Source organism: Plectrocnemia conspersa, unplaced genomic scaffold (assembly GCF_051122295.1).
Source record: "Plectrocnemia conspersa isolate PC_06_02 unplaced genomic scaffold, ASM5112229v1 ptg000001l, whole genome shotgun sequence".
Taxonomy (NCBI): domain Eukaryota; kingdom Metazoa; phylum Arthropoda; class Insecta; order Trichoptera; family Polycentropodidae; genus Plectrocnemia; species Plectrocnemia conspersa.
The window spans coordinates 23220637-23292725 of NW_028277165.1; the positions used below are offsets into that span (position 1 = coordinate 23220637).

The 72089-nt window shown below is 29.0% G+C and overlaps 1 protein-coding gene across 2 annotated transcripts; it reads right to left on the reverse strand.

The window, feature by feature from the left end:
- Positions 1-440: 440 nt before the first annotated feature.
- Positions 441-45807, reverse strand: LOC148239281 (uncharacterized). Of its 2 annotated transcripts, none has more exons than XM_088183990.1 (3): positions 45677-45807; positions 43880-44873; positions 441-2628 (listed from the first exon to the last, which is right to left on the reverse strand). In XM_088183990.1, the coding sequence occupies exons 2-3, from the start codon at positions 44667-44669 to the stop codon at positions 1796-1798; spliced, it is 1623 nt and encodes a 540-aa protein (XP_088040116.1). In that variant the 5' UTR covers positions 44670-44873; positions 45677-45807; the 3' UTR covers positions 441-1795. The 2 variants fall into 2 exon arrangements, with proteins under 2 accessions (XP_088040116.1, XP_088040107.1); XM_088183981.1 differs by having other exon boundaries at positions 1213-2628; positions 45750-45799.
- Positions 45808-72089: the final 26282 nt, after the last annotated feature.

Genomic DNA, 72089 nt, shown 5'->3' on the forward strand with positions numbered 1-72089 from the left:
CTCATGTCTTTTGCCTATTTATTCAGTATTTAAAGCAGTACTATATCTTGATACAATTAACCAAATTTAAATCAAATTACTATTATATTAACATAAAAACACATGATATTCAGTTATATTATTAGGTTAATTAAAAACTACTAAGTGCTTATTTAGAGTTGAAAATGGTTATTTACCCCTGGATCCCGTAAATAAAAAATCGTAAAATCAAACGTAATGGCGCTTTGCGATTGGCTAGAATGGACCTCATATATCTCGTGGGAGGGGGTGAGATTGTGATCTTCGCAGACACAGTAGAAAGTGAATCTTTGATGCTATTGGATCAAAATTGCCCTCCTCCCTTAATGACCCTTAATCACGATTTATTCGTATTCGAACAACTTAATTTAACTGAAAAAATCTACAATATTATTAAATTTATAAATAAAACAAAACCGCTGTTACTTTTGCAAATCATTTATTATCAACTTTACATCTGTTTCATTTTATTCTTATGAATTTTTATAATGTCAATTTTGCTCATGGTGTTTTTTATCAATAATAAAATACTCTTAATTTCTTTAAATATTCAAGCATAAGTTTCTTTATTCATAATAATAATATTAATTATACAATTAACAATATACAATATTTTACACGATATAAAAATAGTACATACTCGTTTATTTATCATATAGAATTTTTTATACAGATGAAAAAAAAAGAGATACAAAAATAAAAGAAAAATATTTGTTACATAATACATATACGTAGAAAATGTAATACTGAAGTTTTCATAATCGTGAATCGTTTTAATGTCATATATAAAAAAATCTAAAACTATATCTCGACATATAGCAGAACTTCCTGTAACTCGAGATGTTGACTTTGAAAGCATTTTACCGACAAATGTCAAATGTTAAATCGCTGACACAGAGGTGACGAGACACTGGAGATAGATCTTTCACGAAAGTGAAACGCCAGCGTTTCTCAACTTTTGATAAAAAATATTTTAAGATGTCCTTTTTAAAATAATTTGTGTGTGTGTATTATTTAATATACATACATGTTGAGAATCTTAGGCGGGTGTTATATAATACGACTTCTTCAGGTAACCTTAGACACGTGCCATTAGGCCGCCGGCGTAGAAAAACAAACATTTTAAAAGGACAACTTGAGTGATTCTTGTCTATTTGGAAATTAGTCTCGTGTCACTAAAAAAAAAACTATGAAACGATCCACAATTATTTTATTCATAAGAAAAATATTAACTATAGACAAAGCAGTTTCTAAAGACTAGTTTTGTTTTTGTTCGATGATTATAAGAAAATAGAAAATTAAAACTACAAGAAATTATTTTAAAATTTGGTTGTGGATAAATGCAATAATTACTATAAATAATCACTGGATGAAGACAATCATTAGATTTCTAAAAAGAGGTAGCAAATTTCGTACCATTAGTTTAGTCGAAATACTGACATTTATCAACTTATATTTTTAAACCTGAAATTTCAAAAATTGTATTTTAAACCGATGAAATATTATTTTTGCAATTTTGAAATTAATTTTTATAAAAAAAATATTTTCTTGCTCAAGTTATATATTTTTATACTCGTGTTTTGCAAATGATAGAATAGTTTAATCTGTCGTGATTCGTTGTTATATGTTTGAATATTATTTTACTACCTCCATTCTGAACTCCAACTATCACCCAAATCATCTAAGAACAACCAAAGACATGAAAAGGCATGAAAAGGCGACGAAATTAACTAAACACTAGTTATAAATTTAAATAGGGTCCCTAAGTTCATTGCAGTCAGTACGCTGTCGCTGCCCCACTGTGGTGATGGTGCATCAGGTGGTGGTGGTGATTCGCAAAATGGTGGTGGTTGAGCGGATGAGGCGCTGGAGAGTGGTCTTGAGACGGTGGCGTCTGAAGACCACCAGCCGACGCCGATTGACAGACGTACCATTCCGAAAGGTTAGTAGTGGCCATCTGGTGGTGGTTCATCGGATGGTGGTGATGATTAGTCTGCAAGTGTCCCGGCTGGGAATGGATATGGTGACCTCCCAGTCCCAGCTTGTTAGCGTCCATTAAATGATTATTCATAATACCACCACCCAAGTTAGTCAAAGACGTTGAATTGGGCTGGATGGGCGGTGGTAATTTTTGGTCTGATTCGAAATATTTATTATTTAAATCTTCTAATTTGGTCGTTATGGAATGGTTTTGGTCGTTGGGGTGCAGCGCTGGAATGGTACCCAACGCTGTCGGCGTTGCTGGGTTAGGCATTTTTTGGTGCATTTGTTGTTGTTGCTGCTGTTGCTGCTGTTGTTGTTGCTGTTGTTGCTGGTTAGGCGTTCTAATGGGACTAGCAGAACCGTTGATGATGCTAATGCACTCCGAAGAGTTAGAATCTTCTCCGTCACTATCGTAACCGTGTGTGGATCGATCGTCTCCATGTCCCGGTCCGTGGACTTTCATATGTTTCCTGAGACTCGAGGGATGTGTGTAAGATTTGTCGCATCCAGATATTCTACAGTTGTAAGGCTTGTCCGAGGTGTGGACATGGGAATGCTTCTTTCTGTCCGAAGAGTTCGCGAAGCGACGATCACAGCCTTCGTATTCGCATTTAAAAGGTTTCTCACCTGAAACATAAAGAAAAATAATATAAATAAATATATTTTTAAAGTCACTAGTACATAAAAAATAGCAAAATTCTTGAACCACCATTTGTGGTAACTGATACAGTTAGCGGCATATAAATTCATTTAAAATTAGACTTTATATCAATTAAAAAAGTTCATAAAAAATCTGTGGTCTGTATCTTTGAAAAAATACCTACGTGACGGAATTATAAACGAGAGCTGCTTTTAAGATCTAATTGGATTCACAAATACGGTACACACATGTTGTACATTACGTTTTTTATAATTGAATTCCCACATTTATAAATATAATTTAAAAGTATAATTATTAGCTTTTAAGTGTAATTGAGTTTAACTTTTTATAAGAATACTATATATAGTAATAAAAAATAGTTATACTAAATATTTGCACAGTAATTTTACATCAATTATGAAAGTATAACCTGAATTGACCAGAAAAATGGATATCATTTAATGAAAAAAATATGAATCATAATGAAATCTAAACATTAAAAAAACCCCCATTGAAATGACGTCCCAGATTTAAAACCAGAAATTCTCGGGTTATTCCTCAAAGATAATCTAAGAAAACAGTATCAAATCTCTGTTTCTAAGCAAGAAATTCTTGGGTTCTCCTTCAAAGAAAATTAAAAAAAACGTCGAATCTATCCAGAAAATATTTTTTAAAATATGTCGTTTTAGTAAAATCATTTCGGAATATATTTTTACTGGTAGATATATATTTTTCTAGTGAAAATATAATTTATCTGGCAGGTGTAGTAATAAATACAATTACATACTTATCATTATTTTTTACATACGATGTATAAATGTTAACGTGAATATACAAGTTTTATTTTCACTAGTCCAAATACATTTCTCTAAAGAAAATCTAAAAAAACCGCTGAATCCATCCATAAAATATTTTTAAATAATTCATAAAAATCATATCGGAATATATTTTCACCAATAGATATATATTTACCAGTGAAAATATTATTTATCTGGTAATTGCTAGTAATATTATATGATTTTAACTTTTCTATATGTAATAAATATATACATTTACATTTATTAACATGCGATGTATAAATTTTGCAGTGAATGCTTATGTTTGGATCATAATGAAATCTAAATATCAAAAACAATCACTGACTGACCAACATTTACCCTCACTACCCCATTTAAAAAATATAAAATGACGTCCCTGTTTTTAAATCAAAATTCTCGGGTTATCCCTCAAAGATAATTTAAATAAACAGTATCGAATCTATCCAAAAAAAAATTTTTTTTAAATATGTCGTTTCAGTAAATTTATATTCAGTAAAGTTATATTTTCACTAGTGACGCTCAAATAGATTTTCACCAAAGTAAATATATTTCTATTTGCGAAAATATTATTTAACAGATATGCAATATTGAAATTATATGCTATTCTAAAATGTTCATGGAACTCAATTTGACACATGAAAAAACCAAACCTAACCTAAAAAAATTAACGAAAACTAACTTAAATATGCTAGATATTCTAACCAATATTTCTACGGACTTCTGATATGAGAATTTATATTTAAACCGTAAATTTTGGTTTCATATAAAATTCGCTTTTATATAACTATTTGTTCTGTATTGTTAAGTATTTTCAACAACACAGCTAGTAATCTCCCCCTGGAATATATACAGGCAATTTATTATATTTTAATAATCTATCGTGATTTATAAGAGTCATGGACCAACAACTAAAAGTCGCATAGAAAATAATACAAAAAAAAACACTGTTTAACTGCAGAAACTTTAGGAATTCCTCATATTTTTAAATAAATGTTATTACAAGTGTGGGTTTTCCAAATAGCTGGTAGTGATTTTATTATCTATTTTAAATCAATACAAATAAAGTTTAATTTAGGGACAATAAAGTACACAATAGCAGCAACTAAATGGGTATTTTCGGCAGCAGAAATAATTACAATGAAACTTCTTACTTATATAATATAAAGTTTTTAACTTTTAACTTTTGTATATAAAGATTTAATGCTCTATTATATTCAAAATAACTGTAAATAGTCTGGATACTTTTTACTGCTTACATAAAAACTTGTAAGTATAAACCAATATTCATTATTCAAATTGTATTTTTTTCATAACTTTACGAATATTTTATCGTTCACTATTCGATATTCGATGAGCTGAAAAAAATAATAATTGTAAACTTAAAGGAAAATACCATGTTTTATTCATGGCCCCCACTTTTTTAAATATAATATTATGCAAATATATTAACTCCTTCAGCTCTGAAAATTGCTTTTTAAGGTTCGATAATTATTGGGAAAACGAAAGTATTTTTTAAGATTCGATAATTTTTGGGAAAACGAAAATTGTAAACTTCTGAAAAGATATTGAATAATCGATTATTAAAAAGCTCGTGTTGCATATTTTTTGTAATTAGATTTTTTCGGATAACATTTTCAATGTTGTTTAGTAAATATTAATAATGTCTTGATTTTACATTAAAAAAATATTTAACAAAAAATATTTGGGCATTTCAGTAAGAAGGTGCTGGCTTTAGGGCCCGCTTTATGAGGTGGGAGCCATGGTTTTAATAATGTGAAATGTATAAAAAATATTTTTTTACTACGCATATCTATATATATTATTTTCAATTACTTTTAATGGAAAGTAATATAAAAACATAGAGAACCATTGTAGTTGCAAGGAAATATTTTATGAATGGTTTATAAACCTGGCTAAAATATTTGCAGATTTTTAATATTTTTTGGTAATACTAGTTGTACATTAAAATAATGTTGATAGTATCACTCTGTCAATACTTTTTAAACATAATTACGTATTATCAGTAGATTATATTTTTCTTATTTGATTGGTTAATAACACTTTAAAAACATATCTGTAAAAATGTGTTTTTTAGTTAAAGTTACACTAAAAAAACTCTGAAAGAACTTAAGAACAAAATCCTCTCAATGTTAAATTAAAAAGTTTATGTTGGTAAATTCTAGAAAACGTGTACTCTTCGATGATTTTTTAACGGATACGATACAAGTTAATAATACATATATTTGTGTAAAATAGCATTGAGAAAAAACCAGCAATTTCTGCTAATTGAATTAAGTTCGTCTCGTTATTATTATATATTTTTTTCAGTTTCAAGATTCTTCGTCTCGATCCACATCTCAGAAGGAACTGGTTTCTCGTTAGACTGCAATCAGAACATCCTACCAATAAGTAGCCAGCTTGATTACTTACACATCCAGCCGATCGATTACAAATCGCATTACAGCCTTACCATTCAAGGATTAAATTATCATAGCATTTAGTACCAATGTTATCGAACCGATCCCACAAATGGTGAAGAGGGTTTGTCAGAAGGGACACCACATCGTCCATTACAAAGGGTTCAGCCCAAATCGAGAAAATCTACTATTTATTACATAGTAGATCTTGCCAGATCACGAACTCGTTTTAATAAATGCTACATTAAATTTTGAAATTCATACTCGATTGCTTATTGTGACAAATTGTTGGATTTTGATATGTTTATAAGATAACTTTTTTTCTTACATGTATTTGTATAAATAAGTGTATTATTGTGATAAGTGTGTCGTCGTAAGAACGCGTGTTTGTGTGTGTGTGTGTGTCATTGAAATTTAACGGTATAAAAGGTTAGGAGTTTGAATATAATATAATAAGAGATGTTATCGAGTGATATCGTATGGAATTATGGTAAACATCCATAAGCGTTTATAGTATAAATATATATTATATTAACCTATTATATTATTTTACAAATTTAATTGTAAAATAAAATTTTAAGAATGATATTGGATGCTCTGTATTATGTTCCAAAAAAAAAAGTGATACAAGAAAAGATTAGAGAAAAATCCCAACAAATTGAGCAATAAATTGATTACGGAGAAATCGACTGGAAGATAGAGAATCATAGAAGGATAAAAATAAATATTGCAAAAAAAAACAGTAGAGCTAAAATTATTTGCAATTTTTTTAAAACTTAAATTTTAGAATCTATTAAAAATAATATATGCACTAATATATTATACATCGACATATTCTTTTGACGAAAAGTTATTTTAATTAAGGAATTTATATATAGTGAAAATTTAATAAATTTAAAAGTCATATTTAAGCTTAAGATCTGAATTATAATATTGGAAACATTTGTTTTATTATTATTACTCATTTAAGTAAAAAAAACATCACAATAAACGAAAAATTTAAGTGTCCAACTATTTTGCACAGTGGTGCAAATTGTCACTATCATCTGTTTTGTTACAATATATATATATATTTTGCTTTGAAAATAATTAATGAGGAAATTTTAAACTATTTATTATATTTATTATATTTGCACAATATGTCACTCTGACATTAATTCAATGGAAGTTGCACTAACATGACAAATTTAATCCCATGAAAACTTATCGATATCTTCTATAGAAATTCAATATATTTTTTACATAAATTTAAATACGAAGATGTAAACATCGTTTCAATATTTTGTCACATAATCAATTTATGCAACATCAAAAAACGGATTATAGTCATAACTCTGCAAGCGTTTATCTATGTTTTATTATTGAAAAAAATATAATTCACACCTTATGAGCTTGTAACGAGGGATATTTATTGCGCAAGCTGTACGACCATCGCTTAAGTCAGATATATGACTTTATTTAAACATTTTTTTCTAAGCTCGTTTGGAAATAAGCTTTACGGGGTTAAGCTTTCATTGTTGTGGGCTTATTCATATATTTATTTATATATATTACGTTTCGATTTGATAAATGTTTCTCTGGCAAGATGTTAATTTTTAAAAATACTCGGAAACTGTTCACGCTTCTCGGTATTGGCACGACAGAAGATATCACCTTTGCCCACACAACAATAATTGGTAACAACCGTAAACCGTATCTTGAACGATCACAATGGAGATCGAAGACTATTCAATATCCATCCCTACACAATGGACACATCCTTGAGGAATTGCCCAGGTAATAAATAACGAGATGGAAAAAATGTACACACACACGAGCACGCATTATTGTTTGATGTATACAAACGATTTTCAAACGTTTGCAAACGCGTTCGCACAAGGGGGGACAATGGTTCTCAAAACGCCCCAGGTAACTCAGCTTTTTCTTGTTTATTGTTTGGTTTTAGAAAATCTGTCCGAGCATTGTTTATCTATTGACTTGATGGTTTTGTTATGAATAACTTAATTGAATTGCTAAATGCAGAAAAGGCACACGTCTAATTTATGAATGACGAGATTTGAAAGGATACAATCATGGGGGTGTAAAGTATATTTGACTTCGAAAATAAAATTAGAGGAAAATGCATGTGAAATTTTCTATACATATATAAAATATTACTTAGAAAAATAAACATATTGCTTTCCTAAATATAATTCCATTCGTATCTTAGCTATAATTTCATTCTGCTCAAATTAATATCATTGATCAGTCAATTAGATAAATAAGTTATCTTCCAAGAACTGGATTTATTTTACACAAAAATCATAACGATAAATCACACAACGGAAACTCAAAGTCATTGTTGCATGATGATTATTTCAATTGTATTAAAACAAACACAATCTTCACGGGCTATAAATCTTTAAGTTTCCTAAAAATAAAAACATCCTAAATTTATGACCAACGCAATAAATCAGTGCACAAAGACAAAGCGTGTATGGACAGAAAGACTTCTATTATAATACTCAAAGCCATAGGGACAAGGCTTTTGGTTTGCGTGAAGAAGAAAAGACACAAGACGATTTCTTTCCTATTGTCATATAGAGTCATAGAATACGTTTTTTGGCATATCGTAAATCAGGATACATGTCCAAAATCATTACCGGCCTTTGTGCTACCTAATTTTTTTGCTCCTGGAGAAAGTGAACGTCGTAAATATCTCAATAGTGGAATTGTATAAATTACAATGTTTTTTCTTCTGCAATATTTTATATAAGAAACTTTCACGCCTCTAATTGGGTGCTATAAAAAATATGCGCACGTGTTTTTTTCACCAATGCTAAAATAAATGGGTAGTATTTACACAACATAGCTCCACTGTATTTTGTACATGTAATCATAAAATTTCATAAACATGAATTTCTCATTGATTATTTCAGATGAAATATATGAATCGCGTGGGAGTCTCTTTCTCTCGTCTTTACAAAATCTTTCGACGCTGCATCGGCGATATTAATTTTTATGCAAAACCTACGACAATCGTCAATTTATTGCACGTCTTGGTGTGTGTGGGTATTGGAGGTAAAAAACACAATTTATAGACGAGACCTGTCTCGTCTCGTGGCGGCAGTAAATTCAAGGTGTGTATAACAAATGTACAGGAGATATAAATAAAAGGTCGCCGGAGATAACCCGAAAGAACAGCTCGGGGGCACCAACGGTAGCGACGGAGAACGGAAAAGTATCGGATTACAGACATTTGTGGGTTCGCTTCCAGATTTCGCCCGGGGTTCCGACGAGATGACTTTATGTGTCGTGGAAGGCGTTAACCTCTTGAGAGATTGTGTCGGATGCTGGAGACTATCTGGCGACGACCGATGCAATACGATTGATTTTTCTTATAAAATTTGCTACAACTTATAAGTATGAATTGATACTAATTAATTAACAATTTTAGGGAAATTTGATTGATCGAGAAATTTTAGCATAGATAAAAATATAAATCAGGATGTTCCATAAGTATTTGCGTTTTTTAAGGCGCGGGTTAGATGAATTAAAAATTAAAACGTGTAATACGCTACTAAATTATATTTTCTACACCTTTTTCTACAATTGTTCTCCACGTGTTATTAACCTTTTTTATATCTGATTCGAAAAAGAATGTATTTTTAAAAGCAATGAATTCTTTCATGTCGTTTTTATAAAATATTTTTTCCACCTATAAACTATCGCGAAAATCTCATTAATAAATAATTGATATGGATTTTTTATTAGTTTTAAGTTCATTTTAAGAAACTTTAGTGTGGTTTTTAAACTTTTTAACCCTACAATCCTAAAAAACTTTTTTTTTTTTTAAACCAATAAAAACTGCTTGGCACGTCAGACACTCGATAAATAATATTTACGATTATGGCACGCTCACGTAGAAAGGTTCGCCACCACTGGTCTAATATATTGGATGAAAATGCTAAAACAAATTAACATATTGACATATAAGTTATAAAAAAATAGTGTTTCTATTATTCTCTTGTATGCAAATGTGTTATATGCAACATTAAATTAAGTCATTGAACAATTTAGGAATAAAACTTTTTATTAGTTAAAAATGTTGTCAATACTAATTTTTTTATAATCATATAAAATATAATATATTTTATATGATTATAAAAAAAATTTAGCTTTAAAAGCTAATAAGAAATATTTTTCCCACTTAAAATAATTATTTAATACATCTGCAATATGTGGCTTGTTTTCTTTGTTATTTGGAGAGTGCAATTGGGAGCATTTGCCCCTCCCTTGAATTTGAGCAAAAAAATGCATGTCAGTAAATTATACATATATGAATGTTAATTAAATTGTATAATTAACGAAACCACTACTTAGTGCCGAACTTTTGTCCCTCCTCTCTCTTAAAAATGATGAAATAACGTCCCTGACTTAAACCATAAATTCTCCGGTTTTTCATAATTTTTTTTCGAATCTATCCAGAATTTTTTTAAATATATCATTTCAGTATAATCACATCGGATTACATTTTCACCGGTAGATATATATTTTTACCCGTAAAAATATAATTTATCTGGCAAATGTTAGTAAAATTATATAATTTCATATTTTTCATATGAAGTAATAAATATATTTACATACTTTTCACTATTTATTTACTTGTATATAAATGTTACAGTGAATGTATGTTTTCCAGTAAAGGCAAATGTTCACTAGTGAAGCCCAAATATATTTTTATCACTTCATCAGTAGATATATATTTCTACTAGCTTATAATAATTTAACTGAGACGCTAATACGGTGCTCTAAAATGTCACAGTTGCGAAACGTCCATCTGCTATTTAAACCCAAACCACTGTTAAACCCAAATCTAACCTAATTTAAGTTCTAAAACTGATTATATTCTTAAAACATTCATTAGGTAATTAATCAAATAATCAAAATAAATAAATAATACATACAGTTCTATGTGTTTATTCCTAAAAGAAATTCTAGAAAAAACAGTCTCGAATCTATCCCGAAAATATTTATTTAAATCTGGCATTTTGGTAAAATCATATCGGAATACATTTTCACCAGTAGATATATTTTTACCATTGAAAATATAAATTATCTGACAGGTGCTAGTGAAACTATATGATTTAAACTTTTCTATATATTGTAAAATATATATTTACATACTTATCATTATTTATTTACATCCGATGTATAAATATTACAGTGAATGTGTATTTTTTTGAAATGTTATGTTTTCCCTAGTGTACTGGCGAAAATATAATTTAGCTGATAGGTACCAATATGCTGCTCTAAAATGTCTATGAAACTAAATTTGAGGGTTGCGAAACGTTCATCTGGTGTTTACACCCAAACCTTATCTAATGAAAATTCTAAAATTGATAGCATTTTTAGAACTTTTATTAAGTCAACTTCAAAATACAAACTAAGCCAACTCAACTCTCAAGGGGAAAAAAGAAGTACAGACTTCGCATTTTTCTTCGTTTGTCTGCACTTGAATATTACACTGTTGTAAAAATATTCTAGCTATTCTTACCGATATTACTATCGACTTATAATATGAGAGTGATAGTCAAAGTGTATTCAAACCAAATTTTGGTCAATAAGAGAGCGCAAAAAACAATTATTCCTTCTCAGAACTCAAAAATCCACGTCATAAGCAATTAAATCTAGTTGGTGCCGTTGCAGTGGGAACGCTTGGTAACGAGCGTTCCCACTGCAACGTAATGACGTCCCTGTTGAACATCCATTAGATCGGGCATTCATTTAATGAAATACTATGAATCTTAATGAAATGTAAATATCAAATATGCAACCACTAACTGGTCAATTTTTGACCTGAAATGACGTCCCTGATCACGATAATCCCAGCCGCTCCACAGACACAGCCGACAATAATACAAATCGACTTCCATTAGACGCATTCATTTCCAATACCTGCCATTTCAATCCTACCAACTGATGGCAGCATCTAAATATCTATAAAATAAACTATTATCAGATTTTCTGGGTTACTTTCATTTAGTTACCCCAACTTCAATTTTTCTAATCTAAGAATATGTATCATTTAGCTTAATTTTAAAATATTTGTCTGAGAAATAAGATTCTAATTTAATTTTAATTTTAAAAATAAGTCCATCGTGCTATATCTTGTCAAACGCCTGGAAACGTTGAGAAAGATAGTGGAACAGATTTTCCTTTCCCTTATTGTATTATTTATCATGCCCTTTATCCTATGCATCTGTTTAATGGTCGAGGGATTTTAACGGAATCCTGGTATTATACATTAATGAGAATTTTTTCATTTTAAATAGAAAATACATTGAAATGAGACTATATTTTAATACAATAAAATTTGTAATATCTTAAATGAATTATTTCGGACTTAGAAATGAATTATATTCATATAAAGAATTTTTTTTTTTTTATTAGTTATATTAACACGCACTTTTCCTGAATATATTTTTTTGTAAAACACTGATCTTTAATCAATGGTTGGCGATCTATGAGTCCGTCTCGCCTGGAGAATGGCTTCACAATTTAATGAAGCGCGTCTAACCGATCAGTTTGAACAACCGAAATTTAATTAACCGTGACTAAACGGTTTGTTGGGGGTTATTTCGTTAGTGTTTTTTTCTCTCCTCTTCTCTACATACATCTCGCAAGTTTCTCAATCTCACAACCAGTTCGCTCCTTTTACTCAATCGACGACAACAGGTGTCTACAATTGGTGAAATGCGAACGTTTATCGTTGATTGACAGGCACGTATTGGCGGGGTTCGTTATTATTTAAAATAAGAATATAATAAACAAACGATCCATTCGTTCGATTAATGAACCAATAATGCGGCATTGTTGTAAAACAACGAGGGTTAAAAAATATCAAGAGTCATCGTTCGCGTGTGTGCAATGTAATAAAAACAAAAACACAACTCCTATTTATAAGTCAAAGAAGCTATTTTATATAATATAATTCAACCTGTATTTTCTGATATCTGCATATTATTTAATAAATTTCATACCAGAAAAATCAGATGTGCCATTTCGTTCCGTTACGAAAAAGGTGGTGAATCATCAATTATTTCAACCGCACAATACATACGCACATATTAAATATGCGACTCGTGATTCATATTTCACGGAGTTCGTTAAAAAATATAAATAATAAATAAAATAACAACACAAAACGCGAAAAGGATACACGCATGACAACAATAAAGTTATTATTTAGTGGTCCGCACAGCATCGCAAACAAGGGACGGACAAATTTGCCAATATGGCGCCGAGTTTTTGTTGTTATTTCTCGATGCAAAGGACGAATCATTTGCATTTAAATTATGCGCAAATTTTCCAAAAGTTCAATGCGGTTCTTTTATGATGAAAAGGATCGATTGTAGAATGTGTGCTTGTAGAGATTTGATCGATCTCATATATTTGTTAAAATTTAGTTATGACAATGAGGAAAAATTAAAAATATAGTAATAACGCATTTAAAAATAACTAGATACATATGCTCCTCAGTGAGATTAGAAATAATAAGAAAAACTAATTTAAGGTAATCGGTTAAATTTTATTTCATTATAATCACTAATTACCATCGATAGACATAAAAATTAAAAACGTCATCTATCATGCTGGTTTTCTAATCAATAATTATATATATGTATATCTAATATTTATACTCATACAGTTTTAATCTCTGATTATTTCAAAACATATATTGAACTCACGATATACATGTGAAATAATTAAGGGGTCATATGATTATATTTATGGGACAAGTATAGCAGAATTGAGCGTTATTAAAAACTGGTTTCGTTAATTGAAAACAGAATTTCTCAATATCGGTCGACAGTGGATATATAAGTATTATTATAAAATACGATCGTTTAGTTTACTATTATAAATGAGTATGGTAGACTAATGTCCATAATATAGATATATTAAAATATAATTAAAATAATCTATATCAATAGTCTCAACTTAAATTTTATCACAAAAATTATATAATTGCTATTACTTTCTATTTTATTTTAATGTTTTATTTTTTATATATTATATTAGCATTTTTGTTATTAGAAAAAAAATATTTTCTAATTAATTAATATAGATATTAATATTTAAAATAGAGTTTTGATTTAATTTAAAAATCTATGCAAAAATACACTGTTTTTAAAACTATTTTTTGTTATCGTAGTGATATGTAAAATTAAATATAATATTACTTTATTTGTTTTTTCAAGTATGTTGTAAATAAGCATATATTCAATTTTAATTTTTAAATGTTAATTGTAACAAATAATCATATAAAAACAGTAAAAATAAATTCATAAACGTATTTTTATGGTCTAAGAAATTTATAGTCCGCAATTCACAGCCAGCAATTAATCACTAGCAGTTGACACTGGGTTAATTGATCACATAAATAATTTATAGCCTAAAAGCAATAATATATGTTTATACAAACTCGCTTATTCATTGGTTAATAAAGTCTAAAATATTAGATTTTAAGAGGTATAAATTATATACTGTTTCAAAACGCTTATGAATCGTCCATTTGCTGTTTCAACCCAAACCTAACCAAAACGAATTAAACTAATTGAAATTCAACATGAACGGCATTTCATATTTTTCTAAGGGGACCAAAAGTTAGCCAGTCAGTAATTGTTTTCTTATTATTTCAATTTCATTAGGATTCATGCCTTTTTAGTATTTCATTAAATGACATGCATTTTTTTTTAGTCAAATTCAAGGGAAGGAAGTTAACGCCATAGCTCCCAAATGACGTCCCTGTTTAGAATTTGCGTCAAAAGCAATTAAATCGTGCCGTCGCAGTGGAATCGCTCGATTATCTAGCTTTCATATTCAGACTTTTTATAACAATATCATGACTTACAATAGATAAGAATCAAATGAAGGAAAACTAAATCGAATTTTGAACAATTATAGCTTCTCAAAAGTAAAAAATCCACGTCAAAAGCAATGAAATCATGTCGGCACCGTCGCAGTGGAAACGTTTGTAATCGAGCGTTCCACAATTTTATTGCTTTTGACGTGAATTTTTGACTTCCGAGAAGTGATAATTGTTTTTGCGCCCTCCTATTTACCAAAATTTGGTTTGAATACACTTTAACCAATACTCTTATATTATAAGTTCATAGTAATCTTGATAATAATAGCTATTATATTTTTAAAACATGTAATATGCGAGGTCTGTCTATAGTTTTTCTTCTGCTTATTTTCCCCAGAGAGTTGAGTTAATTTAGTTTGTCTTTAGAACTTAACCTAATGTAAGTTTTAAATCTGTTATTAGTTCTAGAATTTTCATTAGGTCATCTTTTTTTTAATTCGTGTAGGTTAGATTTGGGTTTGAACTTAAAATGTATATGAAACTGAGTTTCATGCAGCATATAAAAATATATATCTACTCGTGAAAATGTATTTGGACTTCACTTGTTAAGTTATAACTAAATAAATAATGATAAGTATGTAAATGTATATACATATTACTAAGTATAGAAAAGTTGAAATCATATAATTGTAATAGCACATGCCAGATAAATTATATTTCCACCGGTAAAAATATATATATCTACATATTTTTATTCAGGGACGTCATTTCAGCTTTTTTATTTTTTTTATAATATTCAAATAAATGAAATGCATTTTTCTGGCCAAATTCAAGATGAGAAAGTTGAAATTGTATCATTTTACTAGCATCTGCCAGATAAATTATATTTTTTCTGGTAAAAATATTTATCTACCAGTGAAAATGTATTTCGATATGATTTCACTGAAATTACATTTTTTTTTAAATATTTTTAGAATGGACTTGAAACTGTTTCTTTTAGATTTTCTTAGAGGGATAACCCGATAATTTCTAGTTTAGAATTAGGCACGTCTTTTTAGCCTTTTCCAGGGAGGGGGAGGGGGGTAAAAATTGTCATTTGTCGTTTTTTTTTAATTTTTCGATTTTATTAAAATTAGTGTTTCGTTAAATGACATGTATTTTTCTGTGCAAATTTACTTCCCTAAATGATGTTTCTGAAGTTCAAAAGCTATAAATAGTATTAGAACATTCATTAGGTAAGGTTTGGGTTTGAACAGAAAATAATCGCTTTACAACTACTACAGTGAAGTTATGTTTTTAATAGTATGAATATAATTTTATTAACTAGGCCAGTTAAAATGTATTAAGCAATTGGTTTATAATTCCACTGGGCAATATCAGTGAAACTGTATTCATTCACTGCATGGATGGTAAAAATATCACCTAAAATATGCTAGCGTTCATTTGTACACTGCGTACAACATTTGCGTACATTGGGTGCCAAAAAGAGAGCAAGTAAAAATTCACAAAATGCATTATGGTTGATGATGACTTTAATTAATCATAAATAAATAAGAATACAAGACATATTTATAATAAAATGTTTTTAAAACGTATTTTATACTAATTCTAATCAAAGCATATATTGATTTAAAAGTATATTGGCCGTAATTTAATCCGGAACTTTTACTGACACACAGCCGACCAATCACGTCGTTAACACGTCCGAGCGTTTATCGGGGGCCCCAGGGCAATTTACGAAAAGCGGGGCGCCCTAATTAGCCTACCGTGGGTCCGAAAAAGGGCGGAGCCGCGCCCGAGGGGCCGAGGGTAGCGACTCCGCCCCCGGTTTGCCACTTGTCCGCCAAAAAACCTTAAAAAACACACGTCCGAAAAGCAAACAAAGTTATTATAACATAAGAGCCGGTGCCCTGGGCGTTTTTTGTTGCCTCCTTAATTGTTTACCTATCTTTCATTACGTTTTCTCTCTGGCGAGATCATTATTTACTTTCGGGACGGAGAGTGTAAAAAAAACTCATTAGGCCCGAATACCCCCGATACAACGAGGGATAACTAATATCCGAAACGCGCCTTCGGAACGACGTGATAAATCATCTTAATGCAAGATTATCCCCGCTTTTTTGAATTATGTATTAATAAATATTGTATATGTGGGTATAATGTATTCTCACGGCCACCACTGACCCCTCTACGTCCTTTGTATGTGAGAATTTTTGGCGTAGTCTAACGTTGTGCCAAGCTTCAGTAACTACTTTATAATTGGAATGATTCATATTTTTGAGAATGATCAGAATGGGTCGAACGTGAAGTGTAACGAATTGTCGATGAAAATAAACTGATGTGTATGTTTGTATGTGTGTATATGAATAACGTCAGAAAGAGAAATATATGATGAGAGAAAAAAAACACAAACAAGAAAAGATATAAATAAGCGTGGTACAAATAAACGCTACGGAGGGACTTCATAATCGAACATGCATGTATGACAAATGCGTTGTCCAGCGACTCTCAAAATTCATCGATTAAAATTAAGAAAATTTCTTATATAAATATATTTAATTACATTAAAAAATATTAAATAACTAATAAAATATAATTTAAAGACAGTTTAGGCTTTTAAATAATTTTAGCGAAAATGCTCATTTTTAAACTATCACTAAACTAAGCTATCACGATTTATGAAATATTATCCTTTAATTTCTATGTATGTTATATTATATACATATATATGTTGTATTGTTCTTATGCTACGAATTAAATACATTATTATTACAGATTTACATTTTTTATAAATGTGGAAGATACAGGTAATTAAATAAAAGCAATTATTTTCAGAAGTAAATATATTTATTTCATAGTTAAAATTATGTTTAATATGAAATATATTAATTGTATTAAGTATTAGTTATAAATATATACTTCGCTTAAAAACGAACTTACATATAATATATTATCAAAGTTGATAGATAGCATATTATTTCATTAAAAGTATTATAATAATAGTAGTAAAAAAATCCAAATAGAAGGCAGGTGATCCATATTATGTAATATATCACAGTCGGTATATGAAAAACAAGAGGTATAGGTATAACCCTCATCTCGAACCCAAAATTTATAACGTGCTACACAGTGGGCATTATATAAATTAAATAAAAACATACTAAATCATAAATAAATAAACTTAAATATTTCAAGAAAAAATAAACTATTTTTAATGATGACACTAAGCCATCAAAATCGAATCAAATGGGAATTATCAGACAAATAATAGGTTTAATCCTTTACTTTAAAAAATAGCACAGCAACATCTGATCATAAAGGGATCACATTTTTTATTAGATGGGGTTCCCATTTTGCCGCGGACAATATCATTCCGCTTCAGATGCGACGTGAACAATGGTCCACAGACGTGATGCTGCAAAAAATGGCGTCGGAGGAGAGATGATGAAAAAAACACATAGGCAAACCGACAGATGATGGAGTGATTTAATCGGATTTGGATACAAGCTAAAAATCGTTTGTAACATCTAAAGAGGATCAGGTATATCCTTTCCCAGATTATGCTACTAATGTTAAAATCATTTTACTATCTTAAGATATTATTTATTTATAAAGGAAATATAAGCATTCTTAAATAAATCTTTTTACACATAACGGCATTTAGCAATTATATCGAAAAACATTGTTTTTATATGAAAAAATAATATTCAAGACAAGACTGATTTTTGTGCTCGTATTTCGAAACACTTGTATATCACAGCTAATTCTCCCATAATAAATAGTTGATTAGTTTCAAAACTCAGAAATATTGTTATAAAAATGATTAATATTATATAAAAAAATAATGACAATTAAATGAAATTCTTTATAATTTAATATGAATTATAGCGGTTAAAAATGACATGATTAAAATTAAACCGTAATCGACGAAACAACACAATATAACATAATAAATACACAGTAACGTTTAACATGCCAATGAGAATTTATTTATCTCTCGCAAGCAACCGACCGTGTCTCGGAGGTGTCATGATCGAGCACGCTCTGAGAATAATTCATAAAAGGAACACAAATTCGAAATGGGTCGCCATGACAACCGTGTATAAAATATAAACATCCGCGACAGGTGCTAGAAATCGCCGGGCGCAAGTACGTACCATTCGCCGGCTAACCTAGACCTTGGGCCTTGAAGCCGCAAGGGTCATTATCGCGCGCCAAAACAGGGCACATGTAACTTTCATTTTCTGTCGAGTCAGACTCGGTGCGATTCAGTGCTGCTCAATGAAATTCTATTGAAATTTAATATTAATTATCGTTAATCTAACATCAAAAATCTGTATTAGATTCAAGTAATGAAAATTTAATTTCACTATAATTCACGTAATTAAAAATTGTTCTAATGCAAAAGTTATCTGATATTTTAACCAATAAAACTAACATGCCTATATATTCGTTTATAAAAAAAAACCAAGATAAAAAACAGCATATATTTTGCAATTACATGATCTTGTCCAAATTGGGTTTCAAAACCTCAGATTCACTTTTATAAAGTGGATTGGACTATGCTGTCAAATAGTAGGTAATATATTTTACAGAACGCATATTTAGCCAAATTAAAAAGAGTGTTTTGGTTTTATATGTATATATAATTAGAGATATTTAGTACTACATATAATACAAAAAAGATTTATGAATTTATAATGTATGTATGATGATATGAGATATACAAAAAGAGGTATAATTTATGCTACAAATAATACGAATTATATTGTTTTTAATGAAAATAAAATTTAAAAACCGATGTAGGGGAAAAATAAAAAATGTGTAGCAAAACTTTAAGATGAAGAGTATCATATTATTATATAAATTTATAAATTTCCTATGGGTATTAATATAAATTTGCCTGAAATTGCCATAGATCTCTAAACATTTTTGTTATGAAATTATAAAGTTGTTTGTTATTTACTTGAATATAATCTTGAAAGTTATCAGCAAAATAAGACTACTACTTAAAGTGAGATACAAAATAATTAATTTTGTTAGTTATTGTAAAATGATAATTATTTTAGTAATTCAAAAACATATTTATACATAAATTAAGTTCCTAATTTTTATTTAAAATCATATTAATTTCAGTGGGTGCTGCACGAGCTATCGTAAGTTAACAATCAAGAAACAAGTAAAGAATAATGAAATTGTATTTCTCTTTTAACTCACATAAGAAAAAAACTATTTATTAAATATATTGTAAGAGGCGATAATAAAAAAAGGGTAGGTTAAAAGGGCTTTTTTATTTGGTATGATATTTATGGTATTATTATATTGAGTTATTGAAATATATTGAAATAAAAAATCGTACTCATTGAAACATCAATAAAGAATACAACTTAGCATATATATTTATTACCCATAAATATAAATTTCATTCGTATACTAAAATTTAATTTATAAAATATCAAAAAAAATTTAATAACAGATTTTAAAATTCGCCTGATCATATTTTTAAAATAATATATTTAACAAAATATTATTATAAATATAAATTGAAATTATTTGTACATATAATGTAGATATTTATAAATTGACACAAAAATAACTATAATTTAAAACAATATTACAATTTATTGCATTTACGGCTAGCTTCAGAGCATTCTATGCGTATCTGGGTGTTTTGTGATATTTTAATGACCAAACAATTAATTATTAATATTAAACATGTCACATTTTTAATTAATTTTAATTAAAAAAAACTTAAATTCCATTATTATTTCTCATTAAATATTTACACGCTACATTATGTTCTGATAGATGTGTTTTTTATGAAAACACATAAAAATAGTCTTGAAAATATTTTTTTAATATCCAAAAATTAAAATGTTTCTACTAGAAATTAAACACAAATAATCGTTGTAAGTTATTTATAAATAAATGTTAATTTAATTTTTTTGATACAATGTATTAAGCTGTATTAATAAAACAAACCATTAAGTAATCGATTTGACAATCAATGGCGCTATAAAAATAATCTAACTCGAATAACTAATGTCCAATTATCTTTTCTTTGATTGTTTATTTTAATTGTGACTGTATTATTGCGCACGATAATTGCGCTATAATACAGTCCAAAAGCGAATAAGAACATTTTCGCTTTTCGCAATTTTAAACTACAGAAAAAATTCAGAGGTTGCAAAATTAATATTAGATGCTCCGTGAAGCTATGTCCCAAATTTTCTTATATACAAAGATTACGGAGAGATCGACTGGAAGATATAAGAGCATAAATATTGATTTATAATTTACTCGATAAATTGCTAATAAACGATTTACTCATGCGAGATTTAATGATAAAAGCTTAGCTGAATTTTAGGATAAAAAATAACATGAATAAGTAGAACTAAAATTATTTGCACATTTTTTACCTAATAAATATAATAACGTAACTTCGATATCTTAAAAGTAAGTTTTGGGCACTAGATTAAAAATTACTTATTTATGTTAAAATCACATCACAATAAACGAATGACTATTTTGCACGGTGTGGTGGTGCAAATTGTTGAAATTGATTCTAGACGCATATAGCTATTGTAATCATTAAAATCTAAAGGTGAAGTGATCTAATTATAATTTATATCATTCCAAATTTAATTCTGCATCTCCAAATATTCCATGACACACACTTAACACGTTCATTCAGCAAAACTCGTTTACGTATAATTTACGACCTTTATGCGATTATACACAAAAACGATTATATTATATTATATAATCCGTGTCGTTGAATCGGATAAATTATACACTTGATGAGACATTAATGTATCGCCATATAATAATTAAATTCTTAAACGGCTATCGGAGATGACATCATGCAACAATGAACAAAAAAAATCACCAATCAACATCCATAAATCATCAAAACGCCATAAAATTATATACGTTTTTTTTATTAAACAAGTCGATAGTTTACAACCGCTGGTTGGAAGAAAGAGACGGAAATAATACGTGTACGTTGTGCGAGATATATGGAGAGTTTTTTACGGGTTTTGGTTCGAATCTGAAACGCTGTAAGCGACTGTAGGTAAATTTGATATTTGGGTTGAGCTATTCTAGTCAATTTTAAGGGTAAATTTTGTTTGAGAGCTTTTTGGGCTTGTAAGAACTGAAATGCTGAAAATTCTCACAGTTACAATTCAGTGTTTTTATTATTGTGATGATATGCGGCGTTGCCACAATGGAAAATTCGTACTTTTTTGTCTACAGTACAGTAAATTTATGTATGAGACTATAATATTATTTCTGGAATAATATTGTGACAAATACAATTTATATTATGCAAAATCTTGGTAGTATTTTACTATACGTATAATAAATAATATATAGAATAAGTTTATTTGTGCGGTTAGTAAAAAACGGAGTGTTTAACTTGATTCGTTAAAGTATTGCAAAAATAAGATTTATCTGGTTCTCTTTTTGTTTATTTACAGAAATACATTTTAACTGTTTCACAGGCTTAGGAACAGAATTGTATTGTTAATTTTAGAAAATAATGTTGATAATAAAATTGAAAATTTTCTTGGGGGAAAAGTGACATTACATGAATACACATATATGCCAAATAACAAATTATTACATTTTCCATATAGTTACACATGTACATATATATTTTCACATTATTAAAGTTCCTTCATACCGATGACCGTCCTCGTGATATGTCGACATGTCTCGCGTGTACCGAGCAGGTATACGCTGAACCTACATCCTCATGTCAGAACGGTTCCAAACGTTATTTAAACCTCGGATTTGGAGTGCCGTAACCTTGTGACCCCGAAAAGATTCATGCTCTGCCAGAGAATCGTGTCTTCCACATACACTCAAGATACGGTTCGGTTGAGATCCAAACTTAGAATTGTAAAAAAAAACAATACGTAGATTCTATATTTATAAAATAGCAAAAAACTTTAAATTAAACTATAAAAAAAATAATTTAGGGAACTTAAAATTATAATATTAACTCAAATGAGCGATTTTCCTGTCTAGCCGCTCGTTGAAATCTATTCGATCGATAATTGATTAATTCATATTATATCCACAAAATATCATCATAATCATAATGTGAATGACATATATGTTATCTACGCATTGTATATGGTTATGTTGCAGTTTGAAAAATGCATTTGTAATTTTATACGGGGTCCATACGATGACGCAACGGCCGAGAATCACTGATCTACCATACATAAATTATGTTTATACACCGCGAGAGTAGTATTTTTACAAATGTATACGTTTATATATAAAATATTAGGAATGCGACAGGCACGTTCCGAGAACACAAATTCCAAAAAACGGACTAGAGCAAAATGAAAAAAGGGGCAAAGGAAACGCGAAGAATTTGAAAAATGAAACAACAAAAAATATGTAGGTATCTATATGATACGAATATAGGATATACATATAAAATAATGTATTCGACGAGTTAGCATGGGACCCAAATAACGTTTTAATATACCGAGGTCAAAAATGATATAAGACCTGTCCGAGTGAATTTGTAATGTCTTCACCCGGCTTTGGAGAGGCTCGATTCGGACTTGTCAGAAAGTCCCAAAATCTTATAATCATTGTAATTATAACTAATTGGGTATGCATTTATTAAATGTTTATATAATTAAAAATGTACCTATGATGTATTTTTTTAATTGCAATTAAAATATAATAAATATTTTTTATCGTATGATAACATTCCTTCATAATTAACATTGTGTCTTTGCGGTATTTCTTCATGCTTCTCAAATATTATCATGCGTCATATCTCATTAGACAGTGATCCCCAAACGCCCGAGGCGAGGTAACTTATGTATCAGCGCGGGGTCGTTAAACATTGTTTTTATATTATTTTAATACAAATAAAATATTAGCATTCGTAGAGAAACACTTATTTTGTGTATTGCATATGTATTAAACACATATAATAATTTTACATGGATCTGTATAAAATGAAAAATAAATATAATTTTAATGTAAATTAATTAGACGCAAATTAATGATACAATAGTATGTACTATTTTTGAGAAATGCAGCAATAAATATAATATTTTATAAATTAAATCAATGGTTATTATAAATAATAATTAAATGTCTCTATTAGACAAATTTTTCTCTATATATAAATAAACATTAAAAACATGCAATTACTCGCGATTAAAACAATACGCAATTCAATTACAAAGTTATTTATTATTCATTGAAAGAATTATATAAATATGTAAATATAATAATCGTTAATAACATCAGTTATATTTAGGTCATCAAAAGATGTCTGACTTATTCAACAATTCAACTATTCTAGCATCTAAATTTGATCATAAACATAATAGAACTAGCTATGAAATATGATCTTTACAAAATAGTGACGATTGTTTACAACACCTGTCACGGTTTGTTTCATGTTTTCTTTGATGTCCATCCGTTTATGAATGAACCTTGAAATTAACCTCATGCTCTTTTTACCACAACACTGCATACACATAAACAACATCAACACAGTCTATTCTATATCAATCTTGTCATCGATTCCCGAAGACGAACCGGACACGAGTTTGTCCAGATTAATTTATGTATTATTTTTTAATATACATAATTAATTATAAATATGTGTATACCTTTCGTGGCCATATTTTTATCTAATCGTCGAGCGTTTTGTTTATAGGCTCGCCAAACTTGTGTCTGGCATGGCATACCTGGTCATGGGGAAATATTCGAAAATGCCATAGCCCGAGAGAGACCTGAAACAGGTATGCGAATGGCATTCGAAGCGCGCGCATTAACGTCCGATTCGAACTTGTGCCTTTTGTTTAACGTGAAATATGCTATACTTCTTCATCTAACTGTTCGGAGTGTGCGTGTGAAGATAATAGTAATTTATGCGCCCCTGAGATGATTTATAGGTATCGATAGAAACCCGGGAAAACCGTAAAATCGAAGATATTGCGCAGATCTAACAGGGTTTCTCACAATTATTATATAGACCCACATTCAATCACCAAAAATCAATTCATTTATATAATTTTTTTTTAATGCTTAAAAACCAATATTTGTTTTAAGAATAATTGAAACTGTAAATAAGCAATGATTTTTAAAAGAAAATAAATTTCAATTAAAAATAAGCTAAATCTATTTAAATACACAGTTAAGTAAAATTATTTTAATTTAATAAATAAGTTTTCAAAATAAATAAGTACGCATACTTTCCTACGAATAAGCAGCTTTTTGCCACAACGATAGCATAACTTTATATACATCTATTTTTTTTAATGTCTTTTAATAAGATATGTAACAAAAAATATAAAAAAATATGTAATCTCAGCGGATAATTGTTTACAGTTACGTCACAAAAACACTTTTACGTAAAATACGTAAAATTTACAAAATAAAAAATATTTTTTTTATATAATAAAAAAATATTATGTAAAATTAATATTTGTATGGATAGTACATCTAAAGTGTTTTTACTATGTAGATAATTTGGAATAATTACTAAAAATTCGATTAAAAATTTTTTTAATATTTTGTGAAAAATCAATAGAAGTTGTTGAATATTTTAAAAAATAAAATCGACAATATCAAAAATTAGTTAATTTGCACATAAAAATCGTGAACCCGAAAATTGCACACATAAAAACTGTGAATTGAAAAATTCCACACAGCAAAATTTGTAAAGATTTAGTATTTTTTTAAATTTAAATTTCTGATTTTTCTGGATACTGATTTTTGCGGAAATTGATTTTTTCGGACGTATATTTTTAGCATAATATTTAAAAAATCAATGGATTTTCAATTTCCGATTTCAATGTAGCAGTCAAATTTAAATGAATCCAGTAAATTATTTTTGTACTTAAAGTCAGTTTTTCAAAATAACCGTTGTTGGTATTTTGAATGTCCAGAAAAATCAGTGTCCGGAAAAATTGTTTCCGGAATAATGCGAGTACCACAATATATGTATACATATTTAGATTTAATGTTAATATAAATACATCACAAATGTCAATATATATAAGAGTTTTTGTATGGCGTCGGCTAACCTGTAAAACAGAGATTTTCGAGACAGTTATATTTGAGAAAACTAAAAATTCATACTTGACAATGATGTATTAATTGGTTAAATATATGGTTACATGATGAAATTATACAGAAAAAAATATTCGTGATAAAATCCAATAGCAAATATTACACAAGGAAGAAATTACGTGGAAAAAATTACACACGCAATAAATTTCATGTTTAACCCTTTCACTGTGCATATAGGTAAAATATTAAAATCAGAACCAAAAATGTGCATTTTTTCTATGAATTTATTCTAATCGTAATAGAAACTGATTTTAAATTAAAAATTTAATATTCTAAAAATATTAAACAATAAAATTAATAATTTACATCGAAATATAACATTATTATTATTTGATGTTTTAGATTTAAATTAAATTAATTTTATTTAGCTGTTAAAAATAAGAAGTAGATTGACTATTTATTGTTGACTTTATTACTTACTTGTATTTTTTTATAATTAAAGAGTTTATTTTTTTGTAATTTTAAAAGAAAAACAAATTATTGAAAAATACTAATATAAATGTCAAATATTTAAAAAAATAATATTTTTATTTAAAATAATGTTTACTTTATTTAAGGTAACGATATTTAAAAAATATCAAAGGATGACACTAAAAAAGTTATTCTATAGGAGGACAATGCAGGACAATGAAGGACAAAAAGAGTACAATCCTCATTTAAGGAAGACGTCTGGTCACTTTACCTTAACCATTAAATTTCAAATATATTCGTATATGTATATCGATATAAAATTTCAATATTCTTATATTAATATGCGCAATTTTCGCTGTGTGGAATTTTCATGTTCGCAGTTTTCGTTTGCGCAAAAATCCAGTCACTATAAAAATAATATTTTTTTACAGCAAAAAATCAATAATAAAAACTTTAAAAGTATTTCGAAATTCAAAAATAAATTTTAGTGATATGTGAAAGAAAAGTTGGCATAAAATAAATTAATTGTGCTATTAATATAAATAACAATAAAAACTATTTTGTACTAAATATAACATATTTTTTTCAATTTCTTTTTATGGAGCATAACAATCAATTCCGATTGTATATACTCCGGTGATGTACACTCAGTGTACATATACGTTAAAATAAGTGATTCAAAATTAAAAAAAAAAACAATATTAGCAATACGAAATAATTTTAAAACAAAACGTAGCAACTATTGTAATACAGGTTAGACCAAAAGTCAGTAAGAAGTTGCAAGTATTTTGTAAAAAATTGTCTAAAAATGTGGATTCTTTTTATTTATAGCAATTTTTGCTACTACTACACCCTTCCCCCGATTTACACTATTATTTATTATTTTGTTGGAGCAAATAAAAAAATCGACATTATTTGCAAAAAAATAAATAATTCTTATTTACATAAAAAATTGTGTGAATGGTATATTATATGGGTTTATATTATGATTGAATAATAAAACATCCGTATCATTTCTAATCTAAAATATAGTTGAAGACCTTACTGGAGTAATATTAAACACGTTAGATAAAGCTGCATAAAAATCAATTGAACTGAGTTCAAAACTTTACATTTAAATATGTCTTTTATAAAGTAGAAGATAGACATGTTATCCAAATAATATAAAGGGACACGTTTGAGCTGAAATAAGTATGCAAATGGCGAATGAAAATATTAATATATACATACAGATATATTTATTTATTTGTGTATGAAAGTGGCGTCCGATAATAAAATATATCACACGGAATAAAAGGTCAACTTGTCTCCCTTACGAGCACTCATAAATTTGTCTCCGTCCCTGTCTCGCCGGCTGTGTCTTGTCTCTTGTCTCCGTCTGTCTCGACCCGTGTCCAGATCGGCGCGCATCGATACAGACAGAAGAGAGATCTGTGGATCGGATAAGCCGGAGATCAGTCCGCGCATGCGCACGAGCCAAGACTGGACCATTTGCGGCTTCTGCGCAAAACCGAAAAAATCGCGCACTGTTCACCCCATCAAATTCGAAAACGTAAATAAACTGTTCACGTCCATAAAGCACTTTATCCCCTTTCTTTGACGGGTGTGCTTTTTTAGGAATTATGAACGGTTCATTATGAGGTATGCAACATATGGAGTAAGAAAATCTATGAAATCAGCCCCTTGGGAGGGGACAGGATGGTATTTTACACCCCTGTTTTTAGAAACACCCCCAGCAGTGATTCTCACACTTTTGATATTAATATAATTGCTAAAGCTTGTTCTTATTTGACTGTCTCTCAAAAAAAAAACTCATAAATGAAACACTTCAGAGATATTAAATTGTTACAGAACTATAATTGTAAATTTTATAACCTTAATGTCAAACCAGATGCAAAAATAAATTCAAGAACTACATAAGCTCACTACATACAATATTAATTTTAAAAATAATTATTATATATTAAAATATATATTATATATGTATTAAATGTGTAAAAATATTTGAGGAACGTAAAGATTAATCTCAAAATTTGTCATTTCATTCAAATATAGATTATTTTTATAACTTTATGGTTTATTTGATTGATATAATAAATTAGGTCATTACCAATTAAATTTGTTTCTCATTAAGCAAATTCCCAATCATCGATTGTTGCACAAAAATATTTAGAAGCGTTGACAGCACATATCCCCATTGCAGTGTCAATGAAAGGGCGGTGTTTACAAAATATTTACGTCGCGTTTTCATATGGCGCATTTAACACGGAGGGGGTCGCAACCGGTCGCCAACCAATCGAGCCGCGAGCGAAAATCGACAAGGGGAGACGAAACCGGCACAGGGGTGATAATCACAGCGTCACCGGCAAACTCACAAATCGATGTGTAAAAAACATGACTGTATATATATCTGACAGGACAGAGAAATCCTCAAACTAGTAACATCGATGTTGATAAGAAATTGTGGATCAGGTAGTAAACATCCTCAATCTAAAAACGTGTTAATTGACTGAAATTTAATGGTCCAATTCAAGTATCCTATGTTGCTTTAATGCCTGCACTACACTCTCTGGAACTTATCCGAACCGAAGTTACAACTGAAGTCGACCGAGACCTACGACTTCTAGTAAGCGACCACACTGCCGCAAATTTTATATGCCGTCCGGATGGCGGCTTCTGTCACGTACAGCTGGCATATTTGCGCGCGGTCGAAAAATGTGCCAAATAATCGCAATTTTTAAATTGTCATATTCTTATAATTACACTACTGATAATTATAAAAGTTTGTGTGGGCACTCACCAATACAATATCAGTGAAAACTTTTCGTCGTAAATATTCAATTTACGCAAAATCTTTCGGCTTTTGCAAAATGGCATAAGGCATAAAAATGATACTTCAGAATACGAACACCACATCTGTGGCTATCCTAGAATTTGTCGCCATCGATTCTAAATAAGAATTCGCTATGGTGTGACATTTATATAAGCCGATCTAGGCAAATACATTAGGATATTTGAAACGATTTTTTCGAAACGATCAAGTACCACTAATTATTTTTTAATTATTTAATTTTATATAAAAAAATATAATTAATCCCTTTTGGTGCCATAAAATATTCAAAGATGTCAGTAAGAATCTGTTGAAGTCTCCGATAAGCATGTAGTATTATAACTTGACCTCGTGACTACGATGCAGCGCTCGACATGCGTGTTGATCATAGGACGCCTACGCGCATACTGAAATTTAACCGAGTTACTCGTTTTATTTCAGTTTGCAAAAAACCAGATCATTATTTCTCTCACTGTTGTCACTTAACACGCGAGAGAGCGAAAGAGGAAGTGTCTCACCGCTCGCGCTCGAAAGAGCAGCTCCGACTTCGGTTCCTTTGACTTCGGTCCGTTTGCCTACAATGTTTGGAAGCGCTCGAAGCTGACCAGACGAAGTCGACTGAATTACCCTCACTTTACCTCCCGTTCTCGGTAACCTCGGACAACTTCCGAGAGATTTTAGAGCGGGCAGAACCGAACTCAACCGAAGAAACCCCGAAGTAACCCACTATATTCTCCATCCTTGGCCAACCTTGGCCAACTTCCAGAGAGTGTAGTACAGGCATAACACTTATAGTGCCAAGCGAAATTATGCAGTATATGCTAAGAGTGCGAAGCATTTTTTTGCAAATATAAATATATGTATACAAAAAAATATTTTTGAAAATTTTTACTTTTTTGTGGGAAGCACTATTTATTATAGGAACAAAATTAACTCCAGTTTATACAGGTAAATACACAAAAAGTATAGAAAAAAATGATTTCATGATTTAAAAAAAAAAAAAAAAAACTAGAAACGGACTTGGAGAATGTCTATATATCGATATTCTTAGGTATATTTTTCCATCATAACTGTCAACTTTACTTTGATTCTTTATAATGAAATAATAGTATGATCTTCTAAGTACAGCAGATTGTTTTTTTTTTTTTTTTTTTTCAACATTTTCATCAGTACATTTACTATGACCAAAAAGATAATGAAGCTGTCAAATTTTTTTGAGATGATTATTTGATATTTTGATGATTTGAGAAGCATCATAGAACCGAAGTAGTATTATTTAGTAATTTTAAATCAAAAATGTACCACTCGTTAGAAATCTGCTCAAAGCGTAGATATCCTTCAACCTATTATAGTGCTAGACACCCAAGAATGCCGATTGCATTAGTACTAGTGTATCTGTGAATCTGTCAACTTATTGGTTCCTGTAAAAGAATTAGTAAATGCAATGAGCTCTGATTGGTCAGCTCTAGCACAGGATTGGTTAAAATGACATCATTGGGGATAAATGGGCAAAGTCAGTAGTTGATTTGGTAAGGAGCGGAACGGTTGTTTGTTTAGTTTGTGAAATACACGGTGTTCACCAACTAACGAGATGTCGGAGTATAGTAAATTAGGAAGAGGAAGACCATTATCAGGGCAAACAAAAGAAGTTGTTTTAAATTTGTATGCATATTTAAATAAGCTGTATGAAAGCAACGATTCGGTAATTATTTTTAAAATAATACACTGGTCAAAATATTTGTAAATAAAGCAATATGTGTATTTTTAGGTTGTACCTATTATGGACCAGGTAGCCGAAGCGACAAAGCTGTCGGTCAGAAGGATACAAGCAATTGTTCGGGAATTTAAAAATAACGGAACACGTGCGGCTTTAGGTTCTCCGAAAAAAACTAGGATTTGTAAAAAAATACTAAAAAATTTGTAAATAATGATACTAAAAAAACAAACACAAAATTAATTAATAAAAAAAATGTAAACATTTTTTAATCACCCGGTGACGCACACTAATGCAATCGGCATTCTTGGGTGTCTAGCACTATACTAGCTACAATTCTCCTTCCGATATAAATGTGTTTTTAATGCCATTTATTCCAAAATTTGCTTAGTTGCATTATAGTCACCTCACTTTCATCGATATATTATCCTATCCTTACTTTTTTTATATAAAATACAGGATAAAAAAAGAACGAAATTTTCAAGTATATTTTACTATCTATTGTGAATATTAGTATCGTTTTTGTTCTTATGTTAAGTAAAGTTGAATTTCTATTACAAGAATTAGTCAAATATTCCAGACAATAACTTACTTACTAACATGCTTACAATTATGTTGCATTTTTTTAATATATGAGTGGAAATGTCATCTCGCGAGATTTTCAATGTTTCAATATGCATATATTGGCATACATTTTTGCATAATGCCTAAAGTCTTGCACATATTACGAAATGGTCAAATGTCGAGCGTAGTCACAAACAAGATGTAATACAACAAAATAGCAACAGTGAACAAGGAAGTAAGTTCAATAAATAAGCTGATTTAGAAAGTGCGTCAAGTCGTAAATATTGACTTACGCTTGGTTCGGTAGCTTTCAGAAATGTCCGCATTGTGCAATTTTCTAGGGACATGTTTATATTTGCCCAGGGGCTTTAATCCATTGTCGCGAGGGCACGGGATGAACGATCCCTTTGTTCAGATTATGGGAGGTTTCTCTCTCCCTGCAGACAGATTTGCAACACACACGCTGTGAGATGATTGTCGGTAATGTAGAAAGATGATCTTTAATTTTCAACGCAACGATCACTCTATTAATAAAAATTTGCACATACATGTGTATAAGAAATGCCACTTAAAAAACGCTATGTATTATACATATGTATTACAGCGCAATATATACATAAGATCGCAAATGAAATACGAGTCAGATCTAAGAAGACAAAAGCATATTTGTCAATTTGTATATTCGTTACAGCTTCATCTCCGAAATGTATACTGTTGTATCTAGGGATTCCAATCCCGGGATCCCGGATCCCGGGATCCCGGGATCCCGAACGATTTTCAATACCCGATGAGTCCCGGGATTATAAAACATAATCCCGAATTTTTTGGATTGATTGATTTATCAAGCACAATCGAATTATTATTGACAAAATCGTTATATTTCGTATACAAACTTGCGCGAGTTGCACGTGTCATCTGTAAATCTTTGAGGCTGTGAGTCTGAACGTGCTTTTTCAGCTGCAGGCTGCTTAGGAACCAAAATCAGATCAAGGCTAAATGATGAAACGCTTGATGTTTTGATGTTACTTCGTGAGTTTTTTCCAAAATAATATTTTCCATTAATTGTGTCTATGAATGTACATATGTACATACATTGTCAAAAGTTCATTTTTTATCTTCTCAAATAAATAAATAAGACCTTCCCTTTTTTATTTTTATTATATTATTTTATATTTTAAGTCCAAGACTAAAATTATACGTAATTTATACATTGTACGTTATAAAAAACGGATGTAAAAAAATATTGTATTATTCATTTTAAATTATTTTTATCGATAAAATAACATGAAAATTATCCCGGGACTGGTCCCGGGATCCCGGGATCGACTAATTGCAATACCGAAATCCCGGGATCAAAATTTTGGCCCGGGATTGGAATCCCTAGTTGTATCTGATCGATATTGCATTACGCGTAATTTTCTAGAGATATTTAAAATGTGATGTTATAAATAAAAGGCAAATTAATAGACTAAAACGACACAGTATTATAAATATAACGTATTCAGCAATACAAAAATATTTGCCACAAATATATTAAAATTAATTCAGATATGAAACTACACACTACAGTTTTTTTCAATTACATCTCATTTGATGACAACGTTTTACATGTTATATTTATAAATTACATGCAAAATCCAATATTTGATAAAACATCAAATACTGACTGATTTTTTTTCTTTATGTAATAATTATGATTAGATTTTTTTGTACCGCTACAATACATTTTAATTATGTTATGTAGTTAATGCTTTATTTAACTAAAAGTAAAAATGTTTATTTTTATAATTACAATTTTTACCAAAAAAATCAATCTTTTAATATATGCATATGTAAACTGTTATTGTTATTATTACATAGAAGCACTGTTCTTGTTATAGATTTTATCATTTATGTAGTAAAGCACATTTTTATTAATCATTAATAAAACAAAAATGAATCTTTGTGGCAAAAAGTTATACTAAATAATGCACAGCTCTAAGCGTCATGACTTGCTCTTTTTGAGTAAGATTAAAGTATTTTCAGATTTTCATGAATTACATAAATAGATTATATACTAGAATAACAATAATGATCATTTTATTAATACATACTGAGCATCGATTATATTGAAAATGTTTTTTTTTATATTTTAAAAATGCCTCAATAGGCAAAAACTGTAAATGCATAATAATTAAAAATATTTTAATGTGTAATACAATAGACGAATTTTAAAAACGAAGTCCTGTAGTAAAAACTACGCTCACAATTTGAATAAAAGTATAATTTTACAAAAAATATCGAGTTAATTCATCTTTGTGGCAAAAAGTTATGTAGAAGTGTAAATAAATAAATTAAAACCATGCAAAATAGAGTTACTGTTTTTATAAATAAGCTTTAGATCAGAATATAAGTTTTTATCTTTGCATAGTTCGATCAAAGCAGAAATCTAGAAATTCATTATAGTGTCTGGACAAAATTCTATTTAGAGAACAATTGTTTTTTGTTACAATAAATCTAATCAGATTTTATTGCATATTATTTAATAAGATGCCTAGTGACAAATACATCGGATTTAATTCAGCAGATATGTTTTTATAACATAGTTTAGAAAATAATAAAATTTTATCATGAAGCAAGAGGCCAAGGTCAAAAGTATTGATCGACAAACATTGCACGCCTCGGGTCAACAGTCTTACGTTTTTATATCGAAAATATATTCTATCAAATATACGAAACAATCATTTAGCAAATTTGCTGCAGACAAATCCATTGTTATACCCAATGAATGATGACTCTGTTTCCGTCATTTACCATCGGGGCAGTAAGAACCACCCCTAGAGCAGGTGTGATTTATAAAACCCCCAACGATAAATTTATAAAATGGCCGCCGTTTGTTACATACTACATACATATGTACATGCACAGTTATCTCTAATATAACAATATGGACTGTATCTGTTTTCCGCTTCGTTAGAACCAATCGCCAATTATTGTTATCCGTTTAGCAAAATCGGAAAGATGACTCTAGATCGTGGGTTTAGATAAGAGAAGTCGCAAGATGAGGCGTAAAGATCTCGGATAACGCATAAAAGGTGTTTCTTGTTTGGGTAAACACACTTGCGAATGAAACGTCCGAGTTAAAAACTCAATAAAGAGCCTTTCTATTCAGTAGAAGCTTTTGGGATAAGTAGAGAAATCAAGGAGCGGAAAATGCGTTCAGGTAAAAGAGATCATAATTCGAAATGAATAAGAAAGATGCGTTAGGGTTGCTCAAACTTTTTTTTTAATGATAATTTATTTTTTGTATTATAAGTGATTTATCAATAAAACTAATTTTTGTTTTAGTGTGGTAATATATGTATTTGATTAAAAAATTAAAAAAAAATATTTTATAAACTAATGATGCAATTAAAAATACTAGTTTTAACCCGCATATGCCATGCAGCAGTAAAATTAATTATTAGTGAAATAGTTATCAGTAAAAAATAATTATTGGATATCTGAATTTAAATGTACAAACAGTATAACAATCTTGAGTTATTGTAACTATATAAGAAAAACCAGAAGATATAAATTTTAACTTCAAGCCCATTCCGATTACTTATCACCGATTATTAAAACTACATTTTCACCTCCACTAATGCCAAGATTAAGTATTTTAGACTACGCAATAATTTAATATATTAGTGGCAAAGTGCCGATGAAAGTCATCAGATTAATGACTACCATATTTGACAAGGTTGCTCAAATTATAAATTTATTGATACCAGGAAAAAAAACCAGACGATATTGCCCTATTTATTCTAGCCTCGTATCTACCTTTTACGATTAATCCTTGTATAAAAATATAATAGCAATAGCCTTTTAAATAATAATTAAATCATACCCTTCAAAAAATCATCTGATCTGAACTTAATTGCCTAGTAAATTAAATTATATTAATAATAATATTCTCTTTAATAAATAAATATATTTTAATACTTAATATCCTGTTGGTAAAACCGTCGCTAACAGGACGGAACAAACTGTCATATTGAATAATTATATTATATTATATAGATATGTTTATGAATGTTTCGCATCAAAAAACTATCAAAATAAATTATTTTAAAATTAAATGGAGTCATGGGCGTGGCGATGATCTAATTTATCACAGTCAAAATGGTCTAATAGTCGATTAACCCTCTATTTATATAGATATATTGACCCAATGGGCCAACCAGAGCAAATACTATAAAATGCGTGACACGTCGCCACTCAAAATATTGACTTGAGTTCAACCCTCGCTCCAGTGGCCCCAGAGTGCGAATAATGCAAGGCTGGGAGCATTCTTCGCTCTTTTTGTTTGCAAACACCATTGTGACGCTGGAGAGGCGGCTGCTGCGAGCATTGTGCCCCCACCGGCCATTGTGGACCTTGGTTTCTTCCGTTGACGAGATTCTAAATGCTCAGTAGAGCGGTCAAGAGGCGGTCAAAGTCAGTGCTTCGAATATTGGCACTGGTCAAGAAATATAATACAAATATAGCAATGAATACATTTAAATAGTAAAAATATTATATTGTACAACTGAGGTAGTTTCAAATATTTATATAGTTTATTGCAAAATAAATTTTGCAAATGTACTTTTTTGTACCCGTCGGATAATCACCTAAGATCTAGTTGTTGAAAGCAGGGCCGCTGAGAGCGAACTCGGGCCCTGGAAAAACAATGATTCCGGGCCTCATGACAAAAATGGCATTTTATGTATTTTTTTACATCGTAATATAATTTCTTGAATAAATAATAATAGGTACGAGTTAGCCTTAATCTATACTTATTTTTCCGCTCATTTTCCCCTGAGAGATGAATTGACTTAGTTTGCATTTTGGACTTAAAATATAATTTTAGAACTTTCTTTAGGTTAGATTTGGGTTAACAGCAAATGGACGTTTCGCAATTTCAAATTGAGCTTCATAGTCATTTTAGAGCAGCATATTAGCGCCCATCAGTTAAATTAAATTTTCGCTAGTTGAAATATATATCTACTGGTAAAAATATATTCCGATATGATTTTACTGAAAAATATTTTTGGCATAGATTCAAGACTGTTTTTTCTAGATTTTCTTTTAGGAATATCCACATGAAACTGAATGTATTATATTATTTATTTATTCTTCTGCATTAAATCCAGGTGTCAAATTACCGATAAAACAATCTATAAAAACATTAAATATATATAATTCAGCTGGCGCTGTTGTTAATTTATCGTTATTTATTTGCTATCTTAGGTATTTAATCTGAATTTTCAGATTCATTGATTATTTCCTCTCATGTCTAATATTTTTAAACGTTCAAAAAGCAAAAGTCAACAAAATGTTGCAAAACAATTTTAACACAAAAGAATTATAAAATTAAATATGCATTGAACCATTTTCGAAGGCTTCGAATTTCTAAAATTAAATTGTGATTACCGTAAGACTTAACAGAGACGAATCTCAAGCAACAAATAAGTATTTTCCAAGCGAATGGTCTATTTATGGATTGAATGATGGAAATTAATTTTAGTATACTTAAAAACAGGTTTATTCTATTGAAGCCAAAGGCATATATTAAAAAGATATTGTTTGTAAATTTGTTTCAGAGCAGTAGCTGGTATATGAACGCCTTTTTCATTTAGTATGGATGCTAAGCAGATAATGAATTTGCTTTAATCATTTTCGCGATTCCTTAAATAATACGGTTTGGTAAAATTTGCATTAAAACAAACATATTAATATTTAATTTATATACGTGTCAATCCTAGTTTTAAGAGCTACGTAGATCTCTGAGAATTGAATAGCTCTAAATATATATGATGATATCACTTGGGCCGACTAGAATTTGCTATTATTTTTGTTCTTTATTATTCTCAATGTATCGATAAAATATTATTGAAAGAATAAATATTTAAATCAAATTCTCAGCAATTAAATAGTTTTATCGGTATTGTGGTTGTTTTATAGGCTTATATGAAGCATTTTCATACGTCACAGTCCAACGAGAGTCGCAAATTATCGCTCGGGGGTAATAGAGACCCCGCGCGGTCGTTTGCGGGTTAATTTGTGCGTTTCCCACGCGGGCGCGGTCGAATCTCGCTGTACACGAACCCAGATAAATTAAAACGACCCGCTTTTCGCCCACACACCAAAAACATAGAAGAGAGCTTTGCCAGTAAAATTTGGAATTTCACAGCAAAATTAAAAATATAAATTGATAAATTAATTAAATAAAACTACATAATTTTTCTCCTTTCTGTAAAGTAGAGAATTATAGAGTTCTACTTAAGATGTTGTTAAATTGTTTTAGAAACATTTAACTAAATAAAAAAATAAATATTATGTAATATCAAGGCTAGCTATTTTTAAGTTAGTAGTACATAGTTTAGTGTATAGTTTCAAGTTAGTTGTACTTTTTCATTTAAAAAAAATATGGCTTTTACCAAAATTTGATGATGTAAATATTTTTATGAAATAGCTCTATATTAGAAAAATGTTAAAAATAGCCAATAATAGTCGAATATATGTACAGCTGAAACATATAAATATATCTATTATAGTATTATTTAATTCTATACATTTTATTATATAACTAAATATAATTTGTTAGATTTTTATTAGATATTTTTCTATCTATATATCAATTCATACATATAATTTCAAAATATAAGGCAATTCTCCTTTCAATACTTTCCTTTCACTCTTTCTATTATTCCAATTGATACAATAATATTTTACGTTGCTTGGAATTAAATTATGATTATATATCTACCTAACTATTACGTGCAATTATGACAAAAAAATGCGATTATTACATGAATATCCTATATTGCTCAAGTTATTTCTCAAAACATTACTTGCTATATAAATAAAATTTAGTCAATACCATATTATATTCGGACATATTTTATTTTAATTCAACTCCTTGTTCACCATTACAAACTTATTTTATCTAAGACTAGATCTATATTATGTTCATTGTTTTATATAACATAATAAATTATATTTCATTATATAGTCTGGATAGATACGCGTTATAATTTTCACACACGTCATTCCAAATAGTGAGAAAATTAATGAAAAACTGTCCATGAAACAAATGGGAATATTTATTTTGTCCGGTCGTAAATAATGCAACAAAAAGAGCTCGACAGTTGGCAACATTGACAAAGGAATTCCGAGAAAAGTTCAAAAAGGAGAAAATTACACGCAACGGAACAAAAGGGTCCTAAAATAGGGATCTTTTCCATTTATTTGAAACGATGACAACAATAAAACATTGGTGGTCTTCTGGAAAACTATAATCGAACGTCATAGAAATTAAAACAATACTTATACGTACTTATGTATAGTTTATGATTAACATATGATAGTACTCGTTTATTTTTAAGTACAACAATATCATCTCGTAACTCGGAAGTGAAGATAAAGGTCGATAATGTAATCAATTTTGCCGTTTTATAGACTATATTGTATGCGTTAATAATCGATCGCGTTTTAGTTAAAGATCCACGTAAATTAAAAACTAATAAATTGAAAGCATAAATAACTTTTCAGTTTACAGTAACAATTTTCAATTACTTATCAATTTTCAATTGGCTCTAGAATTGTGAAAAATAAAAAATGGCTCGTGATTTAAGAGAATGTTGCGGGATGTTGCTTTTTCAACCAATATAATGCTAGCTAGATATAAAAAATCTAATATACTAGTAGGTATACGATTGAATTGCTTTTCAACATACAACTAAATTTTCTGCTATAGGTTGATATGAAATATTAAAAATTTAAATTATGCACATATAAAAAAAATACGGTTATATTAATAATTATTATTTATTCGCACCACTGTAGCGATCTTAAATATTTCCGCTTTTTATAAAAATAAGCTACAAATATTTTTCTATCCATAAATATATTCTGTTATCTGTTTTTATATATATACTATATCCTAGTCCAAGGCAAAATAGCAGGCGTCCCACATCATTATTGTAAATCTGCTCAGAACGCATAATTTATGAAGGCCTCCGAAGTTGAACGACTTTCCAGAACGAGCTCGACATAAAAGGACCCTATTGAAAATGGCATACCTATTGTCGCGTCAAAATTTTATTCTTCTACCAGGAAGAGAGACATTCAACGTTTTTTTAACGACCAAAGGATTGGTTAATTTTAGCCAATCGACAGAATCCATCTCACGTTTTGTCTATTTGCCTCGTGTTATGTGTTTTTTTTCTCTCAACCGACATATGTAAAATATTTTGTGCAATGTCTGGAGATTTTTTTTGATACACGCACAAAGCATTGTTACTCTCACTCTCGCGTTTGCGGCACATTCGTGTCCACTCATTCGTATTGGGTAATCTCCATTCATTTTATCCACGATCCGTGATGTTGTGGCTATGAATAGGCCGAACAACACTCAAAATGTATTAAATATACATAATAAGTCCACTATGAATGGGTATATGGATCTTAATACGAGTACACGTTATATTGTACTAATACATTCGACACTCTTATCAATCATGCCGCAAAACAGTGATGGCAAACAGTTCCAATATATTGATCATTTCTGATTTACTAAATACTACCACACCGGTAGAAAGACTTTTAGTAACACGTTTTAAACTATTTAATGATCAAAAGTATGTATAATATATATATATAAAAATAAATCTCATATCCAATTTAATTAGGGAGCGCAGCTGCTTTTCTAATTTTATAATACAACCATAGATTTTTATTAATATTTATTAATAGTATTTTTTTAAAAGCTTTTACGGGTGATTCATTATAATATTACCGTAAAATAGCACAATAAAATAATTGCAGTTCTATAAAATGCATATTTCGAAATAAATTTATGTTACAATAAAAGTGCAACATATAACCACTACTCAGACTATTGCGCAAACATAAATTACGCACATGAAAATTCCACAGAGCGAAAATTTTGAATATTAAATATATTTTACCTTTAATTCCAACTGCTTAGAAAATATAATTTATTTTTATTCTATATTATATTTTTAACCCTCTATTTGTGTAATTTAAAGAAATGTAAGTGTGTCATTAAAAGCCAATAAAAATTTCTAATATAATTGTAAAATATTTTTTAAGCATATTTATAATTAAACTTATATTAAAAACTGTTATATATATATATGCAGAATTTTTTTTTTATATATCTACATATCTTAAACATACATACATATGTATATATTGCTTATCTATGATCAAAAATTTTGTTGTTTGCAATTTTCGCTGTGCGTAATTTTCGTTTGAGCAATTGCTGTTTAACAATATTTTAAACAAAATATTATTAATAATAAATTAATTTCGTTCAGATAATAAAGGTAAAATATCTACAAGAGGAAGCCTAAGACTATAGTTATTATATAATTTATGTAACTTTAAAATTAAATTTTACTTTACTGTATTTGTGAAACCGAAGAAATCCGTTTTTATTTTAAATTTAAACAAACAGTTATATTTTTTTAAATCTTAAAATAACTACAAATATATAAAAAAATAAGCTAAATCCTTTACGAATTATAGTTTATATTCCCTTTATTTATTTCATTATATGTTTTCGATGTATTTAACATAAAAAAAATTTAAAATAACATAAAACGGCCACTGAACGATTACTTAATTTTGATATTTTCAAAAACCGGATAAAAATATTTTTACTTTATTTCTTTACAAACAGTTTAAGTTTTTAAATCTTTAAGTAACTACAAATATAAAACAAAATAAAATAAAGCCTTTACAAATTACAGTTTATATTCCCTAAATTTATTTCATTATATGTTTTCAATGTATGTATTCAACATAAAAAAATATAATTAAAAAGAAAACATAAAATACCTTATCTTGATATTTTCAAAAACCAGATAAAACCATTTTAAATTTATTATTCTACAAACAGATTGAGTTTTTAAATCTTAAAGTAACTACAAATACATTTACAAATTAAAGTTTATATTCCTTTTATTTATTTTATTATATATTTTCAAACTATTCAACATAAAAAAATATGATTTAAAAAAAAAACATAAAATGACGATTGAACGATTACCTAATTTTGATATTTTCAAAAATCAGATGAAACTGTTTTTAATTTATTTTTTTTACAAATCTTTAACAAAATAAAATAAGGCCTTTACAAATTATAGTTTATATTCCCTTTACTTATTTTATTATATATTTTCAAAGTATTTATCATAAAAAAAAAACATAAAATGGCTACTGAACGATTTTACCTAATCTTGATATTTTCAAACACTAGTTAAAACCATTTCTAATTTATTTTTCTACAAACAGTTTGAGTTTTTTAAATTGTAAAGTAAGTACAAAATAAAATTTATTTTTCCTGTATATTATAATTTTTAAAGTAATTACTATCACGAAAAAAACTAAAATTGCCACTAAACGATTACTCAATCTTAATCCAAAATTATCTAAAATATAAGTAATAAAAACTATTTTTAGTTCTTATAGTGATTATTTTCTTAGGATCTCTGAGCTTAAACCGAATTTCCCATTGTATTTTTAAAACATTGTATACATTTCAGCAATTTATTTTGAGCTTTAAAGCTTTGGGTGTAAATACACTAGATTTATTTATTTTGTGGATTGTACAAATATAACTAATACATAAAAGATTGTGCTTGTAACATGTAAAAGCTCTGTCAATATGGATGTTGTGTTTAATACGTATCAAGGTAAATTCGGACATGTACAATTTTATTTAAAAGCGAATGCTCTAATGTTTTGAAGATGTTTTAAAATTGATATATTTTTTAAAAATCATCAATAATATTTAAAACTATATATCTCATAAGAAATAAATTTGGTTTCAATGTCTATTTTTCTAAAAAAGTAAGAGGAGCAATATTGAGGTAAAGATAAAATAATAACGAAATGTCTAATATATTTTTCATGGACGTCATCAGTATTTTTATTGCTATTTTATCTATACAGTCATCTAAAATTCTAATTCAGAATCGTGTTCTCCTACCAAAAAAATCTTTTTTGAATTCGAAATTCGCATAAAGTGAAAAGGATATCTATATCTCCTGTTGTAAACGATACGGTGGAATGTGGTAAACGATAGTTTTTCGGTGACCACCGGGCCACCGAAATGTAACATGATACCTGCTACTACTGACAGTATCGTTCCTGCCAACGACCGACAATGTCGTAAAATGTTTTTTTATTATAAAAAGCCTATTTTACGCACCTTTCTAGGGTCCTTGCATGGGTGGCGTGAAATATGTGTATCAAAAAATAAAATGATACAACAAAAAAAAAACATAAACGCCTGCATTCTCATATAAGTAATAGTATTTTTTAGAAGGACATAATTTTTAGAGAATCCTTTATGTGTGCAGGTGTTTTATGGACTCCTTTTATATATTTAAGATTGTAAGATTTTTTAGTAGAATATTGTAAATTAATACTAAAATGTATTTTATTTATTATGTAATTCCATAAAAACGCACGAATGCTAATATGATAACTAGTTATGAATAATAAATTATGTAAAAACGCGCAGTTATAACGTTTTACATAAATTATTAATTTTCAATAAAAAATGTATCTGCTATTGAAAATATTTATCAGGCGAGGTTCTCTGCAAATTTATGCAAATTATACTACGTTAAATACTACAAATATTTGTTTAGAATATACACATACTATAGGTGTTTATATTAACGTTTTATTAATTTAAGTTAAAAATTAATAACAAAAATTTAATAGTTTCTAATTAATAATTTTCTATATCATATTATTTTAAGCTAAGTCACTCTTAAATTTATTAGGTATGTTACAATAATTATTCAATTTTAATTATATTATGTATTTGTAAGAGACATTTTTACATCCAGACTCTACACTACTATTTATCTAAATACTTAATAATCAATAATGTAAATATCTGGCAATGAAAAATTATTTTTAAATATAAATTTGGTAACATTAAAATTTATAATGAAGCCATAAAAGGATATCTACAAAAAAATCTAAACAACCAGTAAATTAATTAGGAACGTTACTTATGATTTTTTTATATATGTGGAAATATTTTCCTACTCTAAAATTAATCAAGGTCCATAATAAACAATGGTGTAATAATGCAAAACTTTTCATAAAAAAAAGCTATAATTTAATAAGGTACCTACCTGTATATGTATTTTTACAATAAGTATTATTTTATAGGATATCAATATATAAATTAATTAATTAAAAATAAGCGAAACTATTCATAAATATATCCTAATTATATCATAAATAATCACATTAAAATTTATAATTATAATAAAATATATTGCGTGTTCATTTAACGACATATCGTTACAATAATTGTAAAATATTTAGAACTACACGTGTTAAGGTTATAAATATCTAAGAAATCAATTGATACATGTTTATGTATATTTAAAAAATCTATTTTTAAGTTTTGGCAAATCCTTTTTGTGTATTATATTATAAAAAAAATATGGACTCACCCGTATGCGTTCTCTTGTGTATCTTGAGGTTTTCCGACCTTGCGAAAACCTTTCCGCAGCCCGGAAATGGGCACGGAAAAGGCTTTTCTCCGGTGTGCACCCTGATGTGATTGACCAGCTTATACTTCGCTTTGAAGGGCCTTCCGTTCCTGGAGCAGCCCTGCCAGCAACACGCGTGTGTCGTACACTCTGGTCCACCCACGTGCTCGACAGTCAGATGCGTCACAATCTCGTGCATGGTGCTAAAGTTCTTCCCGCACTGTTTCCTAGGCACTGGCTGTTCTGGTTCCACCCACTGGCACTGCATCTCCTGCTTAACAGGCTGCCTCATGTACCTGAAGAAAGCCCCGTGAGCTGGATGGTGAGGCAGAGATCCGATGTGATGAGACATGGCGAATTGATGAGGCGGCGGCTGGTGGTGGTAGTGATGCTCTCCTCTCCACTCCATTCCCAATCTCATTTGATGGTGGTGGTGATGGTTAAAATGCGGGTTCGCCAATCCTTGATGATGATGATTCAACCCTTGATGATCGTGGATAGGCGGCGGGAAGATCACTCCGTCCGACGAAGGCGTTTGAGGCATAAAATCGTCCCTCCTCAGCAAAAAATCCCTCGTCGCATACCCGGGATGAGGGTTCAAATGCGGATGATAGGCGTTGGTTTGGGTGTGCGGCAAAGGATGAGGGTGCGAATGAGGGTGTGGATGGTGAGGCTCACCCTGAGGAGGCGACATCTTCAAGCCGAAGGTCGCCAGATGAGCGTGAGGGTTTTCCATGAAGGCGTTCATCATGAAATTGTTAGATTCACCATTGTTTGTACACCAACGTCCGCTCGAAGGCGAAGAATCACAGGGACGTATTTTGAATGTTTTTTTTTGTTATTATTATTATATCAAACTATCACAATCGTTCGTCACTATGTTTCATGGTTTGTTTTCTGAGCACTCGTGACGTTACACCGATAAACAAAAATCACAGATGCTGATTTCTCCCAGCTAAAAATAAAAAAATATTATATTTAATGTTATATAAATGTTGATAATATAAACAAATAATATATAATTTCAATGCCGACGGCATTGAGCTATGACTAATGTTATCAATGTTATCTTAGTACTTAGAGCTTCATATTACAACCTAACTATAAAATTTTTGGTCTATATTTGTAGCTGTAAACTAATCAATATAAGCATATATATTAACAATTTAAAATGTACTTTGTTGAAAATAATGACTGATTAGACAATTTGTAGCCATATTTTTTTAACACTATTGGAAGGAATAATACAAATTAAATGATATCTTAAAATAAAAACAATAAATAAATAAAATGATCTCATAAATAATAAATTATGACGCTATTTTTTACGCCTATTGATTCTAATCCCTCTGTAATTAAATATCGCTCTAAATTTTGCCCTAAGCGTTCAGGTAGTCAAACAATACGCCCATAACGATTTATTGCTTTTTGTTCAAATAAAAATTATGCAAATATCATTAATAAATATTTATCAATAATAATAAATAAATAATTAAATTTAAAATATATTTATTTGAGTCAACATTTTTTTTCCATTGCATTAGTCCTCTCAATATTAAATTGAACATGTAACTATGTATGTATCTTTCTATATAGAAGTTTTACATCACAAAACTATTTAAAATTTTAACTTCTCACATACTATTGTACTAAACTGATTTTTTTATTAATTTCCTATGAATCTCAACTATCTTGCGTCGTTAAAGTCGCAGATTTATTATTAATTGATTTTTTTTAATTATTGTCACACAAACGCACATCCGCGAAGGTCGCGTCTTTCGGTCAAGGGTTGTGCAAAACGGTCCGATTGTCGTCGTATTTGGTGATTTACCATAGTGTCCCGCAGCGAGCGCCCTGACCTGTCGGCCCGCGATCCCGACCCCGACTGCGGCTGGGCCGGCGCCCCCTCCCCGGGCGCTGCGGGACTCCGCCCACCGAGGGGGCCGGAACCCCTCGCGCCGTGTGGCGGGCCGTGGCACTATTTATTTTTTTCGGGTATCTTCACGCTTTCGTTGATTTTATTTTTGTAGAAAAATCTTGTACATAAAACATCTGCAAAAATAAATAAAATAATCATCGTATTCTGGTTAGTCATTTTTTTTAACAACTTTTTTGTCAACTTTTCCTCTATAAATAATTAGCCTAATAATCTACACTAAAACAATAATTTTAAGAAACTGAAAATGTTCTAAATTAGATTTGGTTCTAAATATTATAAAAAATATATTAGGTGCACCCAAAAATTATGTAAGACTACTAACAAATATATTTTTTAAAATGCAATTTATGTTTATTTTTTTGGGCTACATTTTTGTTTATTTTTTTTTAATTACACGCAAGACATTGGCAGACCTGCTGATAGGGAAAGAGGAAAAGGGGACAAATTCCCATGACTCGTTCTCCTTGAGGGGCCCGACTTTGGAAAAATTCATAGCAAGAATATATTTATAAAAAAAGTAGAAACCGACCTCAAATAATGAATCTGAACTAAACTACAGTTGTTTAAGATGTATGTACTAATGTATTTCAGGTATAAGTTCCTTCAGCCATTTTTATACATACAAGAAATAAAAGGAGCGAATCATTGCCTTTAGAAACACCTACTTTAAAGGTATTACTTTCACAATAAACATTATTATTCAAAGGGACAGATTGTAGTTTTTTTTAGCGGCTCAGTTTGTATTAAAATTTTTTTGCAAATTATTGTTGACTTTATTGATTTTTGAACGTTTAAAAAATATTAGACATGAGAGGAAATATTCAACAAATGTAAATTAGTAACAGTAAATTTAGGTATTTGATCTAAAAATTCAGATTGAATTCCTAAGGAAGAAGTAAAGAAATGACTAAAAATCAACAACAGAACCACCTGAATTATATAAATGTAATGATCTTATAAATTGAATTATCAGTAATTAGTCAACTGGATTTAATGCAGCAATGCAGCAAAATAAATAAATAATACATACTCAATTTAACAGGTGTGAAACGTTCATTTGTTGTTCAAACCCAAACCTAACCAAATGAAAATTCTAAAACTAATTGTAATTTTAAAACCCAACTCATGTCTCAGTGGAAAATAAGCGGAAGAGTACAGGCAGATATCGTATTTCACGCATTGTTCCATAGTTTGTTTGCATTTCTATATTACACTATGTTGTAAAAATATGATAGCTGACTTAATATCCAAATTATTGGTTCTGTGCTTACTGATGGTGCCCTTGCTGTGCTAGGAAATAAATCAAAATTTTGCCACAAACAATTCCGCACTTATAAGGTATAGCTCTAGACATGGAACTTGTCCTATTGCAATAGTGTGAGTAAATATGTATACTAATCTGCACTGATTGGACCCTGTAAAATAATTTTTGACGTAAAGACTTTTTAGTGGACGGCGATAACATAGGGATGGTTTAGGATCAAGCGGTAGCGGCTAAATACTTTCCCTATCGCTCGCTCGCGTGTTAAGTGACTAGAGTGAGTGAAAGATAGGGCATTCGGACCGTATATCCTTATCGCTCACACACTCTCGTCACTTAGCACGCGAGCGAGCGAAAGGGAATGTATCTCACCATACGCGCCTGTTGGTGTTAGGTAGAATGGGTGTGAGTCAGTAGGCAATTGGCACAGAGCGAAGCTGTCGTCTGTTGAGTACACGGTGTTTATCAAGTATTTAGATGTCGGAATACAGCAAATTAGGGCAAGGAAGAGCATTATCGGGACAAACTAAAGAAATGGCTTTAAACGTATATACATATTTTAAAAAGATAGACGATACTAGCAAATCGGTAATTATTGATAAAATGACAATAGATTCAGTAAAAAAACTAGTGGAAGAAAAAATAAATATCATAACCGCCAACGAATGGAGTAATGTCTGCCGAAATGCAATAAAAAATGAAAAAAAATATGAAATCAACGATATTGCCATGGATGATATTATGAATAATATGAATTTAGTGTTTGGTGTAAACGAAGATTCGGACTCTAGTTCAGAAGATTCCTTTGATGGATAGATTTTTTTGTCTGCAATTTTTCTATTAATCATATATGTCATTCACGTATTTAATACATTTTAAAATCGTCATAATTTCTAAAGTATTTAATATAATTTAATAAAATTTTAAATTCTAAATTCACCATATACATATCAAGTTTACAAATTCTAAAGATCCATGGAAGAACCATTGATATTAGTTTAGTGAAACTATCACAATGCGACAAGTAAGACAAAAAAAATCCCTTCCGCCAGCCCCATGTTAATAAACAATCCCTATCCAGGTATAAAAAATGGTTTGAACATAATTGCAAAAAAAAAACTGTCCATTGAAAATCTGACATAAATACTATCTGTTACATTTATTATTTAAAAATAAATGCTACAAAAAAATAATATTAGAAAATAAATTAATAACAATATGTAAAACATTCATCAAACACCCTGTGACTCACACACACGCAATCGGACAAGTTCTGAGTCTAGAGCTCTACGCACTGTTTTTTTTTATTAACATGTTCTGACATCAAAAACATTATCTCTAAAGATGAAAAAAGTCTTTAAAATATAATCGCGCTTTGAACTACCGCCTCTTTAAATTGTTTTATAAAGAATTTGGAAGTGCACATTCGGTTTTGGTTTTCCATACGTCACATGAAAATGCTTTAACGCGCTTTTTTAACTGCGAGAAAAAGTCAAAGCATTTCTAAAGAATGAGATTATGATATGGTTAGAGAAAAGGAATTACAATAATGTTAGCCTAATTATGTGATATTTTCACATATATGAATGACCCGAATGTGTCTATTCAAGGAAAAATTACAATTATGGTGTCGACAAGTTAGAAGAGAGAATCTTTATAGTTTTCCATCATTCGAAGAAATGGTTGCCAACAATATGTTTCTAATTCTGTGTATGTGAAGAAATTGTGGATCATTGATGGAACTGAAATCTTCGGAAACATGGATTATAAACTCATACTCGTCTAATTTGGATAATATGTCAGATGATAAAGTACCGAAGGAAGATTTTTCAACACTGAGCACAAACCATGTCCTTGAAATACAGTTTTATAGCAATATTGGTGTTCTACAATTTTCCCACTAACTATGCTCATTCCATTTGCGACGACATACTTACGTGAGTCTGGATTTAGAGTCCTTTTGTCAATCAAAACAAAATGCAGAAATCGCTTGGATGCACAAACAGTTATACGAATTGCCGTTAGCAACGACGTGTCACGGTTTGAAAAAATCTTATATAATAAACAGGAACAAAAGAATCATTATTTTTTTTAAATAATGTTTCATTTTTGTTTATTATTTGAATTTAATTATACAACTTTGTCTTAGATATTTTAGAAACTGCTTTAGGGGGTGCGAGAATATATTTTTTTAAATTAGAGGTGCGGGACATATATGCTATCAAACATGCTGAACCATACATGAGCTCCATATGTCAACAGTGGTTGTATCAAGAATTTATATTGTATGACAAGAGACGTAAAAATTAGAGACCCAAATTGGTTATCACTTCTGTGCGACGAAGCACATTGTTATCTATTTAAAAATCAAATTTAAGTGGTGTTTCTTATAAAACGACATTTTTTTTATGCTAAGTGGTAATTTATTTTGAACATGAAACAAGCTAATTTACAGTCCTCAGTGGAATCTATTTTAAGGAATACTTTAGGGGCATATGCATATGTATATTGCTAGTCATCTGCAAGTTGTTAGATTTGCGGCACCATATCGTCAAAAATGAATAAAGAGAAAGTTATCTGCGAGACTTACATATATGTAGATATTCTTCTGAGTGAAATATTTCTCATCTTATTGCGACTGAAACTTAGGTACTCTAAATAAAAATTTACAGAACTACTTAAATATAAAAATATACTTTTTGAATGCTTCGTTTTATTGCTTTTTTGTGTTATTATTTTATTTTAACACTTTTTTATTATTGAATTTTATCAATTTAGATTTGGAGGCTCTCAATAATTGTTATAAAATATTTTACTTACTAAGGTCCACATGTGATTTGAACCCAGGTCTTTCAGGTTGATAGTTAGAGACGTAGGTATACCACTCGTTTATCGTGCTAGTAAATATTCATGATGATGATAAAAAAAAATACATTTTAACATTGTTTTTTAACTTAAATACATATTCATAAAAATTGGTTTTAGAAAGTGCAATAAAAAAATATCATTTTCAACTAAAATTTTAATTTAAAATTAAAAAATTCTTTGTATTTATGATTTAGTTTTATTTAAAAACATAATAGAATTTATATTGAATCGATTTCATAATAAATAAAAATATATTTAATTTTAATGTACGCCACTGGCGTTTTGTACTTGTCACTTCGTACTTACTGGGAGTGCGTTACTAATACGTCCATCTCTTTTCAACCTCATTGTTGTGCACTGCCATACCATCATAATAAATTACAAAACGATAATTAATCACAGTTTTCGACTTGGAACAGTGTTAATTTCATCATGAAATCATCACGCAAATACAACATACCTAATTCTGTTTGTTTTAAAAGCGCTTTCGAAAACATACACACTGACACTAACATATATAAAATTATAGTCGTTATGAATAAATTATTGCAATATAAAATCGCTATGAATCAAGTTTTTTTAAATTGTATCTGAAGAAGTTATCCACCTCTAAGATCGATAAGCTTCGAGATACTAATAATAATATTAATAATAATAGGCAAAAACGTGTTTGTGTGCATGAAATTTATTAGCTTTGATTATGAATGTATTTTAGTGGCGATGATGTTTTTGCACAAAATGATAATTTATACAAACAGAAAATGTGTGCGGCTCTTATTTATTTGTGCCAAAAAAATATGTTGAGATTAATATCTAGATACGCTCGTTTTGATGCCTGATGATTTTCTGTTATTTTATGGTTATTATGCAAATAAAAATGATTTAATATGTGGTGAGTTAATGTGCTACTAAAATAAATGTGAACGGTTTCGAGCAAAACTCAATTAAATAACGATTTTATCAAATAATTGATAACATATGTAATTCTATAATACATTGCGACAAGAAATGATTTTATACAGTTTTTTCATTAATTTATTTATTCTATAAATATAACATCAAAATTGAATGAGGCGGAACAAAACTAAAAAATGTTTGTAGTAGTATTATTATTTCTTATTTCAGCACTTTTCCTATAAATATTATACTGCTACTACAAAAACTATATTTTTGTAGATTCTTCGAATTAGAGCCGCGTTCCGGTTTACCTCGGACCATACCAAGATATTTTTTTACACAAAAAACGAATATACAAAAACCAGATTATTAATCAAATCTAATTTAAATCCTAGCTATTTTTTGTGAATTCATAGTTACAATATGTATTAATTGGTTTGGTGTCAGATTGTTTATTATAATTTTAGAAGGTCAATAATTTTTATCCAAGTTCAAATATATTGAAGAAAGTGGCTCAATTTTAAACACCATCGAAATATATCTACAATATAATTATAGAGCCATAAAACTATATACATTTGCGTATCACATTTATTCTACACCAAATCTTAACCATTACTTAAAAAATATCAGAATCTAAGGCAAATGATTAATTGTTGAATATTATACTCAATTTTTTTTTGCATAAAAAATAATAATTTAATTGTATTATAAAGAAAATATTTTACGTAGATTTTTAAGATATGGATTTATATTCTAATAAGCTCGTATGCAAATTTTTCATAATTTTGCATTCGAGCGTTCATTAATTTTTAATAAGGAACATTTTTATTTACACTTAGAAATTAATTAATTCCAAGCTGTGTAAAATGCTACTTTTTCCGAAACGTTTGATTGGGCTTTCATAAATCTCTCCCACCACCCGACATTTTCCATCCAGAAAAAAGAGATGTCATTCTTTGTCATACGAATCGCCTTAAGAGTGACGAGTGCGAATAGATAATCGCCCAGTGGTGCTAGGCGGTAAACCTCCTTATTGGACGCCTGTGATTGGTGAAAAGCTCCACCCACAACGACCAATCACAGAGAAGCTACGTTCGCTAGTCGAGTGAAGGATCTGAGAACAAATTTAATTCCAACTGATGCACTGTGATGTGTAAGAAAATATTTTCTTCGTATTTTTTTACTTTGTTGCACATGAAATGTCGGAATAATACTGCTTGTATGCTCTAAACATATTTAGTTAATATTCATAACAAATAGATATGAAATGATATTTTATATCGTTGTCCTAAAAAATACCCTTTCTGGACCTCAATGTCTTATGCCAAATTACCATCATTTTGACAGAGAATTCTATAACATAATATTATATATTAATTTTTATAATTATAACACATATATTTTTTTTAGTATTTTATTCCGTTTCTTGTTTTTCACGAAATATAAATTTAGGACAGGTAAAATAAGAAGAACAAATATGTTTTCACAGATTTTATGTTTGTAAAAGTATACAAATATTATAATTACATATAAATTAAAAACCACACTAATAATTTTAATATATAGTTCGAAGCCATACTCTGCTTGTAATAGTTTAATACCACTGTTTTATTTTATTAAATTCCCTTAAAAATATTTTTCTTCAACTATGGTCATTTATCTTTCAATCATGATTTTTTTTGCTCCATAGAATTATTTATTTTACAGTAGCATTAATAAACATTATAAATGCCCATCTTATTGTTGCTTTTACACAAGAATAGGATTGGGCTATTTTATTTTCAGTGTCAACACTTCCCTTGGGCCAATTTTATTGTAAAATTACTTCTGCTCTTTTTTAGCTTTTTTCTACATTACAATCAAGATTTATTTTTTTAAATTTGTGGTAGTAAATAAGTGAAAGCAGATCATATATAAAAAAATATCTCTAGCTTCTATTACTCTCATGAGACGAAACTAATTCTAGAAACAGGGGGAGAGTTTGTGTTATATATGAATTCGGATCTATGTAAATATGTCATATTTGCATCGCACGCAATTCACTGCCAGCAATTGATTGCTAGCAGTTTACCACCGCGTCAATTGATCGCATAAACAATTTATAGCATAAAAATGGTCACTATCATATTTTATCGCTAGGTATAAGTGACCTATAAATAGTTATAAGTATAATTTTTGTTAGTACAATAATCACTTTATATCTTAAAACTGAATTTTTTTAGAAAGCATAGAAATTAAATATTTATAATTAATATTATGTATGGTTTTTTTTAAATTTAATACTGTCTAAAAAATCTGCAAATTTGGCGCTTATTAAGAAATTTCTATTTTATTCGGATTACCATATTATATACCTATACCATTAATTAATCTATTTAAGATCGTAGATAAATATAAATATTCACATTTTTCGTTTTCCAGATATGAAAAAAAGTATATTTTTTTTATATTGAAATCAAATATATTAGATAGGTATGATTAAGAAATTATCGCCATATATAATGCGAGAATAAGCCAACAATACGCAATACGACGTTGAAATTTGTATGATTAATAGTGTTCGGCTTTAATTAAATCATAATTTTGTATAATTAACTCGCGCGATGGAAATCTCAGATTTCTACACAAGCGGCTAATTAGTAGTATTTTTAATAAATAGCATTGTATACAAATGCATAATACATATAATTTGTGGCTATTGTGTTGCAAAAACCAAGGCTTATGTATATCTAAATATTTCATAGTTATATATTTTCTCTAAATTAAGACAATGCTCTTATCAATACCACATAATTATGTAGCAGAAGAGATTAGCATCGGTAATAAATTATTTACAGAAAAACGTGTTTTATAAATTTTCTAATTTTAAAAGCCTGTAGATTACAGATATGAGCTTATTTTAATAATCACAATTTATGTATTAAATAATCCAAGGACTCGTGGTTTTTTAAACATAATAATATTTATTGAACAATTTTAGAGCTCATATGCATGCTTATTAGATGTAGTTATTAGCTTATAATGATTTTGTTGCATCCGGGGGGTCTTATAAGCATTATTTCCAAAAGGCATATATTTTATAAAGATCATTCGATAATCTATGGTTATCCATGATTTATACCCAATATGAAAATTCTCTTATACGTAAAAAAATAAATTACAGATTCATCGCTCCTTTTTTTTATTTCATCTCTCATCTCCAACCATAAACAAGGCGGTGATTGCCACAATTACCCGTGAATTATACATTTTCTCGCCCTCTCATTAAATATTCCATTAGGAGATAATATATTCTCGATTTTCATAAGACACCCCGGGATTCATCTCGAGCGTTGGCGGCCATTATAAATATAACTACATATTTTTTATAAATATATTTATATTTCACGCATAAACACAAAAACAACAGGACCTCCTCACTTGTGAGCCCTCCCTTCGCTATATGAATTAAGGTTAGATATAAATTACCTTCGTGGATATCGAACCCACGCCCTAATGGTCCAGAGGCACGCGACCAATCGCCACACCCATTAAGCTCACTGAAAAATATTATGTCTACAAAAAATAGCCTAATCTAGAAGCAGACTTGAATTTCACAGTCGGGTGATTTTTTTATAACCACTAATTAGAGCGCTCTAAAATGTTAATTGTAGAAGCGCAAGAGTTCATTTAGTGAGAAAGAGATACTAAAATTATATCATGCTATGTTTAATTCATAAGATTTCGCCATTGGTACGTATGATTAAACGCTAATGCCTTTTATTAATGGTACTAATATATTTTGTCTGAATGTGTCATGAGTTATATGTAATAATAAAATATTTTGAACAGTCATCAGGGGCGTTCACTATATAAATACACACAAATATGATTTATTATTATTAAATTCAATTTTTTATGCTTCTGAACTTTTAATACATTTAAATAATTGCTAAATTGTGATTTTATATTACTTAATAATTATTAATAAAATTTAATTGCAAATCTGATTATTGTTCAATACATACTTAATATATGACATATTGCACATTTCTAAATAAATGTGAAATTATGATAAAATAATATTTTTTTGCATTTTTATTTAATATACTGTTATATCTCCAACTCAAATATTGTCTAAAAACCACCAAAGACCTAACCTTTTTTATTTCAGTTTAAAATATTATCAAAAGTAAGTTATGACCGAATTATACACAAAGCTATAAAAAAACTGAAAGATACTGTTATAGTTTAGTTGTATTCTGAGCTAATAAAAAATGTAACACTCCATTAGCTCTCTTGTAAAATAATTGAGAAATTTTTAGATATAATTATACAATATAAATAAAAAAATTTAGATATAATTATACAATGTACAATATAAATTGTAATAACATATTAATAAATAAATTTCTAAAATGAAAATTTTAATTTATAAAATATTATTCTCAAAAAAAAAACCCTAATTAAATTAATCTATCCTTATTTTATTTTTATTTAACTTTAATAAAATGTTTTTAATTCCTAATTTTTTTTACATATATGCCATTATTTTCAATTTTTAGGATAATTTAAAAAATGTAAGTTATATGTATTATTAGTAATTCTAAAATAAATTGCCGTTGATAGTAGTTTGTCCAAAAACTTATTTTGTTATATCTACGTTGAAACACATCTGGACTCCATATTCTGATAATAATAAAAATTGCTGCAAAATTTACGATAACAGAAATTTTACCAAGTAAATAATTTATCAACTTATCAATATCGACTAAAAACATTTGTAAAGAAGTAGGTAATTCATTACGTGTCGGTAAATGACAAAAATGGTTGAAAAAAAAATTGGAACTGAAAAATAGTTCTGGATGTGGGAGATAAGCAAAGATAGAAGATGATGTCCTGGCTGCAAAAATAGAAACAAATTACACTCAAACTACATATCAGCTGGCAGATAAACTAAATCAGTCCGATTTAACAGTGCATAGACATATTAAAAAGATTGGGAAGGTTTGTAAAAAAAGAGTATGGGTTTCGCGCAAATTGAGCAAAGGAAACAAGTTGGCACGTATTTGCATATCTCAAGAGCTTCTGGATCTTGAACCTGGTTTTTCGATCATTTAATAACCGGTAGATAATAAATGGATATTGTAAGAAAATAATTGTCGTAGAAGACAGTGGTTATTAAAAGGGCAAGTATCCCATTTTTAACGCAAAAGTTATTTTGCGTTTAAGGTAAGATTGCAAAGAAATTATGAATTAAGAAACTCTTAAGCCTGGCCAAAATTTACAGCAAGCTCATAGTTTGTTTACACGAGAAAGTAAAAAAGGCCTATACTTGTCAATAGAAGTTACAACGTGTGTCCCGGTGTGGCAAAATTAACTCTCGATAAAATCAAAGAACAAAAAAGATTAGAAGGTTTTATACCATCCGCCCAATTCTCCAGACCTTGCTCCTTCCGACAACCACTTAATTTGATTGATGCAATGCTTTCTATATGTAAAAAAAAATGCAGACGATATAAAAAAGGGTTATCTGAATATTTTGCATCAAAGCCTCCAAAAAGTGGAAAAGGTTTTATCTATAAAATAAAATTATATTTTGAATCATCAAATTAAATATGATTTTTTGTTTTATTAAAAAGATACATTCATTTCGGCATTACCTAATACATATTACAATGATATTTATGTGCCAAAGTACCTTGGCGTAATATAGAACCGTAATGCCAACTATTGTTATTAAAAATTGCAAAGGCGCAAGTTGCTGACGACAGCCCTGGCGACGTCGAAAAGTTTAATTTTCGACATTTTATGGTCGCGACTCGAGCTTCGTACGGCTTCTGTAGCATTCAAAAAGTTAAGTGTAAATTGCGTAAATTTAACATTGCCATCTTAACTGGAAGGACATTATTTTTATTTATCAAATTTAAATTATAGGAAGATTTTTTAATTTTCTGTCCACTATTTTTTTCACATTTTTATCATTACAGTTTTTTGTTTTATTAAAAATATATATATTCATTTTGTGATTACCCAATTTATATTCCAATAGTCTTATTGTAAATTGCCTTACTTTACTATAAGACCATTACTTTATTTTATCAAAATAAAATTATAGAATGATCTTTTAATTTTCTATTTATTGTATTTTTCTCACATTTTTATTAGTTAATCTTAGTAAGCATATTGACTAGTACCATAAAGGTAAATTTTACATGTAATACAAAAAACGTTGCTTAACTTTTATTCATTGAAATAATTGAATAATAAGATCGAAATTTATGTGATCCTTTTTTATTTTTCAAAATAAAAATCGTAACTTATGCAAGTCCATGATCAAAACTGATAAGGTATTTTGCAGTGATGCTTTTAGTTACATTATAGTGGTAATTATTTTTGAGATGATTTTTAATGCTTAAATTATTTTAAAGATTTATTAGAATGATGAGAGAAGAGTGGTATTATTATACCCCATTTTTTTACCCCATTGTGGAATTTGCCAATTCATGCTTATTTCCATCGATATAATACATAGAATGTCATTAAATATGTTAAGCATGGTCGAAGGTTTTTAAGCTTAAGCTATATAATCGATCATTTATTTTTAGCGCATTAATTACTACAATATTAATTTTAAAAATACCAAAAATTGTTATCATTACTTACATTTCGATGGAAATTAAGATCAATCAATCCCTAATCAGTTTTCTACACTTTCCATCTTGTCACGAGCTGAACTGAAATATATGAAATTTGTTTTTAGGTCCAAACAAAATTCTATTGTTAGTTGATATATATTTCTTATTTAATTTCAAAATGTGGTATTATAGATATAAAATTGAATTCTCTATATTCGTTTTCCACCTTCCGTAAGCTCTTACTCTTCATGTCCAATAATTTTCTCATCTGGCAACCCAATCTCGTACGAAATCGAATACGACCCGCAACTACCTCGTTACCCGTCCATTATTTTCGCCGATAATTTTTCTGCCGATGACCAAGCGAGCATGCTAGCTGGCCATAACTCAGACGAACCGAGGCCCAAGTATCGAGAGGAAGGAATATTATAAATGGCCGGGCTTCGAGCCCAGCGGGAAACCCGAAACCCGAATTCTTCGAGGCGTCACGTGACCCGGCTTATATATCGCGCCGTTTTCCAATTGTTCTAATCGATTATCGGTATCCAGAGTGGGTATCAAAGTTTATACAAGATAAATATAAAAATAAATAATTTGCACCAAAATTTTGCATTTAATTTTGAAAAAATATACATTCACAGTAATAAATGTATATATTACTACATATGGAAAAGTTGAAAATATAACTTTACTAGCACTTTCCAGATTAAGTATATTTTCACTAGTAAAACCGGTGAAAACGTATTCCGATATAATTTCATTGAAATTAATATTTTGAAATATATTTTTTTAGGGATAACACAAGATTGATAAATTAGTATTATCTAGTATAAAAATGATGATATTTTTAGATTTTTGCTATTTGTAGACTATTATTTATTTTTTAAGATTAGTATAAAATGGCGTATTGTATATTTTGTATAGCTTTATTTTGTATGACTGTAATTTTTTTAATACTTCTGTTAAAATACTCCACATCAGACAAGATGGATCTGATTCATTGTTTGAATTTTAGGAATTTATTTTTGTGAGATAAGCGCGCTTTTTATATTTAATATAGGTCTAAGGGTTGCAATGGAATTAAGTTTGAAGTTCATGTGTAACTAAGACCGTCTATTTAACGCTTGTTTTCTATTCTACATTACTGTGGAGAGGTGGTGTCAAATTTTTTTCTACGTTTCGTTAATATAATTGACCATTTTTGTCCAGTTGATTTTAATTTTTAATCTTCCGAAATAATTATTTAGCTTTACAGAAGATTTTTTAATTAATTCGCAAATGGTTTAAGACTAACAACTGATTAAAATAGCTGTATCGTTAGCGTACATATATAAACGCCTATTTTTTATTTTTTTATTTTAAGATTTCCCGTCCTAAAATATAACAGTATAATTTTTAAATAGGTAGCAGTTTATTGATTTTTATGCGTGTTTTCTAAATTTATTTCAATGAAATAACATTCGACAACTTTTTATAATATTAAAATAAAAATTGATGACCCATTCGAGTTCAATACTCATTCCTTCCTTAATGAATTAAAGCAAGCTGATGTTCATTAAAAAATAACATTTTTTATAGTCATTTCATTAACCGAATCTCTTATACTTTGATGAATTCCAGTCGATTTAAGTATTAATAATTTATATCTAACATGCACACACATACAATAAATAGTCGAATTTATGCGTTGAATATTTTTTTTGTTATAAACGGAAGTCGTAAAAAGTTTGAGGCTTGACAGGGATTTTTACCGGGCACTTGTTCGAATATATGATAATTTAATAATTCAATGAAAATTATACCTTATGATTACAGCGTAAAATGTAGTAAGCGGTATTAAATTATTCGCTTTATTAACATCTTGATTGATACTCATGGATGTTCAATATCGATATTCGATATGTTCGGTAGTGAAATTGCAAAAATCCAGTTATAATTCAAGTTGTGTGTAACCCGGAGGCCGCGATCGCCCGCCGGTTTGACCCCGGCCCCCAATTAAAGACCCCTGGCCGTCGAGTAACCGGCGGCTCTGCTGGATTTTTCAACTTTTAATTGGTAGCCAAGTTCATTATTCATTTAAATGTACGGCACCGGCCGACGTACGTAAATCTGCCGTTCGCTAAGAAATCCAACCAACTAACAATACTCACTACGTTTTCGATTTACAATTTTAAATGGATAATTTAATACTTCGTGCTCAACGTACGTGCAATAGAATTGTTGTTATATGAGTTATAACATATTGAAATGGTTAAATATTAATGTTTGATCAATTTAATTGCATTACTAATACCACCTGAATGTAAATTTTTGATATGTATTAGTTAATTTATTCAATTAAGATTTTCCAGCTTTTGATAAATCTAATAACGTCTTTCAATAATTTTATGTCCAAAAGGATCCATCGTAGAGATTTTTTATGTTTTTTAAATCGCATAACAAAATATAAAAATAGAGACATATTTTGAACATTATTTTAAAATGCATTTTATTTTGCGCTAAAAACAATTTGACATAATTGTAAAATATTTTTAAATCTCATAAAATTTGTAATCGAATTTTATATAATTTTGAAAATGTGCTAGATTCCCATATTAAACACCATAACAAATACCAATCCCCGTATATTCAAAATTAACTAATAAATATTATTGTATTAGCTTCAAAGATACGCAGCGAAATAATAAAATAAATTCAACAGGCAAAATATGATTTCACATAAAGATCAAGATGTTATACGATATGTAAATATTACAAAGGAAAATATACGGTGGAAAAATGTTCATAGAAATTATAAACATGACAAAGAAAATTCGAGAAGAAATTGCAGCTGAAATTCAGGAAAATCTTATCGAAGATCGGATTCTAATCAAAAATAATCGGGTCCAAGATTATGATAACAGAATAAATATATCTGGTAAACGGTTCGATGAATATTATGCAAACTAAATTTGCACAACTGCGCAATTGCGCACAGCAAAAAATTCAAATAACAAAAATTCTGATCATACAGTTTACACATATATGTATATTTAAGAATACGTCAATATATAATTATAAAAAAAAATAATGTCTGTATTTATACATATGTTAATATGATTTTAAAAATAGCAAAAACGAGCGGAAAGGGTTAAAAATATTTTACAATTTACATTGATATGGTACAATTACATTTACTATAATTACACCAATTTTTACTTAAAAATAGAGAAAAACATACAGCAGTTAAAATTAAATATAAAAAAAATTAACAATCAAACAATCTCCTTTGTGCAGAACTTTCGCTGTGTAGAATTTATGTGTGCGCAATTTTTATTTGCGCAATAATTCGGTCACCCTGGCAAAGAGACTTTGCCAAGGGCTATTCTTTTTTTGGCTAATTATTTGAGACTACAATAAGTCAAAATCGTACTTCGATTGAATTGAATAGAAATTAGTGAGTAATTTGAATTTCACTGACGTTCTCTGGTTTAAATAGTTTGGTTTACATCTGGTTTAAATATTTTGAAATAAAAAAAAAATATATTGGTAAAAGCATCTGTTTGCTCGGTGTGGAGTAACATTATTATTATTAGCGAAGCTCCTAGTAATTTCAAATTAAATATTATGTTACATACCTTTCTATATTATTTTTAGATAACTTTATAGTAGATTTATAATATTATCAATTGACTAACTTAACTTCTAAATTCGAAGAATATCACAAAACTAAACATAAATTTAAATGTAGAAATAAAATTTTTAAAATAATAAAAATCACACATTGCTTTGGATGTATAAATTAAAATAAATTTAAAAGTGTGACATTGACAGGTGGACAGGTGGAATCTGTTTCTTGGAATTATGAGTGCAATGTTGTCAAATCTCAAATTTAAAACTCCAACGGTTTTGCAACAAATCTAATTCCATCCGCAAATCATTACAAAAAAAGCGCATACAAAGCGCACATTATTCACTTCCATTTAAATTATTAAAAAACAAAAAGAATTTCTACTAGTTAATACCGACTTGAAACACACGAGAGTTCATCCGAATTTAAGCCGAAGACAGACTTAAAAAATCGAGGAAGCAACCGCTTCCCCCTTTACGTCTACCATTTAACTACTAATGTTACGAGAACGTCACGTATTTATTGTTATTACGCAAATGATATGATACAAACATTGTTGCACATTAAATAATAATTTATAACTAAAATAACATTGCCATGGATATTTAAATAAACAAAACGTAATTGTGTATTTTTTCTTTCTCCAGTAACTATACATTTTTTATTCATTTGTTTTAATTTAATTTTTTATATATATGTTTTATGGCAACAAATCTAATGATTAATTAATATTTAAAAATGTCAGTAAGTTTCAATTATCAACCTTAATATAATAATGATTTTTTACAATGTTATCGTATTCTAAACATTAAAATGTGGTTCTTGTAATAAATAAAAAAAATACAATTTTAATCGAGTATTTGAGGTATTTATTAGTTATCTAAGATTTGTGTTTTTACTTTTCTAAATCTTTATTTAGAAATACTTGATTATTTTTGTGCATATATTTATTTTCTTTATGGACTCACTTTTTTGGTATATTTAGATGTATCATGCCAATAAAAAAATACAATAAATTTAATACGTTTTTTTTTCTATATAGATGAATAATAGACAATGAACTAGATATAAATAAAGTTTCATCAAATCAATTTATTCATCACGGTCACCTTTTGACCAATTTCCTAGAACAGCGAACAACTCGCCACAATCGTCGCCTTTCAAAACTCGCATCTATCATGGGAACAATGCGCGCGCCCGCATCGAAATAAATTTATATCGCACACATATACATACACACATATCGTGGAAATGAAAAGAATAAGAAAAAAATAATAAGGAGAAGATACGGAATAAAGGAAACCAACCCTCCCGTTACATTAAAACACGTGTCATTCGCCATTATTCGACGAAAGACGGAAAAAATGCGCGCGCGTGGGGTAGGAAAAAATATTTCTATATATAAGGACGAAAGAAATAAAAAGAAACAATAAACATGAGAAATTAGTTCCATTTCCCCGATTATTCCGAGGCTCAAAGAAAGGATTTTATTATTTTGTACAGTGGGAACCCCGCGTTGTTTTTTCGATATATTTCGACCGCGCCATCATTTGTCATTCGAAACGTTGGAGCGAGCCAGAGGTTGGCAACGTTTGGATAGTGAAATGAAAAATATTTTTTTGTATATCGAATAACTTAAGATTATTATTTAAATAAACGCATTGTGATTTTTATTTTTTAAAAATAAGCAATACATTATTTAAAAAAGAAAAATTGACAGAACCGCTTAAATATAGTTAATTTCTGTGTGAATGGCTATTTTAAGTTTTTTTTTATTATAAAATGAGCATTTTACCTCTTCTGTAGTAGAGCAAAATCCTACTGTAAAGTTAAAAAAATTACGCTTTTTTACAATCCATCGGCATCCGTAAAATATTGGTAAGGTATTAAAATATTGGTAAGGTTCCTTACAAATTATTACAGCTCAATCAAAAAAGTTATGTTTTTTAATCAAACTAAAAATGATAAATTAGTAAGGTTTGGTAACCCCATATGGCGTGACTTCGCAGCCAGACGCAAGTGGTGAGATGTTTTCTCCGAACAGTGGTGGAGAAGCTGGCGCAGGGATGGTCTTGTAGGTGGCATGGCAGCTACTGTATAGCGGAGGATGATCCCTACAGTGCTTGTATGGTAAAGTCCCCCTCAGGGTGTGAGCGTCCATGATAGTATATTGTCCGCGGGTGAGCGGGCGTCTGCTAGTCTCTTCGAGTTTCTGCCAGAGTCTGCTTGTAATTGCCCTCTCCTCATTAGAGTCCAGTATTCAGGGCTGCGAAGCTTGCCAATCACAATCATACAGCGATCATCCAGCCAATTGCTGCACTCGCTTCTTAGAACAACGAAATAAGTATACGGCTTTAGCAAGTGACATTTGCTTAATGGAAATCTCTGTGGTCGAAGAATTGTGTAACGGAATGTTGGGCCTTACGGTGATATATTGTTTCCCGTGACCGTTTATTCAACGACATATATTTGAAAAAAAATATACCTATCTATATGATACTGCAAATAAAAAACTTGAATATCAAATTATATGTCTTAGGAATAAATAATATGCGAAAATAATTATTATTATTTATTTATTTTAGGAATTATTTAAATTTAATTTGTATCAGTAATGTAAAATAATTTATTTCTTGTTTAATTTGATTAAATTAGATTTACCTATTTTTATGATATGTGAGTGCAAGCAATCTAAACTAGAATTATTATTTGTATATTTAAATTATATTATTATTATGTAGAAAGTATTAAATATTTTAATTGAGATTAGCTTATTACTAAGAAGTATATAAATTTTAATGGAATACAAAATAAAATCCAACCGTTTTCGACCCCTTCTTTAATTCTTTTTTGCTTTATTATATAATTCATCTCTATGGCAATCGGAAAGGATAACATGTGGTCTTTCCATGGCTGCATATGTGATTATTTTTTTACGAGAATTTTTTAATTTTAAATTGATATCATTATACACCCATACACATGAACACACCCTAATTTATACGTATGTGCATATCGATTGATTATCGAACGTTTCATCTTATCATATTGCGATATTTAATAATGTTCATATTTATAACCGTAAGGCATGATTATGGTTCAAGAAGATATATATTTTTGTCTATTCTTCGATTATTAGCTCGCGATTCGTTAGCTCGAGTCCAGTTGCCCCACGCAGAGAAGGGGTTGATTAATAACCCTTATTAAATTATTGCATTCCTAGCGTCCTTTGTTTAACAAACCATCAACAATAAAACATACATCATTAATAATCCTATCCGTTCGCAGCGTTCTTAATTTTAAAATAAATAATAAACTGAAGTATTATATTTGCGCACAAATACAATGATTTAATATTAAATATGCTTTAATACTGTAACATATAATTTTAATAAGGATAATTTATGTTATAGGTAAAGAATGATTAAATAACACAAAGATACATTGACCTAAAAATGTAAGTAGAAAAGCGTGTTTTTATTTTTCCTAGTGTTACTTAAAAATAATTAGTATTGATTTTTACACAAATTTTGCTGATGAATCATTATTAATATTATTAAACATACATTATTAATATTTTTCTCTCCAAATAACTAATATTTTTTAGCATTTATTAAAAATTTTCTAATAAAAGTATGTTATTTTTATTCTAGAGCTTTTGTCTTCTATGATCAGATAGTATTGGATTTGTTCCGTAACAGTATTTTAATTGTACTATTTATTTTATTGAAATAGTTAGCACATCCTAGAAAGGTGCTCGCTACCTTTATTTTTTTCTACATACATTTGTAAGAATGGAAATGATTTTCTATTTCACTACTGTTTCCGTTAGGGTCCGTGATTCAAGAGGATACTATCGCAGCAACGTTGTAAACAAATAAATGTACAGAGATTTACTTTAAGATTTGACTATCGGAATCTGAATATCCGTCAAGTAATTTTATAGTTGCAATCTCCTCATTCGGATTTGTGTAAAAAAATCATTAAATTAATAAAAAATAATTTAAGTTAAGCTTTGTAACGGGAATACGATTTCATCTATAAATTTTAGATATATGTTTTGTTCGTAATATTGTTTCAATCAAAGCTTAATGTCATATTTAACTGAATTATACGACGCGTCTATAAATCGTATAGACACATTTTTTCATCGGAAATATTTTCAAAGATGAATTATGTCCATGTGCGTTAAGTATGCTTAGAAAAAATTAAACTATGCTTATAAAAAATTAGTCTCACACGTTTAGTTTCGAAGCGCGCGATTATAGAATTTTGGACTTGCCACCCCGTCGCTTCAGAAATGTACGGAATGCAAGAGTTTGAGAAATGACCCATCAGAAAAGTTCCAAAATGGCTGAGTATTGGATACAGACATAGGTACATAATGGAGATCCGGACCTCGGAATAAATTAAATTCCGATAATTACAAACAAACAAACTCGTACGAGTCTGTCCGTTGGTTTGTGGGTGAATTAACATAAAAATTATATTAAAAACCTTTCGTCTCGGAAACGTTTGGCAGGCCACTGCATTATTTATACCTCGGGGGTTTACATAAATTCGTACAGGTGTTTGGTGATAGGAGAAAAGGTCAGTATTTTTTTATGAAATTAGGAGAAAAAAATTAGACGTTTTTATAACGTTTCTGTGAAAATATTTACTCTTTTTTATAATGTGTGTTTTAGTTAGAATTTTGTGTGATTAAATATTATTTAATGTCTTAAAGCAATATTTTTTTGTGTAAATACGCTCAAAAATAAAAGTTACAAGACAAGTAAAAATAGAAGCGGTTAATTTGCCACAAAGCCAAAATAAAATAAAACGCTGTTGTAAATTCGCAGCAGGAATAACTAAAGTTTATGATAACAAATAATATATTAAAAGACTGTCACTAGACTTTTTAATGGAATCGGCATATTTTCATCTATATGAATATATTCGAATAATTGCTTGAATATCGGTTTTTAATATCTCGAATAATATTAAAAAAAACTAATGTACAGGAGTGACATGGAGAATTGAAAACATGGAGAATTGAAATTGCCAAAATTCAATATGACTTCTTAGAATTAGCCATTAGCAAAATTATTTTATGTAAATTAAATACACTGAAAATACAAAAACAATTTTTGAAAAATTTAAATCATAGAATTTTCTGGCAAAAATCTAATGTTCAATTTAAACATATTTGATTTTACTGGAAAACAAATTATATGCGTGGCATTTTTTTAAATATAGCAACACTGATGATATAAAACAAAAACAATAAAGAAACATGGACGATTTTTAACATGAGGAGGTGTTATAATTTTATATATAAATTAACAAGTTTTGCTCCACCTTGGAAAAAGCTGAAATGACGTCCCTGATCAAAAAGTATGTATAAAAGCAAATTTGGCATTTTCTTTTTGACGCCTTTATTGATCAGTAATTTTTACAGCATTGTGTTATTGTTATTGCATATTTTATAAAATTTAAAAAAATAATTAATGATTAATCAAATTCATTATTATTAGCTAATAATAAAAGAATAATATTTCACAGGCAATTAATTGATTTTTTGCACTATTTTTTTTAAATAAATTTATATAAGGCAGAAAAAAATTACGAATATATTCAAATATTTCATCCAATATTTTATTCAATATTTGAATAATTGAAAACTTAACAAATGAACTTAACTGAAAAATTAAAAAATAAATTTGTTTTTATAAGCGTATAAAATCTATGAACTTTATAAATATGTAATATATTCGTGAAATGCTACGAACGTTAAAGATTGTACAGACCATTTTTGCCTGAAATTTACAACCTCAAAATTTGTTAGAAAGAGCGCTTCCGCATGAAATGAAAAATAGTCCATCCTTTACTATTGTTCAACGCATATCTTTAAATATATGTACAATACATCATATTTGTATTAATAATTAGTGAAGTTCATGACAAGTTTTGAAACGCGTAGTGGTACAAACGTAAAGACGTTCTATTGCTCGTTCTGAATTTGTTTATCAAAACAGATTTTATTATCAGTAAGTGTATCTTATTTTTTTAATTGCGTTCTGGTGTTTAATCAATTTCGTTCCGGCAAGACATTTTTTTTATTTTCACTCATGCTTACAATATACTACAGTGAAATATGTCTATGCGTGTTTAAAAATCATAATTTATTAAATACTATAAATATTATTTATAATAACATAAAAATGTATAAAATAAAATATATAGCCATCCATAACACTTTGCATATAATATCATACAAATTAAAACAATAAAAAAATCACACGTGGGACAAAGATGGCGCCAAACATATGACATAATATTTACACGACACCAAAATTACGATAATCGTGCCCGAGCTCAAAATAAGCATATTTATATAAAGATGTTAAATAAAAATCATCTCAAGTATGCGCCAGGGCCGATAAAATGTCAGCGGGCAATCATTAAGGCGGGCGACCGGTATAAAATACTTTTTCTCCTCTCCAAGTATTTGAACAAAGTCCTTTATGCGAGCGAGCTTATAAAAATACACACACATATCGATAAATTTAACCTGAAACGTAAAACACCTCACGGAGTGAACCCACATTAATTCGCCGTAAAAATAAATCGGCGCTTAATGGGTTAATAGGCGAGATCGTACCCAAAGCGTGGGTGGAATGATCAAAATTTGTTTTTATCGAACGTGTATCGTTTAATATAAATATTGTAAAATGTGACAATGTTTATATCATAACCAGTTTTTTGTTATTAAAAAAATCTATAACCATTTTGTGGCGCTGTGCCTTTAAATACAATGATAATATTGCTTTGAATCTATTATTTTTTTATATAATGAAATATTCTGTCCTTATAATTACCATGATAACATATTGTGTGTAAATATAAATACATTGATATCTATTTTTATATTTAAAAAATAATCTAATGAACCATCATAAAGTTTTGTATTTTATTGAATCAACCCAACCTGCTGTGTGTTAAAATGTACGTCGATTACATTTTCATTGTATGTTTTTTTAAAGCGTTAGTGATAGAAATGAAAAGATCTTATCTTTTATTTATTAGTTATTAGTTTTTATGGTTTAAATGTGCATTGTACTATTATTGTATACGAGATATATTCGGAAAGTAAAGATTAATTTTTCAGATGCCGGCTTGTTAATTCTAGCATCTCGCGCCTGCTCTCTTTTTCATAAACAGTTTTTGAGCACATTGTAAGTAACATCAATAGACAATTAAATAGACAATCAAGTTATTTAAATTGTTTTTTCGGCCTCACCCAGTGGCTTCATTGTTGAATCCAGAGTTTATCGTGGCGTCCTATGTCAAAATTAACAAGTATACTTTGTGAAATAGCAAATATTTTGTATACTTAAAGTCGCTTCGGCGAGATTTTTATATTTTCGAAAAAATATATTGTGATGAAAAAATCTGTTTTAAACTACTCTGCGAGATGTGAATAGCGTGTCGAGTGTTTAATACTATAATAAACATAATGCTTTATCATATATTTTTCTAACAAAGTAATTCACAATCCTCTCTGCTTTAAAAGAATGACATTCGAAGTCTCTCTTTTCTGGCTTTGACAGTGATATGATGATAAAATGAGAACAAAATATTGAATAAACGTTGTACGAGCACTTAAAATACTGTTGAATTATAATTGCGTAATGTCACAGTGGAATGCGAAGCAATAGGAGTACCACATACGATTGGCAGGTCCATTATAAGTTATAACAGAAAAGTATACATTATAACTTATAGCGAGTTTAAAAAATTATAGTAGTTTGTCGACCCCTATTTTAGCTTAAACAGTAGTTTTGTCAACCGAGAAAGCATGGCTTTACTTAGTTTTTTACGTTTTGATTATCTTTTGTAATGTGTAACAGTAATATTTTTTTTTTAATTTTCAAACACATTTTCTTAACGCAAGAATCACAATTTAGACTTTATATTTTAGCGCAAGAATGTTTTTGATCATTTTGTTCTGAATGTTATCTGGATTAATAAAATATTACTGATATTTTCTTCCATTTCCATTAGACCGCAATTCAACATTTTGCACCTCTGATCATGTATCGATCGCCGATACACCACAAAGAGCGCAGTGGTAATGACCCGCCGACAAAAGGCACGACGATAGATTCGGATTCGATTAAAATAATTACGGACCTCCTTTTGATTGATACAATGAGAGCCGATTCTGAGGTCCGCGACCACCTTTTGAGCCACGCCGCGGACCCTCACTCCTATTTACTTCTTCTCAAAACACACCGACAACAACTCACTCATCGACAATGACGTCTTCGATATTATTGCTTGATGATTAGATTATAAAATAGAATTGAAAAAAAACATATTACACACACAGGAAGAGCACCAAAAATAAGCCATCGTCAAAGAAAAACTATTATTAGTAAATACGATTTTATATTATCGTAGCGTAAATATATAATTAATCGGTCGAATTTAATGTTTTTTGTTGGTAAAAAAAATATGTAAGGATTTGAATTAAGCATGATCCATTAGAACCCTTTGAAGATTACGTTACACCGTTTCTATTTCTTGGTAAAACTACCACTTTATGCTGAATCCTTTCGCTAGGGTTGTATACAAAAGTGGATTGTTGTGTCGCTTTGCCGGAACGCTCTCGTGAGACCATTTTCATGTTCTATTTTCTTGCCGACATAAAAAAATATAAGTATAGGATGGTTAGTAAATATTTATTTAAAAAATCATACGTAAAAAAGTATAAAATACATTTGGATTATTTTTTATTTGTACATACATATATATTTACATCGTATGTATTTTTGTGTATTGTTGTTTTTAAGATATTGCTTGATATTAATAAGAGTGAGAATGTGAAATTGCTACGACGATTTTTTCTGTATGTGTGTATAAATAGAAACGTACAAAGTTTAGTGCAATATATATAAAAAAAATATTGTTATTACATGCATTACAATATCCAATTATTAATATTTTTATAAAAAATATTGACTTTTTACTCCATTATGTTATATAAATTGATTCAATAGCTACAGCAACCCTGTAATTTTTAAGTATGATATAAAGGTAAATATTTTTAAATATAACAATTATTAAATCAATAAAAAAATAACGTAAATGGTAATAGACAACTCTAATGAATTTATTTGCGCTGTCTTGTTAAATATTTCCTCCTAACTGAGTGTAATATTTAAGCGACAGAAGTATCCCATCGCAAAGGTATTGACAATCTTCACCATCAATAATCAATTTAATTTAAGGGATCATGGATGAGCACGGTAGTTATCAGTAGTGCTCTGCTTACCTAAGATGAAATAGAAATATGCGCTTAAAACCAGATCATCATACATTACATTTACACAAACTGCCAAAAATACTATCGCTAAAAATATAAGACACGTCCTTCTATTTTATATTTAAAAAATATATTATCAATGCATCATAAGAAAATCAATAAAACAAACAGAACATAGTTTACTATGATGACGCAATTCAAATGTTTTTATTTATAAAAACATTTGAATTGCTTAAAATTATAAAAATTATCATTTATTTTCAGTTGAAGTGTTGCTACTTTACTGGTTGTTCATATTTATTTTTTTTCTATTAATTTAATCAAATTTATTTTAAGTACAAACGCACAGTTTTTTAAGACACGGTAGTGAAAACGGGCGCCGCATTTTATGGTACGTACTGAATATATTTTTTACCTCGTGACAATCCCAAATTGGAATCGTACAAATGGAGTCGACTGTACGATTGTGTTTGTGATGTTGTGATGATGATGATGATGACGATGATTGGGCGGTTCTCTTTCTTCGTCGGCGATCTGATGCCGAGCCCTTTCTCGCTTTCCGAACAGAAATGGAATCTAATTCGATCCCATAATAGCCCAAACCTCTGTGAGGTTTACCGCCCCTCTTCTTCCATCTACCATTTTTCTTTACCTACAATTTAAAGACGCACCACTTCTATTTTATGGCATTATTTTTAGACCGTCATAGAATGAAATAATTTTGGCAAACTATCATAGATCATGCTTTGAGCGAATCATAAAATATACTCAGTTGATTAGAAAATTATATAATTGTCCACATTGAAGTCAATCATATGATGCATTGTTTGAAATAGTTCATTTCCTCGCGTCATGGTGGATCACAGTATCATCACTCCCAATGTATGAAACATATTGATCAATAGTTAGCAAATTATAGCAATTATATTTTCACATATACGCTACATGTACAAAAGTAATATATTATATATGAACGTAATAATATACTCTCTTATAAATTTTCAATGTTTTTCTCTTTTACCTTTTTAAAAAAAAAGAGTAAAATTTAATTTTGCTTCACAAGTCCTTTTATTTTTACAATATTTCTCAATAAATAGTAAACTCATTATATGTATACATATACAGTATTTCACAATAATTTAAAATATTTTTCAATTAAATTAATTGCACCAAAATATTCAATTAAATCGTATTAGATAATTCAGTTGAGCAAAACCACTGAAAATATTTATTCTTCTTTATATAAAATAAGTAAAATTACACAATTTTTGCAATTTGCTAGATTTCAAGAAGCGGTTAAACATCAAAACATTTTAAAAATTAAATATAATATAAAATATAAATTTTACTACTTATTAACCGAAAGTTGTCTATAATTATTTATTCATTTTCAATACATAATTCGATATTAAAAACTGCTTGAATATTGATGAGTATTTTAAAAGATTGTTTTAAATCTTCCTATGAAATTTAAGCATAATATTGTTGTATTATATAAAATCACTATGTTATTAAGATTGTATTGTAAAGAAAAAAAACTTTTTATTTAGGGTTCAATTTACAATACACTCACATACCTCAGTGCATTTAGAATGTTCATAAACGAATTTCATGACATTCTTCTCAATGACAATTGGAATTTGTTATTATTAAAATTATTCAAAAG

Excerpts from the sequence above, each read along its gene's own strand:
- LOC148239281 (XM_088183990.1), bottom strand. The coding sequence starts at position 44,669 with ATGATGAACGCCTTCATGGAAAACCCTCACGCTCATCTGGCGACCTTC. Across the intron at positions 2,629-43,879 it reads ACACAAGAGAACGCATACGG|GTGAGAAACCTTTTAAATGC; the intron begins GTGAGTCCATAT and ends TTTATGTTTCAG.